Genomic DNA, 71844 nt, shown 5'->3' with positions numbered 1-71844 from the left:
GCCTTACCATTCTGGGACCCAGGGATGTACGTGATTTTAAATACGAACCTGGTGAGAAACATACTCCATCGAGCCTGGCGAGGGTTCAGTCTCCTCGCTGCCCGGATGTACTCCAGGTTCCGATGGTCAGTCAAAATGAGGAAAGGGTGTTGAGCCCCCTCAAGCCAATGCCTCCACACCTTAAGGGCTTGAACTACAGCTAACAGCTCCCTGTCCCCAACGTCATAGTTACGCTCCGCCGGGCTGAGCTTTTTTGAGTAAAAAGCACAGGGGCGGAGTTTAGGTGGCGTACCGGACCGTTGAGAGAGAACGGCCCCTATACCAGCCTCAGACGCGTCTACCTCAACCTGAAAGGGTAATGCGGGATCCGGATGCGCCAGCACCGGAGCCGACGTAAACAGGTCCTTCAGTCTCCTAAAGGCCCTGTCCGCATCAGCTGACCACTGCAGGCGCACCGGACCCCCTTTCAGAAGGGACGTGATGGGAGCTGCCACCTGTCCAAACCCCCGGATAAACCTCTGGTAGTAATTCGCAAAGCCCAAGAACTGCTGCACCTCTTTTACAGTGGTTGGAGTTTGCCAATTACGCACAGCGGACACACGATCCACCTCCATTCTCACCCCTGACGCGGACAACCGATAACCCAAAAAGGAGACCGACTCCTGGAAAAACAGACATTTCTCTGCCTTGACATATAGGTCGTGCTCCAACAGCCTCCTCAATACACGACACACCAGGGTTATATGCTCGGCTCGGGTAGACGAGTACACCAGAATGTCATCAATGTACACGACCACCCCTTGTCCCTGCATATCCCGGAAAATGTCATCTACGAAGGATTGGAAGACTGATGGAGCATTCATCAACCCATATGGCATGACGAGATATTCGAAATGACCTGACGTGGTACTAAACGCTGTCTTCCATTCGTCGCCCTCCCTAATGCGCACCAAGTTATACGCGCTCCTGAGATCCAATTTTGTGAAAAACCGCGCTCCATGCAATGACTCTGTCATGGTCGCAATCAGAGGGAGTGGATAACTGTATTTCACAGTAATCTGATTGAGACCACGGTAATCAATGCACGGGCGCAACCCTCCATCTTTCTTCTTCACAAAAAAGAAGCTCGAGGAGGCGGGAGAAGTGGAGGGCCGAATGTATCCCTGTCTCAAAGATTCGGCTATGTAAGTCTCCATAGCTTTTCTCTCCTCTTGAGACAAAGGATACACGTGGCTCCGTGGGAGCGCTGCTCCTGCCTGGAGATCAATCGCACAATCCCCCTGTCTATGAGGAGGCAACTGCGTCGCCCTAGTTTTACTAAACACGAGAGCTAAATCCCCATATTCAGGCGGAATGTGCAGTGCGGGCACTTGGTTTGGACTTTCCACCGAAGTCGCCCCCACGGAAACACCCAGACATCGCCCCTCGCACTGAGCAGACCACCCATCGAGAGCCCTCTGTTGCCACGAAATAGCAGGGTTATGGGTGCTTAACCAGGGAATTCCCAGCACCACTGGGTACGCAGGAGAGTCGATCAGATACAGCTGTATAGTCTCTTCATGACCCCCCTGCGCACACATCCTAAGTGGTGCTGTGATCTCCCTAATCAACCCCGACCCCAACGGGCGGCTATCTAAGGCATGAACGGGAAAAGGTTTGTCAACAGGTAGGAGAGGGATCCCTAAATCTAAACAAAACTTCCGATCAACAAAATTCCCAGCTGCGCCTGAATCTACTAGCGCCTTATGCTGGGAATGAGGTGCAACCTGTGGAAAACACACAGGTATACAAAAGTGCGCAACAGAAAGCTCTGGGTAAGTGGGACGTCTACTCACCTGGGAGGCCCCCCCAGTGCGTGGCCTGTCGTCTTCTCCCCCGGAGAACCCTCCCCAGCACCTGGCCGCAGTGTGCCCTCCACGACCGCACTTGGTGCAGGAGACAGGCCCCCTCGGGCTCCTCCTCCTCCTTTCTCTAGCGCCGGCACCCCCGAGCTCCATAGGGCTCGGCTCGGAGGTGCCGGAGGGCGGAATGGACGGACCCCCCTCGGGACGTCCACGGGTGGCCAGCAGGGTGTCCAGACGGATGGACATATCGACCAACTGGTCGAAGGTGAGATGGGTATCCCTGCAGGCCAACTCACGTTGAACGTCCTCCCGTAGGCTACATCGAAAATGGTCGATGAGGGCCCGTTCATTCCACCCTGCGTCCGCCGCTAGAGTCCGGAACTCTAGAGCAAACGCCTGTGCGCTCCTCCTCCCCTGTCTCAGGTGGACTAGATGCTCCCCCGCCGCTTTGCCCTCAGGTGGATGGTCGAACACGGCCTTGAAGCGGCGGGAGAACTCGGCGTAGGAGATGGTGTTGGCGTCCATCTTCCTCCACTCGGCGTTAGCCCACTCCAACGCCTTGCCCGTGAGACAGGAGATGAGGGCGGAAACGCTCTCGTGTCCCGAGGGCACCGGGTGTACAGTGGCCAGGTAGAGCTCCACCTGCAGGAGGAACCCCTGACACCCGGCAGCTGTTCCGTCATACGCCCTTGGGAGCGAGAGCCGAATCCCCCTGGGTTCCGGACCTGGGACTGGTGGACCGGCCGATGGGGTTGGCAGGGTAGGTGGAGGTGTGGGTACCCCGCTGGCCTCCCATCGGTGCAGGGTGTTGATGACGTCCTGTAGAGCGGTCCCCAGTTGTCGTATCTGGTCATCTTGGCCGCGAACATGCTCCTCGAGCGACTCAGGCGTAACTGCAGATCCTGCTGATTCCATTTTGGTGTGTGATTCTGTCAAGGGGTGCTGAAGGTGGGTGTGGTGCATGAATCAAGCGCAGGACGCAGAAGCTCAGTCCAAAATACTTTAGTGCAATATTCACGTAGAAAATAAGCACAATAAGCCCGAAGGCAAAATAACGGCGCACACAGGCGTCAAACAAACGGCGCACTAACATGTGCGAAAAACCTCTCCAAAACACTGGAGGGAAGTACGCAGCTCCAACACAAAACAGAAGAGCAATCACACACAAAGACAAACACACACAACGAGAACTAAATAGGACACTAACGAGGACTAACAAGACACAGGTGTACAACATCAAGACAAAACCAAACGAACATGAAACATAGATCGGTGGCAGCTAGTACTCCGGGGACGACGACCGCCGAAGCCTGCCCGAACCAGGAGGAGGAGCAGCCTCGGCCGAAACCGTGACACATGCCAACGCCTACCAAAGACTGATGGACTTTTTAGGCTGATTTTGGAGAGCCAAGCGATGCCAGATTCTTATGCCTCTAAATTATACTTTAAAGCCACAGAAACAGTGATTAGTCTTGTTAGACAAAAGTATTTCCTCAAATTAAAAAGGTTTTAGAATTCCCACATATGGTTTTCTGAGTGTGCAGGATGTTATGCGATCTTCAGTCAACTATTTGGTCACACAAGTCAGCCGTGTTTGACAAATCATCCCAAAAAGTCTAAGGATTCAGTAAAACCTCAGGAATTACATGCATGGAATAATAATGTTAGAGTAAAGTTAGCTACCAACAAATATATTTTTTTCCTCCCATATTGCAATGCAATTTCTACTGTAGCTGTATGGTCTTCAAACTGCCTACTTGATAGAAAGTGTATGAGTGCATCCTCTGCCAACAATCCTTACTGACAAAGCAATGCAGAGGTTATGCTGGGACAGAACTGCATTCCCAGTCCAGCTCAGCCCAAACCAAAGTAACTACTGTGTGATAAAACAAGCAATACAAACAGCTACGGAAAAAATTAAGAGACCACTGCAAAATTATCAGTTTCTCTGGTTTTACAATTTATAGGTATGTGTTCGGGTAAAAATAACATTTTTGTTTTATTCTATAAACTACTGACAACATTTCTCCCAAATTCCTTTTTTTTTTTTGGACATTTAGAGCATTTATTTGCAGAAAATGACAACTGGTCAAAATAACAAAAAAGATGCAGTGTTGTCAGACCTCGAATAATGCAAAGAAAATAAGTTCATGTTTAAACAACACAATCATAATGTTTTAACTTAGGAAGAATTCATAAATCAATATTTGGTGGAATAACCCTGATTTTCAATCACAGCTTTCATGCATCTTGGCATGCTCTCCACCAGTCTTTCACATTGATGTTGAGTGACTTTATGCCACTCCTGGTGCATAAATTCAAGCAGCTCGGCTTTGTTTGATGGCTTGTGACCATCCATCTTCCTCTTGATCACATTCCAGAAGTTTTCAATTGGGTTCAGGTCTGGAGATTGGGCTGGCCATGACAGGGTCTTGATCTGGTAGTCCTCCATCCACACCTTGATTGACGTGGCTGTGTGGCATGGCGCATTGTCCTGCTGGAAAACCAATCCTCAGAGTTGGAGAACAATGTCAGAGCAAAAGGAAGCACGTTTTCTTCCAGGACAACCTTGTACTTGGCTTGACAAATCTGCCCGATTCCAGCCTTGCTGAAGCACCCCCAGATCATCACCGATCCTCCACCAAATTTCACAGTGGGTGCGAGACACTGTGGCTTGTACGCCTCTCTAGGTCTCCGTCTAACCATTAGACGACCAGGTGTTGGGCAAAGCTGAAAATTGGACTCATCAGAGAAGATGACCTTACTCCAGTCCTCTACGGTCCAATCCTTAAGGTCTTTTGCAAACCTCAGCCTGGCTCTTCTTTGCTTCTCATTGATGAAGGGCTTTTTTCTAGCTTTGCACAACTTCAGCCCTGCCCCTAGGAGCCTGTTTCGAACCGTCCTCGCCGTGCACTTCACCCCAGCTGCCGTTTGCCATTCTTTTTGTACGTCACTTGTTGTCATCCTACGGTTATTGAGTGACATTCGAATGAGTTGGCGGTCATCCCAGTCTGCTGCTTGACCTTGTTCTTATGAACCGCTGTCTTTGAAATGTTAAGGATGGAAGCAACCTGATGCTCACTGTATCCCTCTGCCAGTAAAGCCAGAATTGAACCCTTCTTTTCCTCAATCAAAAATATTCCTTTTCATCGCTTTTGGCATGGTCAATAGTTATTTTTTGAGGTACTATTAGCACTGTTTTTGCCATCCAGCTGGTCCTATTGCAAGAGGATAGTGATGACCACAGCAGTGGTTTTTATACTTTTCCTCGTTAAATAAGATTTGGTTCATGTGATCACCTAATCAGTACCTAATTCAGTAGAATGAGGTGTGCCTGTGTTGGAATTCAACAGACACTGGAATGGAATGGCTGTCATACATGTAGTAATGTAATTTTTTCAGGAGCTGTATATTCTTATACGTGTGCATAGGATGTAATGCAGTGCTTAAACTTTCATTACTCTGACTGTATTTACTGTATCACAAAACCATGGGAACAAGAGCTAAACATTTGTTAAACTCTCCAACACTCCCAAGTTGACGATATGGATATCTGTCTCTCCAAAATCACCTACTGTACTGTAGGTGAAGTTGAGAGGCTCTGGGACAAAATGTGACAGTGGTGTGCATGTCATTCTCATATAAGTGATTCCAGAACCACTAATGAATTTTAGACATACTTTCATGTACTCAGGGAGGTCATGCACCTCAAAAATCTGAGGGGGCACAAAGTACGCGAGGATGGCTGAGGGGTGATCCGGAAGGGGCTAGTCCGAGAATTTCGAGGAAAAAATGATAGAGCCATAGACAGTATGCTTAATTCAATGTAAAAAATATGTCCATCATTTTGCATATCTAAGCATACCTCTTGAGCTGTCTGTATCCTCCTGACTGGTGGTTCTTTTTTTTAAAGAAACTAAATATGCTTCTCTGCATCTCTGCTAAAATCTGGGTAAATGATTGAAAGGAATGTGAGTCTTATTGAGTACATTTGCTTTTCTAAAGTCTATCAACCTTGCCAGCAGGCATGCCAGCTAAGATACAAGTAAATGCCCAAATAATGGAAACACATGAGTAAATGAGGGATACAAAGTATATTGAAAGCAGGTGCTTCCACACAGGTGTGGTTCCTGAGTTAATTAAGCAATTAACATCCCATCATGCTTAGGGTCATGTATAGAAATTATATATTATTTTGGCTACCATGGCTATGCCCCCATAGGATGACAATGCCCCAATCCACAGGTCACTGATTGGTTTGATGAGCATGAAAACTATGTAAGCCATATGCCATGGCGGTCTCAGTCACCAGATCTCAACCCAATTGAACACTTATGGGAGATTCTGGAGCGGCGCTTGAGCAGCATTTTATACCACCATCAACAAAAGTTATTGTGGAAGAATAGTTTCACATCCCTCCAATAGAGTTCCAGACACTTGTACAATCTATGCCAAGGTGCATTGAAGCTGTTCTGGCTCGTGGTGGCCCAACAAGGACAAATCTAAGGGTACACGTGCCCCTGTGCTCCCTATGGGCATGACGCCGCTGCATTTACTGTAACTGTAACAGATTTTGGAGAAAGGCTTTGGAACTGTACTTGAGGAGGGGGCTGTGGATAGTTATTTTTTTCAGTTGTCAGCTAGCTTACAAAAGGAGATTCATTATTTCATTCTCCTCTCTGTTTTTCCATAATCAGAGCTGCTATTGTTTCATCCTCGTGCTTGAGGTGATTGAAAACAGGAAATTACCAAAAGGTCGTCAGTCAGTAAATGCAAACATCTGCTCTTCTATGAACAACCAGGTTCACTATGATGTCAGGGGCATTTTGATATTCTACAGCACAGGTGTCAAACTCATTCCACGGAGGGCCTAGTGTCTTCAGGTTTTCGCTCCTCCCTTGTACTTGATTGATGAATTAAGGTCACTAATTAGTAAGGAACTCCCCACACCAGGTTGTCTCCGGCTTAATTGAAAGGAAGAAAAAAAAACCTGCAGACACTAGGCCCTCTATGGAATGAGTTTTACACCCCTGCTCTACAGCAAACAGCAAAACAGGACCCTGCTTGTTTCAACACAGTCGAGATAGTGTATATGAGATCCAGTAGATGTGTTTCACCAGCTGGTCAGATTTGCTTTGGCTGAGGTTTGGTTCTTTGTGTGTGGCAGCCAACCATCCATGCTTTCCTAAACAATATTCTCACAGTCCTCCTCCCACAGCATCAGCACCTGTTCACTCACATTTTGCAGAGCATCAACCAGCACATTGTCCAGAGATCATAAAACCTTTCACATTTGCTTGTTGAGCTTTCAAACCATTAGAATACAGATGTCGGGTCTTAACTTGATTACTCTTTTGTGTCTGTATTTTCCTGCTGTATCAGGAAATTCAAATGAGCCTTGTGAGTCCCTGAAAAATAGGGGTTTTCTTTCTGTCCATGCTGGGGCAGTTGAGTCATTGGGATCAGGGTTTGCTATCAAAATATTTTTTTATCTGGCTCACTCAAACGCTAAACCTAGGTCCAATTACTGCAACATTCAAATGCGCAAACATTTATCTGAAATGCAGCCATACACATTAACTGTCGTTTTATATAGCTTAATAACACAAGATAGATATTGGTCTCCACTAGGCTACGACATACAAGTGTCAAGTTTATGCTTTGGTCAAAATTGAGTTCAATCCTGGTGTGGGGTGGGATAGCGGTTAGGGCTGCTGCTTTCAGCACGGCCCTGCACATATAGGTCTACCGTGTGGGTGTGGGTTTGATTCCGGCCCATGCCCTTCTGGCACAAGTAACTCAATCTCCTCGATAGACTTGATTTATGAGACACATTTCAAATATATTTTACCCCTGATCTTGTAAGAAAATGACACTTTTGGATAACATAAATAGGAAACAAATAAAATAACAATAGGCTACACAAACATTAATTCCCATTCATACAAAGTGTTGGGTATATTGCCACAGTAGATTTGCCGTGGTAAACAATTAAATACTTTATTTATATTGTACGGAATGCATGTCAAATAGATCAATCGCCCTTAGTCTGTTCAAAAATAACTACATTGTTCTGATTACAATACCAACCAGAGGGCGAACATATCTTGAAAGACTTTGGTTGCAAGCAGTTCTAAGGTAACGCCAACATCAGCTTTAAGGGAGTGGTAATGAGGTGACCAATAACAGTAGCAATTGAGATCAACTGTGCGGGTGAATTTAGCAGGCATTGATGGTTTAATGAGACATCAGATGGCGATAATCTAGTGCCATCGATGGTTGCAATAGGCCCCTTGTTATTTGATTATATTCCAATAGGCTACATTCTGTAGGCTACCCGTTAGCCTATCAAATGTCACATAATGAAAAGTGGGAAAACCGATAATAGGCTACAGTGTTTCCCTAGCTGAGTTGATGAGCTGATTTGGGCCATCAGTTGATTGACAGATGTAGGCCTGCTGACGAACGATAAACTTTCCTCCAGTGTGGATGCTCGTCCACGTTTTATAGTTAGGCTATGTATAATTTGTCAATATAGTTCTGGTCTTTGGTGTGGATTGAAAGCCTGTATTGTGTGGCTATAATATTTCATTTCGTAAAGCTGTGAAGATGTTTTTGCATTTGAGCCTATCCAAAGACGATTTCGTTGAGCTGAGACACTTTTCTTTGATGTGTAAATGATCAGACTATTTGTTTTACTTCTAGAAAACATTGAAATAAATGTAATGTAATTGTGGGCCTAATGTAAGCTCAGACTGGTCACTATATTGCGAACTCATGAGGCTCAGAGCTGGAGCGCGCTGCTTAGACAACTGCGCTATGGCAGTTCACAATATTCTAGCAAGCACTAAGAATACTATGAATACTGATGATACATAGGCGCGTCGTTTTTATTTATTTTGTTTTAAGCCTTCCTTAACCTTTGAGTTATTTCTGTTTTAACCACGGGGAATTAATGCGTCAAAAATTGACAATATATGCCGAGGGATTCGAATATATGCCGACTCTGGCATATGTGTGCTGAGGTCAGTTGCTGTAAGCACTGGACCACACAGGCACTGAGTAAGTTATTACGGAAAACTTAACACCGGCTCTGCCTCCTCTCCGATCTGAGGGGATTTTCCTTGCTCACCTAGAATCTAACGCTTCAATATAGCCTACATATTTGTCATTTAACTTTTAAGTATTACATTTTATACGTGGCATAAACACAACCAGTCACAATGTTTTAATCTGATTAGGCCACTTCAAAAGTCTCCTGTAGGCTACCTGTGCACGTTCATCCAAAATATAATTCCAGCATCCAAACTGTGCAGAGGCCATTTGATGAGTGGAAAGAATCATAAAAATATGCCATTTAGCAGACGCTTTTATCCAAAGCGACTTACAGTCATGTGTGCATAAATTTTTACGTATGGGTGGTCCCGGGGATCAAACCCACTACCCTGGCGTTACAAGCGCTATGCTCTACCAATTGAGCTACAGAGGACCACCATCTGTTACAAAGCACCAAAAAGTTTAATGATGTTTGCAGTGGCGATTTTAGCATGTCAATCTTGGTGGGACAAACTCCCAATTTGTTTTTAGATGCATGCCAGCTAAGCCACTACATAACACAAAACTAAACAATAAATTCGTTGCATTATACTCACCTGTAGCTCAGTTGGTAGAGCATGGCACTTGCAACGTCAGGATTGTGGGTTCGTCTCCCACGGTGGGCCAGTATGAAAATGTATGCACTCACTAACTGTAAGTTGCTCTGGATAAGAGCGTCTGCTAAATGACTAAAATCGAAATCTTATAATGGTGACAAACGGTGCCCACAAACTGTTAGGGCCTACATAAAGCTGTCCCAACAGCAGAGCTTTCTTTTCAGCACCATGGAGTGAATCATTACCACCGCTACACTTGGCTATCAGGAGAGCCTTGTCTGTCAGTGGAACAGTTTATTCAGCCTTATTTACTGCCTTTTTTTAAAAACATAGCTGATATGGGTGACTAGCTTAAACAAATGTGGTTTCTACTGACAATTGAGATGTACAAACTATGTCATAAGGGGACGACAAGTGGATAAGAGGCAATCTGTAATTTTGATTAAGGCATTAATGAGCAAGCTGAGATGGACGTAGTCAATATAACTATTTGTTCAGCACGTTTGAAATGTACAGCGACAGAATTCAGAACATGGGCCGTTCTTACAGTATTCTCCCTGTACACCAAGTCAGAACCGTGGGATAAATGTAATAAATAAAGGGGGCATATAAGCAGACAATGAAAGCGCTTACAATATTCTTACAATATGATGACATTTCTCTAAAACTGGCTATAGGCTAAATGTACACCACCAAATCAAAACAGTAGGCTAAGTTATGAGGGGGAAAGGGACCAAATTATTAGGGTGAGCCACATGGGCTACAAACAGCTTACTACATTTACATTTACATTTTAGTCATTTAGCAGACGCTCTTATCCAGAGCGACTTACAGTTAGTGAGTGCATACATTTTCATACTACACAACATACACTTAGTATTACTTTCTTAGCTACAGTATACATATCTCCATGGCATATTACATCATTTATGCAGCAGCATACAAAACATTTGCTGTAATCACTCCATTGATAGTGGTGTTGAAAACTCAAACCATGATTTGAAGCGCCCGAAGTCGGTATACTTTGCTTATTGGTTGTGTGGTGCATTGGCACAGAAACCTGTTGGTGGAAAATGTGTTGCATATATTTTATATAATTATAAATATAACATACAAATTTAGAAAATCTGATTTATCCCTAGCTGATCATTGTTGCAGACGGGCTCTGATTGTAGTGTAATAAAACAGACAGGAAGAGTGAGCTCGTCTGTGAACCCTCAACCTTCTGGCCTGTAGCCCTGCGTGGCATTGCCTATGCCACAATAGCATGCTGAAGTGGCAAAGTTGGGTCTGTTTATGAACACAGGGTCCCTACAGTTATTGTTATTTGTGGTCGTAAACATTATCTTGAGTTTTTTTAAAAATTACAGTACAAGGAGAGGGACGTTAAACTATTTTGAACATTTTTTATTCCACCTGGAGTTGTGTTTCTTCCAGTTACCGCTCCATTCTGCAGCTGGTCAAACCTTCGTATGACGAAGTCAATGATTATATGTTTCCATACCCTCGTGACTGCAACCCCAGGTGTCCTATGAGATGCTCTGCAGCCATGTCTACACATTACACACAAGTACAGTAGCCATCTAGGCGCTTCAGATTTGGGAATCTGTGGGGTAGCCTTATCCTGACGAAGACCCTGATGAAGGTCTATTGACCGAAACATTGCTTCTAAGAGATGCATTCAATCGTGTGCGCAGTATTCAAGATAACCAGGGTGCTGGAGTTTCTTATTTTTCAAAAAATTATTTTTTATCTTCGAATTACATCTTTGACTGTCTCTGATTGCTATTTAGATGGTGTGGGCTACAACGAACAGAGTTGGGTGTGCAGTTCAAACGTGTTATAACATGGTTGTCTGGGGAGCCTTGTGGAGACAGACAACATACCTGGTCTGCAATTATTCCCCAAAGTGAGTCCTGCTTAATACCTTAACAAGCTCCACTTCTCACAGCTGAATGATTGATATCCTCTCTGATTTACATTTCGGAAACACATTGTCATACCAGTTGAGAACAGATCTATAGGTGTTCACAAACTGATGTCATCATGAAAGTATCACGGCTATTTGTATACAAAATATAAAGTATAGCAATGCAGATTTAGATATGTGATATGGGAAAAACTCCATGAATTGAAATTGGAAAGGGATATGTGTGATATTTGAGATATTTTTCATCATTGAACTATAACAACGATTGTATTACTCTTTATATTCCAGGGGGAACTGGATAGGAGAACCTCCCTACAGAGTTGGCATCCCATGTTCAGCATGTCCCCCAAGCTACGGAGGCTCCTGTAGTAAAAACCAATGTTTCCCAGCTATAACGTCAAACTACATGTACTGGTTCAAGTAAACTAGTATGTACATATCTGCTGTTGTAATGAATTGTAATGAATTGTAATATATCATAATTTCACATTGCTTCAAGTGTGAAATGTATTTTTTTCAAATACTTTACATGTACAATGTACTTTTTATACAGTTACAATTGGTTTTGAGAATATGTTAATTTGAGAGTATCATACATTATTATGTTGTAGCATACAATGTATTGCTGTCTTACCATCATATTAATGGTCAAATGTATTGATCAGCAATCATGTTATTTTTGTTGGTGACGTTTGATCGACTATTGGTCAAACCTAGAAAAATACATCCAATAAGGCAGTGGTAAGAGTAACCTGTTAATAAACTTCCTCATAATTATAACAAGAGTATTAGATCAAATGACTAGCTCACAGTAGTGTATGTCAGTAGCATGGTCAACAGTGATGAATATAGTTTTATTAAAGATTTACTATATTTTTGTATATATTTCTGAAAGGTTGTCCAGAACATTGATAACATGTACTTTACCTACACGATGCTACATATTTTTACACCATTGAATTCCATTTTGTTGTGTGTCCATATAATTGCTATTGCCTTTTACAAATGTTACAGAATAAAGACTGGTATATACTGTAACTGAGTGTATTTAAGAATCATGAACTTGATGTCTTGCTAGAGAAAGTGTTTGGAAAGTCCAAATGCATGAGCAGAGATTTTAGCAGTAGTGAGGGGAAAAAAACACCAGAGGGCGAGCCTGACAAAGTAAACTCAGCCTGCAGTGGAATATTCCTTTGTGAATATTCAACTAGGTCCCTATGTGAAGAATGTAAGTACGTCTTATAAAGACAAGGAATGAGAGGAATAATAGGGAAAACAACATAGGAAAAAGTTCCTTAGACACAATGTCGACTACCTGCTGAAATGTTCTGTACACTGCTAAATATGATGAAAAATGATGTCCCTGGTCAACATCATCACAGATCATTTGTATAGGCCCAGCCATAAGCCAATTATCTTGGACCTGTCTGGTTCCCCACTGACTTGGAGTCTTGCAGTGCTAGAACCTAATTGAACCCTAGCATGGGAGTGTCTGCCTTTCTGCTATAAATCACTGAAGAGGACTATCAATGCGATTCCAATTCCCCTAGTAGGCAACTTTAAATTGGCAAAGGTACTCAGTCACCCAAAATGTATTTGCTTGTACAAGTTACTCCATCAATGCAGTCACCTGGAAGCAGCCGTGGCACTGTACAGCAACTTGTTACCTCTCTTAGCTGGGCACTGACTTAATTTCCAGCTGAGTTGACATTTCTTGGTCATGTGGGTTGATTCCTGTAGAAGTCTTAGTAGGAAGGCAGGATTTAAGGTGCTGAGAATCTGATGCCCAGGAATGCACTCATAACACAGGGAGCACAGCATGCCCTCTACCCAGAGGATGCCAGCCTTTCTCCTGTGAAAATACTCATATACCCACCTGAGGAAAAGAGCTTGTGTCTGGAACTTGGGTTGATGCTGACTGAAGTGGAAAAAGCCTTATCAGTTTTGATGGTTTTGAACACCGTTGATTTGATCTGCAGAGCTCAGTGGGGTTGTGCTGAATAAAATGGCAGGGAGTAGGACTATAGGAGGACAGCGCACAACTTCTCTTAGTGTCATGGATGCAGGCACAATGCTAGCGAGGCTTGTAAGAACATGGACAGCGATGTTCGGGGGGTTGGAAATAGATAATTCAGCCAAATAGACTGAATTAAACTCACAGTAAATGTGATAGTTGAACAAAATCACATCTTACGAACAAACATAAAATACAGAAATACTATTGTAAAGAAATACTGAATTTACATATGAGTGGGCTCTTATTGCCCAAAGTATACCTTGCAGTCACATTGAGTGGGATGGCTGGAATCAGAACCGGAGTCTTTAAATAGTTCAACCTGGAAACACTGTGGAGGAGGCGTGGTCTGCCGCGTTACGCATCGCTAAATCCAAATTTGGCATATAAATGCAGGGAGCGCTCGTATTTGAATGATTATACAGTTAACTATCTCGATTCCTTGGTGGATGAACGATAAATTACCGGGGCAAATGTATTTATTACGAAAGTTTCGGCTCCTGTTATGAGAGATGTCCTGTTAGAAGAGTAGCTTTCGTTGAGCATTCTGCTGCAATAAAACTTTTGGAGCTGGGCATTGTTTCCTGGGCATAGTTGACCAGATTGAACAACAGTGTTTGGTAAAAGGTAAATCATTTGTAAATGTTATATTCGTCATTGGGATAACGAAAATACTGTTTTGTATTATAACAGGATTAGCCTGTCTAGGCAGACTTGTTGCCTCCCACAATGTATCAACGCTAATATGGTAGATCGGGTTTACTAGACTATAACAGGATCAGAGCTGACGCCTTGCCTTGTCAGCCTGTGAAATAATTTCACATGCAATATGTATGGTCATGAAATATTGCATGTGCTTGGCAAAAACATACATATTTTCCTTGTGAGAAATTGTATGAACAATGCAATTTACCTACTGTCATAAACCTAAAATACACCAAATATATATGTACAGTATTACAGTTCTAATTCTAATGTATAATATCCATGTGCCAAAGATGTGATAATTAATCAGTACTTGCATTCAAGTGAATTTCTTAATCAATAACAAATAGTATACAAGAATAAAGATCTCTGAATGCTTGACCAACCATCATAGCTATTGTATTTAATTGTTTCTCTTGTTTAGCCAACAGAATACAGATTTTTGTATTGGAGTGAATCACAGAGGCTTGAGAGGCTGATCATCATCATGAAGTGTGTAACTGAGGACTGGATGCGAGGGTTTGGGCTGCTATTCTTTGTCCAAACAGTACTTTCTATGGTTATCCCTAACTCTACTCACCTGGAGGCGATACTGGAGAACTATATGAACAAAGATGACGAGTGGTGGGTGTCCAAACAGCGAGGGAAGAGAGCCATCACTGAGGGTGATATGCACCTCATACTCGATTTGCACAACAAGCTGAGAGGTCAAGTTTATCCTCAAGCTTCAAATATGGAGTATATGGTAAGCTAAACCAGGACCTACTGTGTCTGCATCACACATTTTTGTTATATTTAGGTCATTCTAAGATGAACTGTAGGCAATTGGAATATGACTTGCCCATACTGGAGAAGGTAGAAGGACATTGTACAGTACTACAGATTGAAGCAAGTGTTAGTTACTTATTTTGCACTGATACTTCATCTTAGCTAATGTGTGATACTTTCTCAAAGACTCAAGACATCTAGGCTTGAGAATCTGGAACATTTTCAAACCCATTCAACCATCCATGGGGTTCAGCAGAGCACATCTGCAAAGTCAGGGCCAACTCAGAGGTTTCAAACCAAGCTCTGGGAGCACATAGTGCTCAAATAGATCAAAACCTAAAAACAAGCCTGACCGACAGCCAAGCAATAAAGCCAGTGTGTTACTGCCCCTGCCAAACCTCAAGCTCTGCCCCCTGCCTTGGACACCGGCCAGCTCTCACCTCCACTGTTATCGTGCACTCTGCCTCAACCATTTCAACTCACATCTTCAAATATGAGTCTTTATGTTTACATTTCATTTGGCAACAAAGATGGATCTGTATTGATTAACAGTTGAGCATCATCCTTTGAAGTATGGTTGTTCAAATACAGTTTTCTGCGAAGGATTCCTGGAAGCAATGTATAGTACTATACGCAGATGGGTGGGGTTAACTGTAAATGTAATGTTACACAAAACATTGCCTTTTAGAGGACATCATTTTGATGTCTTAATGTAAATATCCAACATCATTTGGATAATTTGGACGATTTCCCATGCATAAATGGAGATTTGTATCCTGTGTGGATACACTGTGGTCCTGTGTGGCTCAGATGGTAAAGCATGGCGCTTGCACTGCCAGGGTTGTCAGTTCGATTCCCAGGACCACCCATATGTAAAATGTATGAACGCATGACTGTAAGTCGCTTTAGATAAAAGTGTCTGGTAAATGGCATATACAGTATTATATTGTTGCAGGCCTACAGTATGTCCATTGCGCTCAAACATGTCAATTGGCCTCAAGCCCATTGCATTAACCCTGAGCAGTGCAGAATGCAGATATCACTAATGTAATCTTCTACACATGGAATACATTAGGACTGTACAGGGCAGCCGAATGGCACATTTTTCTATTAACCTTGATGGGTGTTAGTGCAGTTAAACAGCAGAACAACAGCACACTACACCTATTCTTCTAATGGACAATTTTACTACAGCTTGGCTGAAACATTCCTCAAGTCATATCTACGTAGTTCTTTGTCAGAAACAAGTGGTGCACAAATAGATTATAGTTTTTAACTTCAATTGACCTGTTAAGATCTGTATCATGTAGGTTGTTGCACTTTAGTGCAGACCCACTGGGCACACACTGGTAGAATCAACGTTGTTTCCACGTTGAACCAACGTAGAATAGACATTGAATTGACGTCTGTGCCCTGTGGACAGTTGATGCAAGGAGACCAGTAATACTAAAAATGTCATCAAGGCCCCCAAGACTTTCTGTGAAGAATGTTAGAATTAGCATTTACAATTGTTGTTTATCAAGAGTTTGGGCTTTCAAGAGTAACACTAATATAAGCAGTATTAAGAGTCTCAGTAGCACTAGCACCAATCTGATGTGCATGCAGATATATGTTTATCTTATCAGAATAACTCTGACTTTGGCATTTCAAAGGTTTGGGATACGGAGCTGGAGAGGAGTGCTGAGCACTGGGCACACACCTGCCTGTGGGAGCATGGACCACAACACATGCTAACACAGATTGGACAAAACCTGGGTGCCCACTGGGGAAGGTCTGTATAGTATAAGGAGAGATGACCAGTTTGATTATATGCATTATGTCATTATACAGTAATACTGTATGTCCATTTCCTAACATGTTGCGGGGTCATATAACTCATGAGGCAACCAATGTGTGATTAGACTGTACAGAGAATACTGATACTGTATATTGCCATGGGTTGTGTCTAGTTTAGGGTTTCCCAAACTCGGTCCCGGGGCTTCCCATGGGTGCACGTTTTGGTTTTTGCCCCAGCACTACACAGCTGACTCAAATAATCAACTCATCATCAATCTTTGATTATTTGAATCAGCTGTGTAGTACTAGGGCAAAAAACAAAATGTGAAACCCTGGGAGGCCCCAGGACCGAGTTTGGGAAACCCTGGCCTAGTTAGTTAAATTGTTTAGTTTCCACTTTCCTCAGAGACCGACCACCAACATTTCACGTCCAGGCCTGGTATGATGAAGTGAGAGACTACAGCTATCCCTATCCACAGGAGTGTAACCCACACTGCCCCTTGAGATGTTCTGGTCCTGTCTGCACTCACTACACACAGGTAAGAGTTTCCTATAACAATATCACAACACCTTATTTAAGGCCAGAGAAGTCTGAGAGGACCACTAACTGAAGGTAGCTACTTTGTTTGTCTTTGCAGATGGTTTGGGCAACAAGCAGCCATATTGGATGTGCTATCAATGTGTGTTACAACATGAATGTGTGGGGCATGATTTGGACTAAAGCTGTGTACTTGGTTTGCAACTACTCACCGCCGTAAGTTTGAACGTTTTTTTTAATGGTTCTTATGTTTGTTTCCCCAAAAAAATCATTAAGTTCTGATTCTTATTTTCAACTGCTGTAAATTATGTAGTGTATGGGAACTGGGAGGGATTGGGTCAAAAGGTTCAGCGTGTTTTATGATGTCATTTGTGTGCAGGGGAAACTGGTGGGGGCATGCCCCATACAAACATGGCCGCCCGTGCTCTGCCTGTCCGCCCAGCTACGGTGGAGGCTGTAGGGACAATCTCTGCTATACAGGTCGGCTGCTTTCAGAAGAAAGTTGTTCAAAACAAATTGGTTGCTTTTATGCATTTTGTTTTGCAAACAGTATATTACATGTGATGTGACACTTGTTCTTCTTCAGAGAACGGAGTACAGAGACGTCCTGCCCCTGAACTAGAGGAGACAAACTACATCGAGCCGCAGCCAGAGCCGAGGGCCCAAGAGCCAAAGTCGGGACAGCAACCCCCAATACCATCACCCAATGACAACATAGAGAGGAATGAGGTGGTCAGCACAGTGCAAATGTGTAAGTATTTATCACTAATTTTACACTGTTTCTAAAACACAATATCAATATACAGTAGCATAAAAGTCTATATTTGGTATCATTGCCAGAAGGTCTAAGTGAAATTGGTTTTCTTATTTTCAAAGGTCAACAGATGGACTGTGAGACAAAGCTGCGTGATCGTTGTAAAGCAACCACTTGTAATAGGTAGGTCTAAGTTGTTCCTAAAGTGGATGTTGTCACTTACCTAGGGTTGCAAGGGGGGTTGTCAATGTTTTGGTGCGAAACTGGTGGCAGTTGTGAAAAAAGTTTATAGTTAGGGGTCCCAACAGATCCACAGATGACGCCATCTCTATTGCACTCCACACTGCCCTCACCCGGATAAAAGGAATACCTAAACTACCAGTCAAAAGTTTGACTGGTCACACATTCAAGGGTTTTTCTTTATTTTTACTATTTTCTACACTGTATAATAATAGTGAAGACATCAAAATATGAAATAACACATATGGAATAATGTAGTACCCAAAAAAGTGTTAAACAAATCAAAATATATCTTATATTTGAGGTTCTTCAAATAGCCACCCTTTGCCTTGATGACAGCTTTGCACACTCTCTGCATTCTCTCAACCAGCTTCATGAGGTAGTCACCTGGAATAAATTTAAATTAACAGGTGTGTCATCTTATAAGTTAATTTGTGGAAATGTTTTCCTTCTTAATGCGTTCGAGCCAATCAGTTGTGTTGTGACAAGGTAGGGGGGTATACAGAAGATAGCCCTATTTGGTAAAAGACCAAGTCAATATTATGGCAAGAACAGCTCAAATAAGCAAAGAGAAATGACAGTCCATCATTACTTTAAGACATGAAGGCCAGTCAATACGGAACATTTCAAGAGCTTTGAAAGTTTCTTCTAGTGCAGTCGCAAAAACCATCAAGCGCTATGATGAAACTGGCTCTCATGAGGACCGCCACAGGAATGGAAGACCCAGAGTTACCTCTGCTGCAGAGGATAACTTCATTAGAGTTACCAGCCTCAGAAATTGCAGCCCAAAGAAATGCTTCACAGAGTTCAAGTCACAGACACATCTCAATATCAACTGTTCAGAGGGGACTGTGTTAATCAGGCCTTCATGGTCGAATTGATGCAAAGAAACCACTATTAAAGGACACCAATAATAAGAAGAGACCTGCTTGGGCGAAGAAACACAAGCAATGGACATTAGACTGGTGGAAATGTGTCCTTTGGTCTGGAGTCTAAATTGGAGATGTTTGGTTCCAACCGCCGTGTCTTTGTGAGACACGGTGTGGGTGAACGGATGATCTCCGAATGTGTAGTTCCCACCGTAAAGCATGGAGGAGGAGGTGTTATGGTATGGGGGTGCTTTGCTGGTGACACTGTCTGTGATTTATTTAGAATTCAAGGCACACTTTACCAGCATGGCTACCACAGCATTCTGCAGCGATATGCCATCCCATCTGGTTTGGGCTTAGTGGGACTATCATTTGTTTTTCAACAGGACAATGACCCAACACACCTCCAGGCTGTGTAAGGGCTATTTTACCAAGAAGGAGAGTGATGGAGTGTAGCATCAGATGACCTGGCCTCCACAATCCCCTGACCTCAACCCAATTGAGATGGTTTGGGATGAGTCGGACGACAGAGTGAAGGAAAAGCAGCCAACAAGTGCTCAGCATATGTGGGAACTGAATAATCTCAAATATAAGGCACCCAACCGCAAGGTGCTACAGAGGGTGGTGAGTATGGCCCAGTACATCACTGCGGCCGAGCTCACTGCCATCCAGGACCTCTATACCAGGCAGTGTCAGAGGAAGGCCCAAAAAAATGTCAAAGACTCCAGCCACCCAAGCCATAGATTGTTCTCTCTGCTACCGCATGGCAAGTGGTACCAGTGCACCAAGTCTGGAACCAATAGGACCCTGAACAGCTTCTACCACCAAGCCATAAGACTGCTAAATAGCTAGTCAAATGGCTACCCGCTGCTGCTACTGTCTTATCTATCCTGTTGCCTAGTCACTTTAATCCTACCTGTACATGTACATAGCTACCTCAATTACCTCGTACCCCTGCACATCGACTCAGTACTGTTACTCAGTACCTGTATATAGTACCTGTATATACAGTGAGGGAAAAAAGTATTTGATCCCCTGCTGATTTTGTACGTTTGCCCACTGACAAAGACATGATCAGTCTATACTTTTAATGGTAGGTTTATTTGAACAGTGAGAGACAGAATAACAACAACAAAATCCAGAAAAACGCATGTCACAAATTTTATAAATTGATTTGCATTTTAATGAGGGAAATAAGTATTTGACCCCTCTGCAAAACATGACTTAGTACTTGGTGGCAAAACCCTTGTTGGCAATCACAGAGGTCAGATGTTTCTTGTAGTTGGCCACCAGGTTTGCACACATCTCAGGAGGGATTTTGTTCCACTCCTCTTTGCAGATCTTCTCCAAGTCATTAAGGTTTCGAGGCTGACGTTTGGCAACTCAAACCTTCAGCTCCCTCCACAGATTTTCTATGGGATTAAGGTCTGGAGACTGGCTAGGCCACTCCAGGACCTTAATGTGCTTCTTCTTGAGCCACTCCTTTGTTGCCTTGGCCGTGTGTTTTGGGTCATTGTCATGCTGGAATACCCATCCACGACCCATTTTCAATGCCCTGGCTGAGGGAAGGAGTTCTCACCCAAGATTTGACGGTACATGGCCCCGTCCATCGTCCCTTTGATACGGTGAAGTTGTCCTGTCCCCTTAGCAGAAAAACACCCCCAAAGCATAATGTTTCCACCTCCATGTTTGACGGTGGGGATGGTGTTCTTGGGGTCTTAGGCAGCATTCCTCCTGCTCCAAACACGTGAGTTGAGTTGATGCCAAAGAGCTCGATTTTTGTCTCATCTGACCACAACACTTTCACCTAGTTCTCCTCTGAATCATTCAGATGTTCATTGGCAAACTTCAGACGGTCCTGTATATGTGCTTTCTTGAGCAGGGTGACCTTGCGGGCGCTGCACGATTTCAGTCCTTCACGGCGTAGTGTGTTACCAATTGTTTTCTTGGTGACTATGGTCCCAGCTGCCTTGAGATTATTGACAAGATCCTCCCGTGTAGTTCTGGCTGATTCCTCACCGTTCTCATGATCATTGCAACTCCACGAGGTGAAATCTTGCATGGAGCCCCAGGCCGAGGGAGATTGACAGTTCTTTTGTGTTTCTTCCATTTGCGAATAATCGCACCAACTGTTGTCACCTTCTCACCAAGCTGCTTAGCGATGGTCTTGTAGCCCATTCCAGCCTTGTGTAGGTCTACAATCTTGTCCCTGACAGCTCTTTGGTCTTGGCCATGGTGGAGAGTTTGGAATCTGATAGATTGATTGCTTCTGTGGACAGGTGTCTTTTATACAGGTAACAAGCTGAGATTAGAAGCACTCCCTTTAAGAGTGTGCTCCTAATCTCAGCTCGTTACCTGTATAAAAGACACCTGGGAGCCAGAAATCTTTCTGATTGAGAGGGGATCAAATACTTATTTCCCTCATTAAAATGCAAATCAATTTATAACATTTTTGACATGCGTTTTTCTGGATTGTTTTGTTGTTATTCTGTCTCTCACTGTTCAAATAAACCTACCATTAAAATGATAGACTGATCGTTTTTTTTTCAGTGGGCAAACGTACAAAATCAGCAGGGGATCAAATACTTTTTTCCCTCACTGTAGCCATGTTATTTTTACTAGTCATTGTTATTCATTATTCACTGTGTATTTATTCCTCGTTTTATTTTTATCTTTAACTCTGCATTTTTGAAAAAGGACCCATAAGTAAGCATTTCACTGTTAGTCTATACCTGTTGTTTACGAAGCATGTGACAAATAACATTTGATTTGTAGAGTTAATTGAAAATAATGCCATTGTTGATTAGATTTTTGTTTCATTAATTAGGCTATTTTATCTTGAACCATATGGTCTATCCACTAGAAACTCATGGACAATATGGATACAGATATAAAAAAGGAACTTTATGAATACATTTTTTGTTTTGTTATTCAACTATAAATTACCAAAGTTACTATAGATTGCCATAGATTACCTTTTAATTTTCAAATTACGCTACTTTACCCATTCTCACTCATTCTGTGAATGGGTCAAAACTGAGTTTGAACTGTTATTTCTTCCTACAGGTACGAGTGTCCTCCTGGATGCTTGTCCAGCCCAGGAAAAGTCATAGGGACTGCGTATTATGATATGGTACAAACAGAAAACACTTTTTATCTATTATTTTTTTAAATGTATTCCAACTGCATGAGTTGTGTGATACTAGATATAAAATAACGATACAACTTCAGTCATTTTATTGATGTATTCTTATTATCGAATTCAAATAATTAGGGAAAGCCAAAACATGCCCTCTATACACTATGCAAGTGACGTCATCCTACGTCATACATCTGGGTCCTGTCCCCTAACTTTTGAATGGGTTCATATCATTTGTGAAAACACTGTAATTTTAAGATGTGTCTAAAATTATATTTGTGTTTGTAGATGAATTTACTTGTGCCAGATGCCTTTTATGACGTTTTTGTGCTGAAGACCATTGGGCTACATTTTTGCCCATTGATGACCATTCAAAAAGCCTACAAAAGTTCGAAAACTACAAGGCTACACTCTAAAAAGTAAAGGTTCCTGGAGGATCCTTTAGCGGTTCTTCGAATTGAAACTGTGGGGGAACCCCTATAAGTTCTTCGAAGAACCCTTTTAAAGGGTTCTTCAAATAACCCCTTTTAATGGATCCTCAAAGAACCTTTTGAAGAACCTTTTGGGGTTAATTTTTGAACTAGTAATTATACAGATGTTTAACAAAACATGCACACAACAGTATTCATACCTTGGTTTTTGTGGTAAATGTGAATGAAAAAAACTGTTTTGATAATGATTTTCATACACATACCTTGTCCATAATGTAGAGGCCTATGGGATTTTCATTGAAGAGGTAAGGGGGGAGGTTAGAACATGTGATCTGCATAACATAGCAATACCAATTGACATATCTTTGTATGCCTCCTCGTCTGTATACCTGCAGACACAGACACAAAAGTGAGCAGTTCATTCATCTGCACCCAAAACAGCTAGCCTTCAACATATTTTTTATAGCATACATATTCTTACCTCTTTGTTGATTGATATCCATTGAATTGTGCCCATTTTCTGTTTTAGAAAGATTTACACAAATACGAAAAGATAGATGGTATCATCATAAAACAATATACATTTAGATCATACAAGGGACAAACCTTACCTTAAATTGAGGAGATCTAAAAATAAAAATAAATCAGTTAAGTGCCTACACCTGCTGTCCTTTCAAATCCAAATGATTCAGTTGGGCAGTTAGGTTCCTGCAAGAACCCCCACCAACTAAGGAGGTTCCTCGATTAACCCTACCTCCGATGGGGTTCTTGGAAGAACCCTTTGGGGGTGATTTTCAGTGCCAAGAACCCTAAGGTTCTTCGAATAACTTTGATCTTAGAAGAACCCTTGTTGAACCCCTCATTTTTAGAGTATACTTCCTGGAAAATGCCATGTCACTTTCATAGCATGTAAAGAGTAGTGAAACATGTTTCATTTTTCAGCAATCAAGTGTTTGTGGAGCTGGTTTACATGCTGGATTAATAGACAATGATGGAGGCTGGCTGGACGTTACAAGACAAGGAAGAAAACCACATTTCACAAAGTCATACAAAAATGGAATTCGGTCTCTTGGGTGAGTTAACATTTTACACAGCTTTGTCCCAAATGGCACCCAATTCCCTATGTAGTGCACTACTTTTGACCAGTGCCCATAGGGCTCAGGTCAAAATAATTGCACTTTATAGGGAATATGATGCCATTTGGGATGCAACTTCACTCTATTATGTTTGTTTATAATAAAGCTAAAGCAACAAGTCACATGTTTCACACCAAATTATTCAAATTTACAGGATGAACAGGAGTGCAAATGCTTTCAAAGTATTCTCTGTACCAGGTATGTCTGATCTAGTTTCACCTTTGTCTCAATAATGCATGTATTGTTTGAATGACATTGTGGCATCTTTGCTTATCAGTAAAGGCAGTATCGTGTGAGACCACTGTTGCACGGTTCTGTCCCTACAAAAAACCTGCACGGCACTGTCCAAGGTAAAGAAAGATCATACAAGGGACAAACCTTACCTTAAATTGAGGAGATCTAATAAACCAAACGTGATACTCTTCTTCTGTAAAGTTGATTGGTTTGGATAGTTATAGACTACTGTGTTTCATAGCTATTTTCCTTCACCAGGTTGTATTGCCCCCGCAATTGTCTGCATGAGACCCGTGCCAGAGTCATTGGAACGCAATATTATTCGGATGTAAGTCTGGCTGACAATGGCCTTCTATACAAGATTTTATTTCTCTCATAGAACTGACCTTTGTGCTATGCTAATCTACCTTTTTTTTCTAGAAATCCAGTATATGTCGAGCAGCCATCCATGCTGGTGTAATTCAGAATGACTCAGGAGGCTACCTGGATGTGCAACCCGTGGACAAGAGGAGACAGTATAGTGGTAGCTATCAGAACGGAATCTCTTCAGAAAGGTAAGGGATGTGGATAAGGGAAATACAGGCCAATTGTGGGGTTTTGACTTTGTTCCAAATGCTTTTGGATGCATAATGGCTAGGGACCAGGAGTTTTTCCTGGTCGGCTATTGTGGTCAGAAAAAACTCCTTCCCTTTGCTGATACATTATGGAGATATAGGCTAGTATCAGTGTCATATACCTTGGCTTGACTGTGTAAACTGTTCTTAGCTGAATCCAAACTAACACAAGTGTTCATTCTCCCCCCAGCCTACAGAATCCCTCAAGTGGCAAAGCATTCAGAGTATTTGCAGTCATTTAATTCACATTGCAAGGACACTGGCAATGAAAAAGAGCACTTGTCATTTAACACCCAGTCATTTCACGGACAGTAATTACATTGCTTATGGTTTCCTTTTCTTGCTAAGCTGCACCTCAGCTTCTCAAGGCTGTTCACTTCACTCTGATCACAACTTATATAAAGATACACTGTTCAAATGCATATCTTTAAGCCTGCTTATTAGATGTATATAACATAACATGTTGTAAATAAGTTTAATGTAAAAAAAAAAAAAAAAAGCTATCTCTCATAGATATTTGTATCAGAACAGAAAAATATAGAATGTGCATGCATGGTAAATGTTTTAATTCTATGATATTTCAAATGTATTGTTTTCATTTTGTATGCATATTTTTGTAAGTATTTTATACATTTTGAGGCGTTGTATTTCATGATACAAAATTGTATAGCCTTTATTCAAAGATGTCTACAGTTCAAGCCTGGCTGGCCAGGAGTGTGTCAGAAAATGTCATAGCATGAACCGAAAAGGGTGAGACAGCCGAAATATGCATTATTTATTTACATTTATGAATAAATCATTGTTATCAATGGTAAATTCTGAAAAAGTTAGAGCATTCATATCATGTATTTTTGCTGAACATACAGTATCGCCATTATATGTTTCAAGAAAACCTTAAATATCAGTACTCCATTGATTGCTGCTGTTCATAATACAGTATGGTATGTAGTTTATAAAGCACTACCTCACGTTGTTAGAATCACGATCAATGTACTGGATAATACTGCTATTCTGTCTGGATGGCCAAGAGGGTACTGTCTTGCAGTCCTGGATCCAACATTTGTTTGTAAGGCTCACATTTGTTTGTAAGTCATTACTAATCCTGGGGGTATTCAGTAATAAAGCTTTTCATATTTCTACGCTCTAGAATGCCCTTCAAGCCAATCAGGAAGGAGTATTCAACAATGCCATGGTATAAAAATATACAGTATATACATTATACAACTATTACACATGTTTAGGGTTGCAAAATGTCAATACATTCCCAGGTTTTCCCGAAATCCCGGTTGGTTATAAGCAGGAAATATGGAAGCCTCCAATCCCGGTCGGTTATAAGCAGGAAATATGGTAGCCTCCAACCAGGATTTCTGGAAAACCAGGGAATTTATTGAAAGTTCCTGGAATTTTGCAACCCTACACATGTTCATCTATCCGTAGAATTCAGGCACTCGTATTCAATATTTCAAAAACAGAATTAGCAGAAATCCTTTCCAGGCAGGAGCAGTAAAGAATGAAAGCTGAGCAAGTGCTTCTGTTAAACTACTTGGGCCCACTGGCTGTGTGCTAGGTAGGGCAGACAAAGAGTGACTTTGTGTGTGTTGATCTCAATCTCACTTCCCTGGATGCATTTCCCCCACGCCTGCCACAGATGTGGTCAACCCCAGCTGAAAGGACTCTGTCAGTCACCCTTACATACCCTCATGCACACATACCCTCTGTTGGATCCTTTATGTAAGGGGTTGAAATTTAGAAACCAGTTTAAATTCAGTGTATTTTCCTCAATAGTTTAGTCTGAAAGGAGTTTGCTTTGATTAACGCATTTTAACTAATGCTGTCGCTGTTTTAAAGGGGCAAGATCACATCTAAGATAATGCACTGCATTCTCTACATTTTGTCAAAAGCTCTTGTTAGACTACCTATGGTCAGTCAACATACAAAGAGGAAGAGATAGTTGAATATTATAGCTCTAAGTGGTACATACAAACTTCAATATGGAATAGAAACAGGGGAATCTAACATGGCAGACAGATTGACCTTTACCCATACAATTATTTTATTTAGAAATATACAGTTCACTCTAGCCTCCTTTGCTAGTGCAAAGATATGGTTAATAAACTGTATACACTGTACTGTAGTGGTGACCCATTCTAACACACAACCCCCACTATCACCACCATTCTGCTTAGTGACCAGTGGGGCTGGACTGAGAGAAACTTTCCAGGAAGAGGACCAGGGCTGATATAGAGCTAGCTGCTGATGGCCTCGTTGAGTTCTGCACTGCTCTCCAGAAAGGAGAGGCATGCATCAGAACGCTGTCATAATTCACAGGGCAGTGTTGCAGAGGCGTCCACTGGCAAAGACGCCAACTGTTCACTTCTGCAGGAGTGTTACACAATATGAAAAGACCACACTGTTACAGACCCACACAAGGATCAATACATTATCATCTCAGAGGTGCTGTTTTGTGAAATTAGATCTGTAGCTACAGCTAATATTGTACCTGCTAATGAGTAAAAATTTGTAGAAATCAGTTCCATCAGATGAATGCTGTTATAGTATAACCCTCTTAAATTTGACACATTATAGTACAGCACAGTACAGTACAGTATGAATAATCTGCCTCCAGTGATCTGTGTAATCATGATAGTTTGTCTTTATAGAATCATTTCAATTGATCCATACTGGACGCTGTTCACAGGAAATGAATACATATAATGTTTATTTTTGTAACTCCTGAGCTCCTAATGACAATTTATGTTACTAGTTATAGTGAGAGAACTCAATGTTGGTTTATTGTACAATAGAGCTATGTAAAATATAGTCAGTAATTATAAGGTTTTTGAAGTATGTTTGAAATTTCAATGCAGCTCACCGCTAGAGAAACATTAGCCAGTGTGTAGAGCTGAGCATTTTTCTAAATATGACTTGTACATTCATTCTCATGCTTTATAGCTTGTTCCTGAGGTTGACTTCTGGGTGGACATATATGATGTACTGTTTATGGGCCAACAATCAGTAACTCCAGAACATTTTTTGTAGTGTCGGTTAGTGCCTCATTCCTTTACTCCCTGAGAGAGTTAATCATCATTATGTTAACATACTGTAGTTTCTAGCTGTGTTTAGTTTGAGGAGAATAATCATCTTTGCATTGCTGGCTTTATAATGACAATGCGGTATTTATAAAAGTGACAATTTCAATTCACTTTCATATGCAATAGATAGGAAACATCTCACGGAATTCCCTTAACATTCGTTTTTAAGAATGACAGTAAATAATTTCAAATTCTGCTTCCTACGAAGAGTGTTCAATTCAAATTCAACATTTTTATTGGAACTAAAGAGCAATTCGCAACTCAATTCAGAAGTAGCCCTAATCCTGCACTTCAGAACATGGCGCATATAATTTACAACCCATAGGGTACATATTCTGAAGTAGGAAATGCAATAAACAACAAACCATTCACAATTTCCATTTAAAACACACATTTTTATTCACAACATGATAATATAACAGTTAGAATCAGTTTCTCATGCAGCTCTACACAGTGGATCAGCATCCTTCTCTAACCTCATCACTCTCCCTCCACACCCATCCAGTTGTGATGTTGGCAAGCCTCTCTCTTACTTGCCCTATTTGTTGGTATCCCACACAGAGACTTCCACTGCCAGTGTGGCAACTGTATTTCCCCACAGCCTCGCACTCCAATAGTAAACCAGTCAACTCTTTATGAAGTCTTTTCATGCTCCTACTGTTTGTCCCTAAAGAACCCTATGAAAATGTTCCGCAACTCCCGAAATAGTTGTCTGATGTCTTGGTACACTTTATTGGTGCCCTCCTGTCATTGACTGGAGCAGAGTACAAATAAATGATGAGACTATTTTTTTAAATATATTTATGAATCTCATTAAATCCATTTTCTTTACTGTACTGAATGTATGTCCTGTGTTTGTAACATCTGTAATGACCTCTAATGCAGCATATGATATGGAACAAAAACACTGCAGTATAATTGTTACTATACTAGTAGTCATTAATTGGCCTCTTGTGTACTGTATACAGTACATGTCTTACAAACATGCAGAATTGCGTCAGTTAGCTCCTCTCTGGGTTTACTGGTTTACGGGTTACTTCTTTTGACATGCACAACATGCATCCTGACTGGAGACCTGCATTGTGAATGTGTGCATGCAGTTGAAAGGTTTTGTAGATACTGTGCACTACACAGTTATACAAGTTAGTCTACACAATATATCACCCATTTGCTTTTTCAGTGCACAGTAGAGACACAAAAATACCACTGTAGTGACATAACAGGTCGTCCAAGCCTACATATTTATTTAGTTTCTTGGGTTTGGAGTGCAGAGTGTAAACAACAAGAAAAGCTACAAATAGAATTTACCCACTTCAGAATATAGTCACTCCCTCACTCCCTACGTCATCTCAGACCTTTTTCTGTTTGCAGAAGGGATTTGATTTCACCTCTTTTTTTTTTTACATTCACACTTAAACCACTGTAGCATCTTGGAGTATAAAATAGTAGCTTTTTGTCTTGATGAAATGGGGGTGCAGGACCAACATGCAGCTGCCAAGCCGTAAAAGAATGGCCAACATCCAGCACCAATCACCAGCTCCAGCCCTCACCTGTTTTTTATTATGATTGTCAGCCTACATAAGGAACCCAGCTAGCAAACAGACCTGAGTTTATGTACTTATTTTCACAACTTGAGTTCCTTTATTTAGAGCCACTATAAGGTGTATCTGGAGGGGTACATACAAACTGTTGCCTCTGTTCAGATGAACATGTTTTAGCCTATGTTATGTTGGATCCAGTCCCTTGTGGAAAGTGTGATTTAATATTTGTATATTCATACCAGTGGTATGAATATAAAACACTGTTTTGCAATGAAGGTCTACAGTAGCCTCAACCGCACTCTGTAGGGTAGAAACATGGTGTAGCCGGAGAACAGCTAACTTCTGTCTGGGTACATTGACTTCAATGCAAAACCTAGGAGGCTCATGGTTCTCACCCCCTTCCATAGACTTACACAGTAATTATGACAACTTCCAGAGGACATCCTCCAACCTATTGGAGCTCTTGCAGTATGAACTGACATGTTGTCCACCCAATCAAAGGATCAGAGAATGAACCTAGAATTGAAAGCATAAGCTACAGCTACAGTAGCTAGCACTGCAGTGCATAAAATGTGGTGATTAGTTGACTCAAAGAGAGAGAAAGACAATAGTTGAACAGTTTTGAACAAATACATTTCTTCAAAAATGAAGGAGGAGCAAGAGAGAGAGAGAGATAGCTATATTTCATCATTTTTTTCACTTTCACAGCTAGCAAATGCAGCTAGCTAGTTTAGCCTACTCAAACACCCTGCTCAAATAGAGGGATGCTATGTTAGCTAGCTGGCTATGACTATCCAACACTGAAACTCCATGTTGGATAGCAGTTACACCGGGGCCCGCCGGTGTAACTGCTAAAATGCTTACTGGCTGTACACTGTAATGCATGATTGTAGCGGGTTTACTAACGTGTTAGTTCTATTAGCTATTGACTATGACGTTACTTTAGCTTATATGGTGACGACGATGTAGGCTGTGTGTAGCAGTTATGATACGAAGATTTGGCTTGGAAAGGTTTTTTTGCCTGGTCACAGACAGCTGATGTGTTGTGCGCTGAAGTCCACAAGGGAAGGGAAAAGGTGAGAGGAGGAGAGGGCATAGATGCGAGAAGGAATACAACTGTTTATACTCTATGTGGCTATGAAAGTGAACAGTTTGCGTGTGTTCAGGTGTGTATTCATTCCGCCGATTCTGTTGAAAAACTTTTCTGAAACGGAAGCAAACGGAACGAAATCGGGATAAACCTACCTGAATTTGTCCAATAGAAACTCTCGTTTGAAACTGTTGGACTAATGATTACAAGGCGGTATTGAATGTGTCACTGTCTGTCACCTCAAATCTTTCTCTCGACTTGTGTGCACCTACATTGTAAACTTTCATTCATAGGCTAGGTTGTAGCAACCTCATGATGGGTATAGGGAACATTTGAGTATCGTGTAGTAGCCTAAACCTATCGATATTGAATTGAACTGGGTGAATGGAATATGAATGACAGTCATCCAATATGCTGTAATAGAAATAAGGCCAAGCTCATAACAAAAATAGTCGTCCTACCTCATCTTAAACGGCACCGACCGCCATTGATTTATACTGAATTAAAAGGCTACAATTAAATTCTGACCGTCACAGCACATACATATTTCCCCCAAATAGGCACATCTGCATGGACTTAACCAAACAACAAATTGAATTTTCAATTTATATATTGAAGTTGAATTTATGATTTAAATAATTGTATCATAAGAGGCTCACTTCATTGTTTTGCTAGAAGCCATAATGTTAGACTGTGTTTGAGAGGGGTCTAGAGAGGACGTGAAAACTAACAATAACAATGCTGCCCTCTGCAGTATAAAAGTTAAATCCAAGCAACATACATAGTATGCTACCTTTAGGGGCACAAACAGGGCACAGAGAAAGGTCTCTATGGAGTAACCCAAATATCGTCTCATTTTGATCAACTTTCCCACAATATATAATATTGATTGGTAATTAAAAATAGCAAAAAACAGCTCAATGTAAACAGCTACATTCTGGGTGTTCTACAGAGTTAAAATGTCTGCTGTTATTTCAACCTGAATTTCTATAATTCAGCATTTCCTGAATGACTTGAATATTCAATATTTTAGCGGAGATGCCATTACACCTCTTCATGGCAGCATCCTACTTTGCCAGGATGCTTTTCTCCAGCAGTGGGTGGCAGGCCTAGGGACCAGAGGACTAATGGGGAGGAAGCGGATAGGTGAGGGGGCAAAAAAGCAAACAAACCTACTAGGACTGTGTGAGGAAGAGATGAGACAAGAGATCAGCCCATTCTGCTGACGTAAGTTACTTTCAACAACTCCCCTCGAGCAGCGAAGTGCAAGGTTGAGAAGTACAAGTAATGGGGAATAAAAAAAGAGACTCTTGAAATCAGAGAGAGAGAGTCGCTCTTAATTTCATTTACATATTTGGACTAAGATTTTTGTAATAATTATGATGAACACTTGCGATAATGATGCAATCAAAAGCAACTGCCAGAAACCTGCCCTATTCTTTTGATTTACCGTCAATATTCTCCAAATATTTTCTTATTTTGGAGAGATGAGAACAGTTTGTTGTGTGAGTCACTGGGAGCGCTCTCATATTGAGCTTCATTGCAGTCTAATCAACCTTATTCTTCCGTCTGCTGTCTGCTCCCTTTGTATAGCCACCATGGTGCATGTCTGTGTTAAAGGATGACCTGTCAGGGCTGTGAGATTAGACCCAGTAACCACACCAATCACTCATGCTCGTTTCTCATCTGGCTGCACTGCTCATGATTCAGTATAAAGGCAGATGACATCGAATCCAGCTCATTCTCCTCTATATCATGAAAACATTGTCTGCCTCAATCTGTACTGTAATTTCAGAGGTAAAAGTAATTTTTAGAGCATAAAATATTTCCTGAAAGAAATACACATTGGGCATCTTTTACATCCTTTCCAATTAAAACAAACATGTTTTACTTTTGGGATTATAGAGTGTACAAAGCACTGCCTGAAGCCCTTTTTATGCCATGCTGGACAGTGCTGTCATTGTCTGAGGGGTGCATTGGGAGCTCTTGTGGAAATGGGAGTGGAATTCCTGAGTTTTCTTTTTTATTTCATACTGTCCAAAAGCAACAGTTCTGTGGGACATTAATAATCTATATATCCTCCATTACTAAGCAAACACTCAAACCTATGAGATGTGGAGCAGTGGACCTGCACTTTCAATGACATAAAGCAGGAAACTAACAGGTCTTTTGCCCAAATATATAGGCTAAGTACTGTTTCAATATTTGTTTAATAGGCTTTAATGAAACCTGGGGTGTGTTCAGTTTGCATCAACGTTTGTTACGTTGCATGACACTTTGAACTGAACGACATGTTTCCTCAAAACGGTGTGCACTGTTTTTCAACAGGGGTATATTCATTACGCTGATTTTGTTGCAAAACAAATAAATACGATTCTTGTTTTTTTGTTGTTGCCTGTTTTGCATGTTCTTTGGCATTAATACGTGTCACATATCAGTTTGCAAACAATGTAAAAAATAAAATAAAAAATCATTGAGTTAATAAAGCCGCATACAAACATGGTCTCTTTTTTGCTTTCTTGAGTAAGGCAACTCCAAAATGCAGATGTTTCAGCCTAGCTCAGTGCTTTCTGTGGTGGTGGGGCAGCTAGCGGAAAATACGGAGCGTAGGGGTTGGTAACGTTCTCTAGTTGCGCCGTGATTGGCTCAGTGTTCTGTCACTCATGGGGACACTACCTCACCGCAAAATCTACGGAACATTCAAGCCCCTTGGGTGCTCCCATAGACTTACATTAGAAGTGCCCATCCAAGAAGGCTCAAGGTCATTGGCCACAGATAAAATGATGTCAAATCACGTTATATCTACCGTAGCTTTGATTAGACTGGTCATGTCAACATCATACTTTCAAAATCTTAGCTAGCAAGCTAAACAAGGAGTCATCATCATGCATCAAGTAGGCAATCTACTGGCAAATCATTTTCAATCATTGTCATATGAAGAGAAATTATAGATAAAACGTAACAATGCTCATCGGCCATCGGACATAAACATTACACAACAAGTTGGAAACACAGCCGGCTGTGACTGGAAGACCCATGAGGCGGCGCACAATTGCCCAGCGTCGTCCGGGTTAGGGGAGGGTTTGGCTGGCCTGGATGTCCTTGTCTCATCGTGCTCTAGTGACTCCTTGTGGCGGGCCGGGCAACTGCAAGCTGACAACAGTCGACAGTGTTTCCTCCAAGACATTGGTGTGGCTTGCTTCAAATCAAATCAAATCAATTTGTATTTGTCACATACACATGTTTAGCAGATGTTATAGCGGGTGTAGCGAAATGCTTATGCTTCTAGCTCCGACAGTGCAGTAATATCTAACAATTACATAACATATACCCAATACACACAAAAAAAGTAAGGAATGGGATTTAAGAATATATACATATATGGACAAACAATGACAGAGTGGCATGGACTAAGATACAGTACAATATTATAGAATAGAATGCAGTATATACATATGAGATGAGTAGTGCAAGATATGTAAACATTATTAAAGTGACTAGTGTTCCATTTCTTAAAGTGGCCAGTGATTTCAATAGGCAGCAGCAGCCTCTAATGTGCTAGTGATGGCTATTTAACAGTCTGATGGCCTTGAGATAGAAGCTGTTTTTCATTCTCTCTGTCCCAGCTTTGATGCACCTGTACTGACCTCGCCTTCTGGATGATAGCGGGGTGAACAGGCAGTTGCTCGGGTGGTTGATGTCCTTGATGATCTTTTTGGCCTTCCTGTGACATCGGGTGTGTCTTGGAGGGTGGGTAGTTTGCCCCCGTTAATGTGTTCGGCAGACCGCACCACCCTCTGGAGAGCCCTGCGGTTGTGGGCGGTGCAGTTGCCGTACCAGGCGGTGATACAGCCCGACAGGATACTCTCAATTATGCATCTGTAAAAGTTTGTGGGGGTTTTAGGTGATAAGCCACATTTCTTCAGCCTCCTGAGGTTGAAGAGGCTCTGTTGTGCCTTCTTCACCACACTGTCTGCGTGGGAGGACCATTTCAGTTTGTCGGTGATGTGTACGCAAAGGAACTTGAAGCTTTCCACCTTCTCCACTGCGGTCCCGTCGATGTGGATAGGGGGGTGAACCCTCTGCTGTTTCCTGAAGTCTACGATCATCTCCTTTGTTTTGTTGATGTTGAGTGAGAAGTTATTTTCCTGGCACCACACTCCCAGAGCCCTCACCTCCTCCCTGTAGGCGGTCTCGTCATTGTTGGTAATCAAGCCTACTACTATTGTGTCGTCTGCAAACTTGATGATTGAGTTGGAGTCGTGCTTGGCCACGCAGTCATGGGTGAACAGGGAGTACAGGAGGGGGCTGAGCATGCACCCTTGTGGGGCCCCAGTGTTGAGGATCAGCGAAGTGGAGATGTTGTTTCCTACCTTCACCTCCTGGGGCCGGCCGTCAGGAAGTCCAGGACCCAGTTGCACAGGGCAGGGTTCAGACCCAGGGCCTCAAGCTTAATGATGAGCTTGGAGGGTACTATGGTGTTGAATGCTGAGCTATAGTCAATGAACAGCATTCTTACATAGGTATTCCTCTTGTCCAGATGGGATAGGGCAGGGTGCAGTGTGATGACAATTGCATCATCTGTGTATCTATTGGGGCGGTAAGCAAATTGAAGTGGGTCTAGGGTGACAGGTAAGGTAGAGGTGATATGCACTTCATGATGACAGAGGTGAGTGCTACAGGGCGATAGTCATTTAGTTCAGTTACCTTTGCTTTCTTGGGTACAGGAACAATGGTGGCCATCTTGAAGCATGTGGGAACAGCAGACTGGGAAAGGGAGAGATTGAATATGTCCATGAACACACCAGCCAGCTGGTCTGCGCATGCTCTGAGGACGCGTCTGGGCCGGCAGCCTTGCGGGGGTTAACATGCTTAAATGTCTTAATCACGTCAGCCATGGAGAAGGAGAGGCCACAGTCCTTGGTAGTGGGCCTCGTCACTGGCACTGTGTTATCCTCAAAGCGGGCGAAGAAGGTGTTTAGCTTGTCTGGAAGCGAGACGTCTGTGTCGGCGACGTGACTGGTTTTCTTTTTGTAGTCCGTGATTGTCTGTAGACCCTGCCACATACGTCTTGTGTCTGAGCCGTTGAATTGCGACTCCACTTTGTCTCTATACTGATGTTTTGCCAGTTTAATTGCATTGCGGAGTGAGTAGCTACACTGTTTGTATTCTGCCATATTCCCAGTCACCTTGCCATGGTTGAATGCGATGGTTCACGCTTTCAGATTTGCGCGAATGCTGCCGTCTATCCACGGTTTCTGGTTAGGGTAGGTTTTAATAGTCACAGTGGGCACAACATCACCTATACACTTCCTGATAAACTCTGTCACCGTTTCAGTGTATATGTCTAAATTATTTTCGGAAGCTACCCGGAACATATCCAGTCCGCATGATCAAAACAATCTTGAAACGTGGATTCCGATTGGTCAGACCAGCGTTGAATAGTCCTTAGCACGGGTACTTCCTGTTTGAGTTTCTGCCTATAGGAAGGGAGAAGCAAAATGGAGTCGTGGTCAGATTTGCCGAAAGGAGGGTGGGGGAGGGCCTTATAACCATCCCGGAAGTTTGAATAGCAATGGTAGAGGATTGATAGAACTTCTGCAGCCTAGTCCTCAAATTTGCTTTGTTAAAATCCCCGGCTACAATAAATGCAGCCTCAGGATATGTGGTTTCCAGTTTGCATAAGGTCCAGTGAAGTTATTTGAGGGCCGTCGTGGTATCGGCTTGAGGGGGGATATACACGGCCGTGACTATAACCAAAGAGAATTCTCTTGGGAGATAATACTGTCGGCATTTGATTGTGAGAAATTCTAGGTCGGGTGAACAGAAGGACTCGAGTTCCTCTATGTTACTACAATTACACCATGAGTCGTTAATCATGAAACACACACCTCCGCCCTTCTGCTTCCCGGAGAGATATTTATTCCTGTCTGAGCGATGAACTGAGAACCCATCTGGCTGGACCGATTTCGACAGAATATCCCAAGAGAGCCATGTTTCCTTGAAACAGAGTATATTACAGGCTTTGATGTCTCTCTGGAAAGAAATCCTTGCCCGTAGTTCGTCGACTTTGTTAACCAAAGATTGAAGATTAGCGAGTAGAATAATTGGAAGCGGTGGGTGCTGTGCGCGCCTCCTAAGTCGGACCAGCAGGCCGCTCCGAGTGCCTCTCCTCCGCCGGCGAGGTTTTGGGTCAGCCGTTGGAATCAGTTCAGTTGCCCTGGGGAGAGCAAACAAAGGATCTACTTCGGGAAAGTCGTATTCCTGGTCGTAATGCTGGTGAGTTACCGCCGCTGTGATATCCAATAGTTTTTCCCGGCTGTATGTAATGATGCAAAACACTTTCTGAGCTAATAATGTAAAAAATAATACATAAAAAAACTAAATACTGCAAAGTTTCCTAAGAGCTAGTCGTGAGGCCGCCATCTTCGTCGGCGCCAGACAACAACAACAATATACAGAGGGTACCGGTACTGTGTCAATGTGCGGGGGTACAGGTTAGTCGAGATAATTTGTACAGGTAGGTAGGGGTAAAGGGGGGGGGGGCATTTGATTCATTGTTCAGCAGTCTTATGGCTTGGGGGTAGAAGCTGTTAAGGAGCCTTTTGGACCTAGACTTGGCGCTCCGGTACCGCTTGCCGTGCGGTAGCAGAGAGAACAGTCTATGACTAGGGTGACTGGAGTCTTTGACTATTTTTGGGGCCTTCCTCTGACACCGCCTAGTATATAGGTCCTGGCTTGCAGGAAGCTTGGCCCCAGTGATGTATATTATCCATGTCGTCGTTCATCCACGACTCTGTGAAACATATGATTTGACAGTTTTTAATGTCCCATTGGTAGGATAGTCTCGATAGCTTCCGGCTTAAGCGAGCAGTGTGTCAAGAAGCAGTGCAGCTTTGCTCTCAACCTTCGCCGAGTCCGTAGGGGAGTTGCCGTGATGAGACAAGATCGTAACTACAAATTGGATATCATGAAAAAGGGGGTAACGCAATGGGCCAGAAAAGTTTGAATACATTGGCCATGCTGTCAATCCAGCGTGACTTCTGCCGTGTTCAAAACAACTGGAAATTCGGAACTGGGAAATCTCAGACTTCAATGAGTTCAAGACAACTGGGAACTCGGATAAAACTAGCTCCAACTGGGAAAATACAGAAAATGATTTTGAACGGTCATCCAACTACAGCCCACAAGAAGGACCGCCATGCCACCTTCCTGCTCCACTACAACCCCGTCGATGAGAATGGGGGCATGCTCGGTCCTCTTCTTTTTCCTGTTGTCCACAATCATCTCCTTTGTCTTGATCACGTTGACGGAGAGGTTGTTGTCCTGGCACCACATGGCCAGGTCTCTGACATCCTCCCTATAGGCTGTCTCATCGTTGTCGGTGATTAGGCCTACCACTGTTGTGTCATCGGCAAACTTAATGATGGTGTTGGAGTCGTGCCTGGCCATGCAGTCATGAGTGAACAGGGAGTACAGGAGGGGACTGAGCACGCACCCCTGAGGGGCCTCCGTGTTGAGGATCAGCATGGCGGATGTGTTGTTACCTACCCTTACCACCTGGGGGCGGCCCGTCAGGAAGTCCAGGATCCAGTTGCAGAGGGAGGTGTTTAGTCCCAGGGTTCTTAGCTTAGTGATGAGCTTTGAGGGCACTATGGTGTTGAACGCTGAGCTGTAGTCAATGAATAGCATTCTCACATAGGTGTTCCTTTTGTCCAGATGTGACAGGGCAGTGTGGAGTGCAATAGAGATTGCATCATCTGAGGATCTGTTGGGGCGGTATGCAAATTGGAGTGGGTCTAGGGTTTCTGGGATAATGGTGTTGATGTGAGCTGTGACCAGTCTTTCAAAGCACTTCATGGCTACAGACGTGACTGCTACGGGTCGGTAGTCATTTAGGCAGGTTACCTTAGTGTTCTTGGGCACAGGGACTATGGTGGTCTGCTTGAAACATGTTGGTATGCTGTTCTGATGTCCAGAAGCTCTTTTCGGTCATAAGAGACGGTAGCAGCAACATTATGTACAAAATAAGGTACAAACAATGCGAAAAAACACATAAAAGAGCGCGGTTGGTTAATAGTCCATAAAACGGCAGCCATCCCCTCCGGCACCATCAGGTAAGGCGCAGTATGAGTGTGGTGAACGAATAGTTGTGGTTATGGACAGCGAGGAATGAGAAGAACCGAGTGCAGTTGGAAGATGTGTTGAGGAAGAATGGCGTCAAGTACAAACTGTATTCTCCTGTTTCTGATGGCTCAGAAATTTTACCTGACGAGAGTGAGGATGAATTACCTGTGGTGGCAGGTGTGATGAAGACCTCCGAGTCTGAGCCTCGCCCCGATGGTCATGCAAAGGATGATTCGGGCCCAGTGGGAGTGATATTTTTGGAGCAAGTGGATCCCTGCCTTTTGGCTGACCCATATGTCGTTTCTGGCTGTGTAGAAAATAATTTGGGTACTGTTAAATCGGTAAATGTAGCTCGAAGTGGACTTGTTATGATTTTCTGTGTTTCTTCTGTCCAGAGGGATTGGGCGCTTCACGTCACGCGCCTAGGGACAAAACCTGTGACTTGCTTCTTTCTCCGGAGTAGGGTGCTTTTGAAAGGAGTTATTACTGGGGTGGCGTTAAGTGTTGAGGTGGAGCAACTGAAATTGAAGATTCCCTGTGTCTGTGACGTCCGCCGTTTGGTGTGCGACGCAGACCCGGTGGCGAGCGTGGTGAAACTGAGAGGACAGTGTCTGTCCTTTTGAGTTTTGAAGCAGAGTGTTTACCTGATAAAGTCATGTTAGGATATGTCAGTTATTCTGTGAGAGCTTTTGTGCCAAACCCACTAAGGTGTTTCAGATGCCAAGCTTATAGTCAGGTTGCAGCAGTGTCTAGGAGGGAGATTCTGTGAGAAGTATGCAGGAGGGCATGGGCAGTGGTGTAAAGTACTTAAGTAAAAATACTTTAAAATACTATAGTAGTTTTGGGGGGTATTTCTACTTTACTATTTATATTTTTTACAAATTTTACTTTTACTTCACTACATTCCTAAAGAAAATAATGTATGTTTTACTCCATAGATTTTCCCTGACACCCAAAACTACTTGTTACATTTTGAATGCTTAGCAGGACAGGAAAATGGTCCAGTTCATGCACTTATCAAGAGAACATCCCTGGTCATCCCTACTGCAGCCTCACTAAACACACATGCTTTGTTTGTAAATTATGTCTAAGTGTTGGACTGTGTTCCTGGCTGTCCGTAAATAAAATAAAAAACTAGACAATTTTGCCATTTGGTTTGCTTAATATAAGCAATTTGAAATCATTTATACTTTTACTTTTGATACTTAAGTGTATTTTTGCTATCATATGCTGAGGCCGTGAAGCGAGTAGAGCATGATGGGTCAAGGGTGAGTATTAGGCCTAGGCCAAAAGAGAGTGATACGAATTTGTGCATCAGTAAGGTTGGCTTCTTAGCATTCATTGCCATGGTTATCGACTGTACTGCAGAAATGGAACGTAAATTACAGAAAATAGATGTTGTGGGGGCAGCTGCAGAAAAGGACTTGGGTGTACGAGGTTTTACTGCAGAACAGTTACAAGGTGTGTTGAACGAAAGTGTCCTGTCCTCCCAGGACGTTGGCTTGGTGTAGGATCAATTAGGGTCAAAGTAGTGGAATGGGGTGGTGATTTTTATTTAGGTGGTATATATGTGTAGGGTTAGTTGGTGGTGGTTTTTTCCCATTTTTCATTTTTGTATTACAAAATGTAACGCGATAGAGCACACAACCGGACAATAGGTGGCGGCATGCACAAACAAATGTGCGAACGCCATTATACCAAAGAAGAAGAAGAACAACAATAACATTTTTTGGACATAGTCAGCCCTAAAACCCCATCAAAGACAGTACAGTATTAAGATAGGCTAAAACTGCTTATCCAATTGAAATCCCCGATCACGCTTGAAGGCGATGTCATGTAGGCGATGTAGTCCCCTGTAGCTCAGTTGGTAGAGCATGGCGCTTGCAACGCCAGGGTTGTGGGTTCGTTTCCTACGGGGGGGCAGTATGAAAATGTATGCACTCGCTTTACTGTAAGTCGCTCTGGATAAGAGCGTCTGCTAAATAACTAAAATGTAAATGTCATGGCGACGTTGGCTAGCTAAACTCATGCGCAGAAAGACATTATCCGGTCTTACGTTCATCTCGCCCAGAACTGCGCATGTGCATGCGGTCAAATCAAAGGCATAAAAAGTAGTTTTTGATTAAAATTAAAATGCCGTCAGTTTGTAACTTTCACGAGGTTGGAGTATTAATATGTTCAACAACTTAAGACATTGTCTCGAATCTAGGTTGTGGAATAATTTTTCACTTCTCATTGACTTCTCAAACGCCAATCACAGATAGAATAATGAGACAGATATGTCACTGGACGTATAAATGTGAAGCATTCACTTTGCGTTTCCACAGTGGCCGGCAGTGGGAGAAGATTAACAAGATTTTATTTTCTCATTAGTGAAACATTTGATCTCAATACAGTTTTCTGTTCCCAAAAGTAGAATCTGTTTCGAACAGAGTGGACAAAGTTTTGTAGACTTTACCCTTTGTCAAAGTTTCAAAACATTGCGTTGTTTAGAAGGAGTACAAAGGCGAATTGAGTTATTGCACGTGTACTTCATAGAGTTCGGAAATATGCAAATATTTGCTTGAACGCGCCAATAGGATCTCGCTAGTTCGTGCTTGGCTCTGCCCACCTCCTTGCTTGTTCTGCCCACTATGACTCATTTGATCCCATTGGAAAGGACAGGCTGTGGTTTATCTTAGTTATACAAATATTTTCCCCGGACTGGTCTGCTTGGTCTCCTTTGCAAGCGTTCCCGGAAGTCTCGCGATGTTGCGTCTCTAGGTTTAGAAACTCTGTGACCCACTCGAAGAAGAAGTACCTATTTTCCCACAATGCCATCGTCATGTAAACAAAGGACAACGACAGGAAGGGAGAATGAAAAGTTCTAGCTACAAATGTGCAACTTGCTACAGCAGTTCTGCAAGGAATATACCAACAATTTAAATATATTTAAGTAGATAACTAACCAGTTAGACATAGTTTGTATTGTTTTTCGTTTGTTGTTTCGTGTGGGGTCTCTACATCCAGTTAGCTTGCTACAGTAGTTAGCTAGCGTGCCTTAGACGCTAGCAGCTAGCTAATTTGATTTCCCAGCTAACTGAAAATGCATCGGTCTTGACAGTTTCCTAGGAAAACAGTTTTTAACAGAGGATGACAGGTAATATCAAAAGTGAATCGAAGTTAAGAAGGTAACTAAGTTAGCTAACTTAGCTAGTCCTCTTTGTTTCTTGGGTGGACCGCCTTAGCTGGCTAGCAAGCTAACGTTAGCCTCCAAGCACTTTTACCACAGTCTGAAAGGGGAAGTTATCGGTAGCTTTGCTTTTACTAGCAGCAGGCTGTATCTATCAGGCTTCATACTGTAGAAAGGTAGTCATGATTTGATAAAACTGCAGTATTCAATTCGATGTTATTGCAACTACTGCAAGGCTATGTTGTAGTCTTTGTATTGCCTTGATGTGGAATAAATGAATGGAAAAATATATGTTTGATCTTTTTCAGGGATGACAGTTTATGGAGGACAACCTATGTGGCCATCCATACATCCATGAGCCTCCCCATATGTCTGAGGGACTTCCACAATGAAGAAAATTAGTCTGAAAACGATACGAAAGTCACTCAATCTAAAAAGCAGAGAGGAGGGAAAGGATGTTGTACCACAGCCAAATTCAGCTACAAACTTTTCAACAGATTCAGTATTTGGAAAATGTTACAGCAAAGAACTTGTTCGTAACGACTTTGATCATGAGGAGGAGAAAGGCCCTAAGAACCGCTCCAAGAGTGAGAGTCTTATGGGATCACTGAAAAGGAGGCTTTCGGCAAAACAGAAAAATAAAATAAAGGAAAGTTCCACATCGGTGACCTGTGAAGATGACACATTCTCATGCTCCTCAGCACCCATATTCTTTAATGACGTCAAATCACAACGCCATCTAAGATCTAGTAGTCACCATTATAGCCCCACGCCATGGGTCCTCAGGGCAGCAAATTCTGAGGAAACATGCCTTAGGATGGATGGGAAAGTGAAAGCTATGATACACTCATCAGACCCAAGCCCATCTCTGAATGGCATTCTGAAAGAATTCCCTGACCCCCAGAGGGATAGGCCTTTTCAGGAATCAACCGAGAACACTGAGCCTCAGAATGGTGATTTGCATCTAGGTATTGACAATGAAAATGTACCTGCAATCGTTGGACTAGCATCTCAGGACTATATTCACTATGCAATGCCTTTAGATTATGAACTTGACCCTGCAGAAGGCTTGGATAGTTCCTCTCCAATGGATGAGGTGCCTCAGCCTGAGCGCTTCTCTCCTTGTGCAGAGGAAGAGCCCATTGACCATGAGAAGCTGATGTCACCAGACATATTCATGGACCCATCAGTGAATCGACTGCTCTATGATGCTGAATGTGCCTTGATTCAAGACTCTAGAATAGAGCCTCCTCTCTCCCCTTTTCTACCTGGCAGTCACATCCGAAGGAGTTTCCTAGTATATGGTGGTTCTTCTCACTCACATGGTGCGGAGAGAGTGATGCATCATCTCAACTTTGACCCCAATTCAGCCCCTGGCGTTGGCAGGGTTTATGATGCTGTTCAGCACAGTGGGCCCATGATTGTAACCAGCCTTACAGTAGAGCTAAAGAAACTGGCCAAGCAGGGTTGGTACTGGGGTCCTATAACGCGTTGGGAAGCTGAGGAAAAACTTGCCAGCCTGCCAGATGGGTCATTCTTGGTGCGAGACAGCTCAGATGATCGTTATCTTTTGAGCTTGAGTTTTCGTTCACAGGGTAAGACCCTCCACACCAGGATCGAACACTCCAATGGCAGTTTCAGTTTCTATGAACAGCCAGATGTGGAGGGTCACATATCAATTGTGGAACTCATTGAACATTCTATCATAGATTCTGAGAGTGGAGCCTTCTGCTATTCACGATCTCGCACACCAGGGACTGCAACGTATCCTGTCAGACTGACAAACCCTATCTCAAGGTTTATGCAGGTGCGCTCCATGCAGTACCTCTGTCGGTTTGTCATCCGTCAGTACACACGGATCGACCTTATCCAGAAGTTGCCTTTGCCAAACAAGATGAAAGATTACTTGCAGGAAAAGCACTACTGAAGGGGTTAAATGAAACTCAATTGGACTTTCTTGCACATTTTAGATCAGTGACATAGTCCTTGTTTTTAACTTTTTGAAATTTTTCTTGGCTGTTACAATTCTTTTTTGTGAATTTGATTTCAGTACATGTAACAAAGTACAGTGTCTCCATATCTAGTGATGTGTCCAACAGCCAATGCCAGCAACTAACATATATAGTGAGCATACAGTTATACTCCCAACCTCAAAGCAAAGGATTGAAGCTGAACCTTAATCAAATCTATTTTAATTTTTTTAGCGTTGGATTATTTCTGTTAATTGTGTTTTGATGGACCAAGTGTTTTGTTATATAAAGCACAAAGACTTCTAATAATTACTACACTCAACATTTCTGCATTGTCCCATGTGGTTTGTTGTCTTACATTAAACCAGTTTGTTAGTACTGTAGCTACTAGCTAGTATGATTTTGATATCTGAAAGTTCTCTCTGCTGAGTCTTTAGTAAAGTTTTTTTTTTTATTTTGCCGCAGTGATGGTTTCTCATTGCATGTGAATTACATTGAGTATATGGAGGAAGAACATTTTATCACCACACATCTGATGCTGTAATTTGGGAGAACTAATCGTCATCGACTGTGTATAACCATATATCAGGATAATGGCTCGTTTGTGTAGCCTAAACTTTACTGTTTGCCTGTCACTGTAAGTATAAGGGAAAAATGCTTCACCTTGTTACTTTTCAGGTCATGAAATGCTACCTATGGTAGAATACTTGTTATGGTACGTCTCACCCAAACGTATGGTTTGTCTAAACCCCCCCCCCCCCCCCCCCCCCCAAAAAAAAGAAATTATACACACTTTTTTGAAAGGCTGTACACCGACTTATTGCAGATCTTCAATGCAGTTAAAGGAGGGGTGTTTATGACTGTTAATAAACTGCTAATAAAGGACATATTCACAGATAACATAGTCTGTCTGTTCTTAATCATTATACAGAATGTTTTCATTTTGAAATGTTACTCTGAACTTAAAAGTATGTGCTTCTCAGTCTTCAGAGATTAGGGGCGTATTCATTACGCCGATTCTGTTGCAAAACGTTTCCTAAACAGAAGCAAACGAAACAGGGAGGGATCTACCTGAATTTGTCCAATAGAAACTCTCCTCTTCTCAACATGTGTCTCTGGCTCCTGTATCTCTCAGGCGACTGCAAAGTAACTTCAGCCCTGCCAGCTGTCCCAACCATCGGACCAATGTTGCCTGCTGTCTTAATGCACTTTGACTAGAGTTGCAAAGGGAGGGTATCTTACTGGTAACTTTCTAAGTTTACCAGTAAACAACCAGAATTGTGTAAACTTTCAATGATTTTATGGAATTTTTATAACATGTAGAATATATAAAATAATAAAATAAGATGATTTTATATTTTAAAACATGAAATGACAAAGCTGTTAAATATGATCCTAAATGTAACTCGTTTCAGTACATAGTGATTTCACATTTAATATCCTTTATATTTTTACACACTTTTATTACTTTGCTATGTCAATATGTCCTTGTTGTAAATGGTTTGGTGCCAAACTGGTGGCAGTTGTGAAAAAAGTAAATAGTTGGAAGAGTTGCAGAGTAATTCATATTCATAATTAATATTGATAAAAAAAGCATATTTTTTATTTATTGTATGTTTTATTTTCCATCAAACCACTCATAGGATGCAGAGTCACACTATAATCACAGTACTTCCAGTGGGTTCTTGGCCCTGCAGAATAGTTGGTCATATTGATGCTTTATTCTGAAAGCCATGCCATCTGCCATCACTAACCCCAGAAGACTTCTCATCCAGTGCAGTATGTATCTTCTTCACATTATAGGGGTTCTTATGCAGCACAGTTTCAGATAATACAGTGGAACGCCATGCATGCTCATCCAGTGACAGCTTCAATTAAGTATGAGATTACTTTGAGCTGGATGCCTACACATGCAGATGTAGCCAAATATATTGTTTGACAATCAGGATGAAGATTGAATCTGTCCTTGGTGGGTAAATATGGAAATGATTTTGCCCATTCAACCTTCATGTCAAGGTTACCATGGGAAAATGGGCTTGGCATTCATTCAATAAGATTTAATGAAGAATATGAATATCAAAATATCATAATAAAGAAATTGACATTTTACCACCCCAAAAGGAGGAGTGCAATAGATCATTCTAAAATACCACTTTTATTATGAATTCAGACAATCTTTGTCAAAGAATACTCTTGACGAACAACAATGTGAAGCGCTAATGCCTGCCTATTGAGTTAATCAGGATAAGGAAAATATTAAATAACAGCTTTGAACAGATGCCCTTGTTCATTATTTACACACTGCCTCTGTGAACCATTAGGGGGAGATTTTCCTAACAGTCAGCAGGAAGTTCTAGGAGCACAAAAATAAAACTAACACACTCACAAGGAAAAACACCATCCTTCTATCATAGACCTATCCACACATAGACAACTGAATAATGAATGAAAACTGTCTCCCAATACTAATGCTTGTCAAGGTAGATGTTAATTTTGTATACTGTATGTGTGGATATCTCAAAATGTAAAAAAAGGTTAGGATTTTTAAGCAACATTGATGTAACTCTCAATCAGAAAGATTTCTGGCTCCCAGGTGTCTTTTATACAGGTAACGAGCTGAGATTACACTCTTAAAGGGAGTGCTCCTAATCTCAGCTTGTTACCTGTATAAAAGACCCCTGTCCACAGAAGCAATCAATCAATCAGATTCCAAACTCTCCACCATGGCCAAGACCAAAGAGCTCTCCAAGAATGTCAGGGACAAGATTGTAGACCTACACAAGGCTGAAATGGGCTACAAGACCATCGCCAAGCAGCTTGGTGAGAAGGTGACAACAGTTGGTGCGATTATTCGCAAATGGAAGAAACACAAAAGACCTGTCAATCTCCCTCGGCCTGGGGCTCCATGCAAGATCTCACCTCGTGGAGTTGCAATGATCATGAAAACGGTGAGGAATCAGCCCAGAGCTACACGGGAAGATCTTGTCAATGATCTCAAGGCAGCTGGGACCATAGTCACCAAGAAAACAATCGGTAACACACTACGCCGTGAAGGACTGAAATCCTGCAGCGCCCGCAAGGTCCCCCTGCTCAAGAAAGCACATATACAGGCCCGTCTGAAGTTTTCCAGTGAACATCTGAATGATTCAGATGAGAACTGGGTGAAAGTGTTGTGGTCAGATGAGACCAAAATCCAGCTCTTTGGCATCAACTCAACTCGCCGTGTTTGGAGGAGGAGGAATGCTGCCTATGACCCCAAGAACACTATCCCCACCACCAAACATGGAGGTGGAAACATTATGCTTTGAGGGTGTTTTTCTGCTAAGGGGACAGGACAACTTCACCGCATCAAAGGGACGATGGACGGGGCCATGTACCGTCAAATCTTGGGTGAGAACCTCCTTCCCTCAGCCAGGGCATTGAAAATGGGTCGTAGATGGGTATTCCAGCATGACAATGACCCAAAACACACGGCCAAGGCAACAAAGGAGTGGCTCAAGAAGAAGCACATTAAGGTCCTGGAGTGGCCTAGCCAGTCTCCAGACCTTAATCCCATAGAAAATCTGTGGAGGGAGCTGAAGGTTCGAGTTGCCAAACGTCAGCCTCGAAACCTTAATGACTTGGAGAAGATCTTTAAAGAGGAGTGGGACAAAATCCCTCCTGAGATGTGTGCAAACCTGGTGGCCAACTACAAGAAATGTCTGACCTCTGTGATTGCCAACAAGGGTTTTGCCACCAAGTACTAAGTAATGTTTTGCAGAGGGGTCAAATACTTATTTCCCTCATTAAAATGCAAATCAATTTATAACATTTTTGACATGTGTTTTTCTGGATTTTGTTGTTGTTATTCTGTCTCTCACTGTTCAAATAAACTTACCATTAAAATTATAGACTGATTATAGACTGATCATGTCTTTGTCAGTGGGCAAACGTACAACATTAGCAAGGGATCAAATACTTTTTTCCCTCACTGTATACAGTACCAGTCAAAAGTTTGGACACACCTACTCATCCAGGGTTTTTCTTTATTTTTACTATTTTCTACATTGTAGAATAATAGTGAAGACATCTAAACTATGAAATAATACATATGGAATCATGTAGTAACCAAAAAAGTGTTAAACAAATCAAAATATATTTGAGATTCTTCAAAATAGCAACCCTTTGCCTTGATGACAGCTTTTCACACGCTTGACATTCTCTCAACCAGCTTCATGAGATAGTCACATTAACAGGTGTGCCTTGTTAAAAGTTAATTTGTGGAATTTCTTTCCTTCTTAATGTGTTGGAGCCAATCAGTTGTGTTGTGACAAGGTAGGGGTGGTATACAGAAGATAGCACTATTTGGTAAAAGACCAAGTCCATATTATGGCAAGACAGTTCAAATAAGCAAAGAGAAACAACAGTCCATCATTACTTTAAGACATGAAGGTCAGTCAATCCGGAACAAGTGCAGTCACAAAAACCATCAAGCGCTATGATGAAACTGGCTCTCATGAGGACCGCCACAGGAATGGAAGACCCAGAGTTACCTCTGCTGCAGAGGGTAAGTTCATTAGAGTTAACTGCACCTCAGATTGCTTTACAGAGTTCAAGTCACAGACACATCTCAACATCAACTGTTCAGAGGAGACTGTGTGAATCAGGCCTTCATGGTCGAATTGCTGCAAAGAAACCACCACTAAAGGACACTAATAAGAAGAAGAGACTTGCTTGGGCCAAGAAACACGAGCAATGTACATTAGACCGGTGGAAATCTGTCCTTTGGTCTGATGAGTCCAAATTTGAGATTTTTGGTTCCAACCGCCGTGTCTTGGTGAGACGCAGAGTAGGTGAACGGATGATTTCCGCATGTGTGGTTCGCACCGTGAAGCATGGAGGAGGAGGTGTGATGGTGTGGGGGTGCTTTGCTGGTGACACTGTTGGTGATTTATTTAGAATTCAAGACACACTTAACCAGCATGGCTACCACAGCATTCTGCAGCGATACGCCATCCCATCTGGTTTGCGTTTAGTGGGACTATCATTTGTTTTTCAACAGGACAGTGACCCAACACACCTCCAGGCTGTGTAAGGGCTATTTTACCAAGAAGGAGAGTGGTGGAGTGCTGCATCAGATGACCTGGCCTCCACAATCACCCGACCACATTCCAATTTAGATGGTTTGGGATGAGTTGGACTGCAGAGTGAAGGAAAAGCAGCCAACAAGTGCTCAGCATATGTGGGAACTCCTTCAAGACTGTTGGAAAAGCATTCCAGGTGATGCTGGTTGAGAGAATGTCAAGAGTGTGCAAAGCTGTCATCAAGGCATAGGGTGGCTACTTTGAATAATCACAAATATAATATAACACTTTTTTGGTTGCTACATGATTCCATATGTGTTATTTCATAGTTTAGATGTCTTCACTATTATTCTACAATGTAGAACATAGTAATAATAAAGAAAAACCCTGGAATGAGTAGGTATGTCCAAACTTATGACTGGTACTGTATATAAAATCTATGCACAAAACACATATTTTGCATAAACTGATTTAAGTGTATTCAGAATGAAATAGTGTGTGGTCATCACTGTGAGAAGCAGATGGGAGTACATAGTTCAACTGGGGTAATCTAAATAATAACACAAGTCTTCAAATGAAGCAGAATGCAATTTCAGCAGAATCTAAATGACTAATTTAAGTAACATAAACCATGTGGTGATTTAGAGACAGTGATAGAATAGTCTTTCATTAACACACTGGAACAACTATAGATCACCTAGAAGAAATGCAACGTTAGCATCTTCCTGACAAGCAATAAGTCTAGCATATGCTGTTGTTTTTGTAAATTCTTGCAAGGAACTATGGCTCTGTTTACAGAGGCAGCTCAAACCTGATCTTTTGTTTCACTAATTGGTGTTTTGACCACTCAGATCAGCTCTGAAAAAGATGTGAAAACATCAGATGTGATTGGTCGAAAGACCAATTAGTTGAAAAAATATCAGAATTGGGCTGCCTATGTCATTGAAGTAGCGCTGCTAGAAAAGCTATATTCATGCATATGTCAATGGCTGTGTTTACACAGGCAGCCTAATTCGGATATTTTTGTACTAATTGGTCTTTTCACCAATCAGATCAGCACTTTTGCCAATAATTGGGGAAAAGATCAGAATTGGGCTACCTGTGTAAATGCAGCCTATGATACATTTTTTAAACCATGCAGTTACTTTTCATTTAAGAGAAAAAACAGCATTTTGTGGGCCAAGTGGGCTGTGTTTACACTGTCAGCCCAATTCTGATATTTTTCCACTAATTGGTCTTTTGCCCAATCAGATCTGCTCTTTTGCCGATACTTGGGCAAAATATCAGAATTGGTCTGCCTGTGTAAACGCAGCCGTGTTTTCCAAACACGTTAAAAGTCAGGGTTAACAAGGTACAGCCAGGATAAAAGTCGGCTGGGTTTCTGGGAAAAGGACACTTCCCATCTCGATAAGAAAGGGCAAATACACATGATGTTTCAATAGCCCCGATTATACCTGCTTCTAACTTTTGTAGTGATTTTGTCCACATTCTGATCTTGGCCACATTCTTAGACAGGTGTAGACAATCAAAATACACATTGTGATCTGATTGTGACCAGATCATTCTGCCCACCTCCGGAGGCAGTCAGACGAGCAATGTGTAGACTATAGTGTAGACAGATCTGGACAGAGAAAACATTTAAATTATTCCGCCCTCTGAAATCATTGACAGGTGTCACGATTAACTGATTATATCAATATGTGTCTTACAATAACTAAATAAATATTATTTTGAAAGAATAGCTGTGAAATACTTTGCATAAAGAAAGGGACCAGGAAATCTGGTAACAATGCAGACACAGTGGATGGATGGATAACAGACACATTTAAATAACATGTGTAGACACATTTCTGGAAATGTGGGCACAATCAGAATGTAGACAAGATCAGGACAAAGGACCCATGTTAGCATCAGGTACAAACGGGACTAGAGAGAGGTATGATTACGGACTTTTACAGTGGGGAAAAAAAGTATTTAGTCAGCCACCAATTGTGCAAGTTCTCCCACTTAAAAAGATGAGAGAGGCCTGTAATTTTCATCATAGGTACACGTCAACTATGACAGACAAATTGAGAAAAAAAATCAAGAAAATCACATTGTAGGATTTTTTATGAATTTATTTGCAAAATATGGTGGAAAATAAGTATTTGGTCACCTACAAACAAGCAAGATTTCTGGCTCTCACAGACCTGTAAGTTCTTCTTTAAGAGGCTCCTCTGTCCTCCACTCATTACCTGTATTAATGGCACCTGTTTGAACTTGTTATCAGTATAAAAGACACCTGTCCACAACCTCAAACAGTCACACTCCAAACTCCACTATGGCCAAGACCAAAGAGCTGTCAAAGGACACCAGAAACAAAATTGTAGACCTGCACCAGGCTGGGAAGACTGAATCTGCAATAGGTAAGCAGCTTGGTTTGAAGAAATCAACTGTGGGAGCAATTATTAGGAAATGGAAGACATACAAGACCACTGATAATCTCCCTCGATCTGGGGCTCCACGCAAGATCTCACCCTGTGGGGTCAAAATGATCACAAGAACGGTGAGCAAAAATCCCAGAACCACACAGGGGGACCTAGTGAATGACCTGCAGAGAGCTGGGACCAAAGTAACAAAGCCTACCATCAGTAACACACTACGCCGCCAGGGACTCAAATCCTGCAGTGCCAGACGTGTCCCCCTGCTTAAGCCAGTACATGTCCAGGCCCGTCTGAAGTTTGCTAGAGTGCATTTGGATGATCCAGAAGAGGATTGGGAGAATGTCATATGGTCAGATGAAACCAAAATAGAACTTTTTGGTAAAAACTCAACTCGTTGTGTTTGGAGGACAAAGAATGCTGAGTTGCATCCAAAGAACACCATACCTACTGTGAAGCATGGGGGTGGAAACATCATGCTTTGGGGCTGTTTTTCTGCAAAGGGACCAGGACGACTGATCCGTGTAAAGGAAAGAATGAATGAGGCCATGTATCGTGAGATTTTGAGTGAAAACCTCCTTCCATCAGCAAGGGCATTGAAGATGAAACGTGGCTGGGTCTTTCAGCATGATAATGATCCCAAACACACCGCCCGGGCAACGAAGGAGTGGCTTCGTAAGAAGCATTTCAAGGTCCTGGAGTGGCCTAGCCAGTCTCCAGATCTCAACCCCATAGAACATCTTTGGAGGGAGTTGAAAGTCTGTGTTGCCCAGCGACAGCCCCAAAACATCACTGCTCTAGAGGAGACCTGCATGGAGGAATGGGCCAAAATACCAGCAACAGTGTGTGAAAACCTTGTGAAGACTTACAGAAAATGTTTGACCTGTGTCATTGCCAACAAAGGGTATATAACAAAGTATTGAGAAACTTTTGTTATTGACCAAATATTTATTTTCCACCATAATTTGCAAATAAATTCATTAAAAATCCTACAATGTGATTTTCTGGAAGTTTTTTTCTCATTTTGTCTGTCATAGTTGACGTGTACCTATGATGAAAATTACAGCCCTCTCTCATCTTTTTAAGTGGGAGAACTTGCACTATTGGTGGCTGACTAAATACTTTTTTCCCCCACTGTACATGCCAGGTGTCGGCGCAGCACAGATTGTTTTTGTCCTTGGTCATTCCACTGCTCTCAGTGTGAACTCAGAGGAAGAAAAAAGACATCAAAAGGCTAAAGCCGTGCTCACACGCTGAGGAGCTATTGAGCTGAGTACTTTATTCTGATGGCACAGGGGTGCACGCTCACCAGACATGACTGCTGCTGGGATAAGATGGATACAGTATCCCCATGGATAAGCGAGAGCGAGAGAGTGAGAGAGAGAGAGAGAGAGAGAGAGAGAGAGAGAGAGAGAGAGAGAGAGAGAGAGAGAGAGAGAGAGAGAAAGAGAGAGAGAGAGTGAGAGTGAGTGGGGGGTTTATAATGTCAAGGTAAATGATACACGTGTCACAGGTATAGATAGGTGTAATGAAAACGATGTCTACTCTCTCTCTCTATCTCTCCCTCTTTCTCTCCCTCCCTCTAGTCTAACACACACTTACACCCAAAATTACATACTGTACACACACAAAAGCATTTGCATACGGTCATTGACATATCCAATTACAGCACCAACATCAGAAAAATTGTATCTTAAATCCCTCTAAACAAAACAACAACCTGCTTTTCCTACTAGCACTGACTTTGCTGATAACTTGTTTATTGAGGGAAAATGTACTTACTAGGACTGTGATATGTGGTTGTCTCACCTAGTTATCTTAAGATGAATGAACTTATTATATTGTCACTCTTGGATAAGAGCGTCTGCTAAATGACTAAAATGTAAAAACAAAGAGCTACACAATTTAGCAGTCACACGCCAGCAGTTCTGAGGTCTAACTGGTGCATATTCACACACACACACACACACACACACACACACACACACACACACACACACACACACAGAGAGAGAGAGAGGTTCTAGTCACTTATCTTTATTTAGAGGTTAAATTGTCCAGTACATAATATCAATGCAGTGTTAATTTAGTTAAACAAAAATGGTGACTACAATATTCCTCAAACATCTATTTTTCAGTGGCAATTGACGAGACTATAACTGACCCAAAAAAGTATTATATATTTATATATATATAACTAAAAAAAAGTTAACTAAAACAAGACAAGACTACATTATCTGGGAGAGATTTAGAACTTTTCAGTGATAAGCACAATTAATATTAGCAGTTAGCAGTGCAGTTCTGTTCAGCAGTGGGAAGGACCGCTGCCACACCCTGCACACAAAGCCTACATCAGCTGGTGAGCTGCGGGGGAGCAAGTAATGAGTGTGGGCAGACAAGCATACAGGTTGCGCTCGGGCTCTGCCTCCATTTATACACTCTCTTCCCCGTAGCTAACCAGTCACCACCAGCCTTCTAGTTAGATACCCTTTGACTGGTTAAGAAACACAAGCTACTTTACGAAATTAAAAACAACAGCAGCATTGAGTTTAATAATAAAACAACAGTCTAGCTATGTTTTTAACTCCCTTGAGTATAGAAAGGTAGGCTGTTTTTGAATTTGTAGTCTTGCTCAACTTTTACCACTGTATTTCATAACCAGGTTCTGTAGTCTCCCTCTCTTCCTCAGAGAAAACAACTTGATTCTACCCCTAACTGTCCAAAAGATATTACCCATAATACCAGCACTAAATATTTTTTTTTCTGTCTTGCATTGGCGGGCAGCATTTTACATTCATAAAGCATATCGCAGGCCATTCTAAAACTAGGCTACTTGCAGACCAGACCATTAACCATTTGTTTAGGCTACACCTTGTTCAGTCATGTTACCTCATTAGCTAGCTATTCATGGGTTGCATGTTTCCTCACAATAGTTTTTTGAATGTTCGTTTTGGACTGATGCCCAACTGAGCATTCTACTCAATGCTTCGTCAAAAGTGCATTACAGTGGTTTGGAAATACGAAAAGCCATATCTCAGACTGGCCAATAAAAAGAAAAGATTAAGATGGGCAGTCTGAGATATGGCTTTTTCTTTGCAACTCTGCCTAGAAGGTCAGCATCCCGGAGTCGCCTCTTCACTGTTGACGTTGAGACTGGTGTTTTGCGGGTACTATTTAATGAAGCTGCCAGTTGAGGACCTGTTAGGCGCCTGTTTCTCAAACTAGACACTCTAATGTATTTGTCCTCTTGCTCAGTTGTGCACCGGGGCCTCCCACTCCTCTTTCTATTCTGGTTAGAGCCAGTTTGCGCTGCTCTGTGAAGGGAGTAGTACACAGCGTTGTATGAGGTCTTCAATTTCTTTGCAATTTCTCGCATAGAATAGTCTTAATTTCTCAGAACAAGAATAGACTGACGAGTTTCAGAAGAAAGTTCCTTGTTTCTGGCCATTTTAAGCCTATAATCGAACCCACAATTGCTGATGCTCCAGATTACATTACATTACATTACATTTTAGTCATTTAGCAGACGCTCTTATCCAGAGCGACTTACAGTTAGTGAATTATTATTATTTTTTTTTAACTGGCCCCCCGTGGGAATCGAACCCACAACACTCAACTAGTCTCAAGAAGGCCAGTTTTATTGCTTCTTTAATCAGCACAACAGTTTTCAGCTGTGCTAACATAATTGCAAAAGGGTTTTCTAATTATCAATTAGCCTTTTAAAATGATAAACTTGGATTAGCAAACACAGCGTGCCATTGGAACACAGGACTGATGGTTGCTGATAATGGGCCTCTGTACGCCTATGTAGATATTCCATTAAAAATCAGCAGTTTCCAGCTACAATAGCCATTTACAACATTAACAATGTCTACACTGTATTTCTGATCAATTTGATGTTATTTTAATGGACAAAAAAATTGCTTTTCTTTAGAAAACAAGGACATTTCTAAGTGACCCCAAACTTTTGAACGGTAGTGTATGTTTGTCATATTTCTGCTGTTGGGAATAGAATATGATGTTATGTTGAAAATTATGTTGATAGGACAAGGCTATGTATGTTTGTGCACATGGGAGTCAGTGATTTATGTTTAGTATAGGTTAATGAGACAACACAAATGTGATGTGACTAAAACGTGACTAAAATTAAAGGGCATTTAGTTTACTAAAATGGCGCACTGTTTTCATCATTTTGACAATAACTAGACTTAATCATTATTCAAATGAGAAAAATGTGACTAAAACAATGTTATTTTAGTCAAGATGACTAAGACTAGACTAAATCTAAAAAAAGAGTGCCAAAATTAACACTGTATCAATGTGCAATATAGGTCCAAATGCCAGCTAGCCTACATTTGCACACCTTTGGAAAATATTATTTGATTACAATATTTCAATGTCACTATTGCAACAACGTTGACACTAGAGCCAACGCTCAATTGCTACCTGTTGGCTCTGTACGCTTGAGATGCGTTTTGTGCTGACAGCTACCGAGTGTGTCTGCGGTTGCAGGACCATGGATAGCGACTGAATGGTCGCAACTGACAATCGCTTGAATAGGCAATAATATACCAACAATCAGTCACATTCAGCAATACATATCCCAACCTCATAGCACGGAATAATTTCGTCATAAATTACCCATATAGCCTACTTTATCTCACAGTCAGTTATACATTTATTCATAATTAAAGCCCAGGGATGGGAGGCCAACGTCCTTGAAGAAAATAAAAAAGAGTAACTTGATTTGAGAGTTGTGATTAGAGTGGAAACACCAAGAATCCAGAAAACGTTGAGTACCTCCATCCACCCATTAGATTCCCCCTCTCAAGCTTCAAGTAAAGTTGGTCCTCCCGTTCCAGGTGCAGAAGGACTGAATTGCTCGCAGCCTCTCGAGTGACATCCTGGTCCCCGGCGAAAGCTGATATTATAGGGTATTCGTTGTGCATCAAGTTTACCTGCAGAGTGTTATATGCAACGGGTATGATAAAGACAAGAAAAAACACAATTCAATGGCATCTCAATACAGACCTCCCTAGACACGTACCTGTATAGTCTGTCTGTTGTAAACCTTCACCACATGGAAGCTAAAACTGTAAATGCCTCTTCTTGGTGCTTGAAATACACTCGCTTGCAGATTGAAATGGTTGCCAATGTTCACTAATACCTGCAATGAGAAAAACGTTAAACGTCCTAAAGAGTACAAACATGTAGTCTACATTATCAATATTAGCCTATGAAAAGACACAAATCATGAAAGACACAAATAATCCCTAACCTGGTCAAAGTAGATGGTCAGAGGCGAATTGCTCATATCAGAAGGTTCATGGTTCGTTCCCCTGAGTGCAGAGAAAGCCACTTTAGCACCGCTTGCTCGTACAGATATCCCGAAGGAAGAGGTCAGCGCTCCCTCTGCAGACGGGTTCGCATCACAAACCACCAGACACTTTCCCTCCAAAACAAGAGGTTCTGTGTAATTCTGTCCCAGCGAAAATGCAACGCCAAATCCTAGGAGGACCAATGACAGCATGGTACAAAATCGAAGAAACATTGTCTGCTAAACTGTAACACCGTTTATGGTTTGCGACTGCTCTGCTTATCCGTTTTGTGGCAATCAGCCCCCCTTCAAACCGTTCACCAGCTCTCTCTCTCTCTTATTCACTCACTCACTCACTCATTCACTCACTCACACACGGTATATGCATAGTGTAGTGTCAAGGCTGTGATATGAGTTACACTTGCACCATCAAGTTCTTGGCTAAAGCTGTATCTGTCTATATAAAAGAGGTAAAATGAATGAAAAAGAGAGTTGACAGTAGATGCTATTCTGATATTCATGGAAAGCCCAATGCAGACTGCTCTCTGTAATATCACACATACAGCCATATTGACAATATTTTACAGTCAATATGACCCACTTTCTATTCTTAACATTATTGCTTACCATATTGGAACAGATGGCATGTCTGACAATAACTGTTTTCTTCTCAAATCACTATTAAGTCTAAACTAAAGACTTTAATCTCTGGTTTTGGATCATCTCCATAATAATAATGTATCTAAATCGGTCCAAAATACTATGTTTTGCAGACAAAATTACATCAGAATGATTGTTTAGTGGGGAGAATGGACTACACACCACACTTGGGTGCAGCTCATACAAACTGCAGCTAAAACATGCCCTGATATTCCAAGCATGGCGCAATTGCTTATGGCTCCATGCAGATAATATTGTGTAATTACAGATGTAATACTGACTGTGCACGCAGTGGTCTCAGATTGGATAGCCTGTGCATGTGGATAGCTATGTGCATGTGGTCTCGCGAGACCTATACAGTATAATGCCTTCTTATTAGTTACATAATACTTGAAAAAACATTCACAGAGAAATATAAACCTTGTTCAACATTCAACATTCATACATGTTCCGCATGTTTCATTGAAAGTGGCATTTCCATTATAATGTGAGCGGTGAGTGCATTTGGGGAATGGACACAGTCAGTGACTGACTGAATTCCTCTGTGTCATCATGAATTCAGATTTTCCTATTCTGTCTGAGTGTGCAAAAAATGAAGACCCATTCGTTGTCCTGAATAAACTCTGAATAACAACAATCTGCCTCACAGAAACTAAAGCCAGATGGATTGTATTGTCAGATTTGTCTCCCTTCTGCAGAATATCAAGGGAGTTGATTTCTCTTTGGTCTGGAACAGTGAGAAGTAATCCAGCTTTGCAACATTGAGGCCATGTGAATGAAATACGTGTTTGCAATATTTATATGAGAAACTCGAGCTTCTCTTTTTCCCCAGTAATATTGAATGATACGGATCTGTTTAAATATACATTTTCTAAAAACTTTCTTGAATTGAAATACTTTACTTTTACTTTATTTCTTCATCCCATATGGCAGTCAAAAACATTCAACAGAAATTCATGGGTTTTTTTCACAGATAAACAGCATGGCAAAGAGACAAAATACTACAGACTGTATAGTGAGTTCAGGCTGAGCTTATAGGACTGTCTTTATTTTTGCATGGATTGCAGATCAAACATTTAGCATATGAAATGAGAGATGTTATTTCCACACGGTGAACTGACTGTTGTGTCTGCAATATGTCAACACACCCTGTTGCCCATAATAATTTCACACCTGGGACACCTGGCCTGGAATTAAAGGCAATTCTAGCAAGAGGACATCTGGACATATTACTGTAGCCCCCCCCCCCCCCCCCTCTCTGGATCTGTTTGGTACTTTGTTCATATTGTTTGGATGATTCCTTTCATTTGTGTTTTTTTTTCATAATAGTGAAGTATAATATGCAGCATTATCCAGTATTATGATCTTGGTTCCTGTATGGACCCACTGTTACCTTCTGCTCACATTGTAAAGGCTTCAGACAGAGGTTGCCAAAGTTCATTTGGGAGAAACTGGATGAACCCTCCTCCCATCTGTTTTCTGAGACCCAGTGCCAAGTAAGCTTTTGTTAATTGCATCCATCCTTATTCTAGCTTCCCTGCTGCTTATCACAACAATGCTCCCCAATTGGGGTTAATTCTAAATTGAATTGGTCTAAAATGCCAATTCAATTCTTGAATTTGAATTGGCCACACCCTGCAGGAAGCAGAAGTTGAATTGAATATGAATTAAAGGAAGTAGAATTTTATTCAGTGAAATTAATTGAAATTATTAAATGAAAATATTCCATAAATCATTAAGCACATGTTTATTTTGTGTATCATGTATGGTAACCAATACTATTTTTAACATGTTCTTGAAACATTTAAATTAGTTTTCAATAATTATAGTGGTCTGGAAATATTGTTAGTTCATTTTGTAGGTTTTCTATAATAATTCATAATTCACTTTCATGTTATTAAATATTAAACAAAAATGCATATCCAAGAATGCATTAGATAAAACACTCCACATCTTATTACAAAAATAGTGTATGTTTCATGTCTCAGTTGAATTTATTTGAATTGGTCTGAATTCAATTTTACTTATTTTAATTCAAATTCAATTCTGCTTCCTTTGGGGTGTGGCCAATTCAAATTCGAATTTGAATTCCTGATTTGAATTGAATTACATTCTGAAATTCCGAATTGACCCCAACCCTTTCCCCAATGCATCTCTAATATCTTACCAAAATAAAGTTGAGCTTGAGTTCAAGCTGAATTGCAGTTCCTTCATAAAACAACATCATTATAGTTTATTAACTAGTTATTACAGTACTACCAGTATTGAATAGCCTAAACATTTGAGAGGAAGGTGGCTTGAAGTGTCCAGACCGAGTATTTATGCAGAACGTCCACGGGAAATAAATACCACAAGAACAGAGACCTATGATGATGCATGTGGCAGATTTAATACGGGAAATTGGCCCGGTGTCAACTGTCAAGGATACTATACTCATTTAAGGTTGCTGTCGGTCGGATTATCGTCGCTGCGCTTGGATGGAAATCAGGACTCAGGAGAACGTTCAGACCTGTCTGTCACAGCAGCAGCGGATGGATTGAGATTGCTTTTCCTCCCGTAACTTTGTATTTCTGTGTTGTTTATGCAGAGATAAAATAGGGATATCGTGGATATGATGATTGAATTGTCCCATTACTCGGAATAATGATTCGTTAATTTCGTTTTGGAAATACTTGGGATTGAAAACAGCAAGGATTAGACATGTTGGACAAACTTGTGTTGCCTCTCGGTAAATTTAGTCTACTTTTGTTTGTATCACATTATCTCTTTAAAAGCATAGTTAGATGGTCAACAGTATAAAGTTAAATCAATGCTTGCCATTGAACTTTCCAGCAATTACGCTTTAAAAAAAAAAAAACGCTAAATTGGAATTCATTATGCTATGAAACGAAATTGTAATTTCTGGATTTTGTGGAACATCATTTTATTTTGTGGTTTAGTAACATATACAAACACAATTTCCATAGCCAATTGTTTTACTGTACATATTTTTCTAACTTTCATTTCCTTTGATTTTTACAGCAGTAGTTGCAAGTCTAATCACTCTTGGATTGTCTGGTACACCAGGAAAAAAAGCAGGTAACCCTGAAATATACACTGTGTGTAGAGTGATTTATTTCCCTGTTCTGTTGGAATCTACCTAACTGTGAAAAGTAATGTCTATGTAATAAAGAAGGCTATGACACACCAGATCAATACCAATACATTTGATACATTTTTCATGTCAGACAAAGCTGGATGTTATAATGGTTCTGTATGATTGGCACCTGAAAATTAATCTTGTGCTTCAGTGACAAACAATTCAGGGGTGACCCCAATTGGCCAATGTGGCACCTGGATAAAGGAGGCTGAGGGAGGCCTGTTCACCTCCCCCAACTACCCCCAAAAGTACCCACCAGAGCGAACGTGTATTTACATAATTGAAGGTAAGAGATATTAACACCATCTCAGCAAGTAATTGTTTTTTATTGGATATTATGTTTATTTTTCTTACATTTCCCCACTGTGTTCCCTCAGCTTCACCAAGACAATGCATCGACCTCTTCTTTGATGAGAAGTATTCAATAGAGCCTTCATGGGAATGCAAATTTGACCACATTGAAGTCCGTGATGGGCCCTTTTCCTTCTCCACTTTAATTGGTCGATACTGTGGCCAGGAAAGCCCTTTGTATATTAAATCAAGTGGGCGATACCTGCATATAAAGTTTGTTGCAGATGGGGAACTGGAGGCAATTGGATTTTCAGCACGCTATAACTTCACTCAAGGTAATATAATTTCAAATACATTGATTTCTTTTAACCGTTTCAATATTTTCAGTGTTATTCTGAGGTTGTTGCTGAATGTATGACTCTGATAGGCTAACAGTTTATCTCACACAGGCACACATGCAGACACACAGACACAATATTTACATAAAGTTGTACACATCCAGTGAATGCAGAGAAATTCAGCCAAAACAATTAACCAGTCACAGCTCAGTGACTGAGCTGCAGCTACAGAAGACTGGTGTGGCGCTTACTGCTGTGTGTGTTCATATCAGCTGCTGCATTTGTAGTGCAGGCACACATGCTGCAGCTGGGGTGGGGTTATCTCCTCATTCACCCAGCCCAGTTAATGAAAGCTTGTCTTCAGGGGAGTACAGCTTGTCAGCTCTGAGCCTCAGCTTAAGGGATACCCATGCAGCTGAGAATGTATTCCTAGCAGAATTTATAGGGCACTTACGTTGGGAGGAAAGATTAATCTGCTTTCTTGTTTCCCTCTCTCCCAATCAAAGCCATTCACCAGATAAATCTTTCAAAAATGTGTCTCAGTAACCTCACAGTCTCGTGAAGGTTTTGACATGGCCAGTAGACATGGTTATTCGATATCACTGCCTGCCCTGCATTGGAGTCAAGACTTGAAGTGAGAATGGCTCATCCACAAGTTCCGATGAGATACTTCAGTGTCAAAAGATTAATATAGATTGATATAAATAGGTATAAATTGATTCCCAGATAATCTCTCCCTGAAACACAGTGGCACATTTTGAGGAGTGAGTGAGTGAGTGTGAGGGTACCCTTTGTAGGACTTATACAACAAAAAGTATCCATAAAAAAAGTATCCACACAACAATACTCTAGCCAATAGAAAGCCTTCCCAGGCCTGCATTGGTAGAGAAGTACAAGCTGATTTCCCAGTGTTTACCTCTGAAGTAATGAATCCTTTAATGCCAAAAGCTAATCGCTTCTAATTCCTCTCATCAGTGGCAGGATAATTAATTGACCGATCATCGTCTTATTACTACACTATTACATAAGCGTGAGTGTTTGCAGTAAATATTTGTTTTAAACTGGATAGAAAAAGCACTATTGACATATGTTTCATATATTTTCATATTTTTCATATCTTCTGACACACACACACACACACACACACACACACACACACACACACACATACACACACACACATACAAACACACACACACACATACACACACACACAACCACACTGTGAATAATCCATGATACAGAGGTAAGAAACAAGAGGATTAATACGGATTCATGGCTGAGTTTAGGTTTGAAATAGTTCAGCTGTCTCCTCCTTGCAGCCATGGCGATATCACAAAGATCTGCCTCTTAATATCACTGTTTTATATTTATATTAATATTTAGCAAACTGGGTTCTCTCTCAAAATCTAAAAAGATGAGGTTATCATGAAAAATTGTTTGGAAGTCCGATTTTATCACTTGGTTCTCATTGCTTGTGCAGCCTAATCTGTATAAAGCTGGTCCAAGGATTATTAATCCACCTACAAATCATAATGGTGAAGCTTTAGGATAGAATTCCTGTTCTTTCTGTCTCTACATGCTTTATTTAGTTATGAAGGACAAGTGGATGATTGCAGAATGGATTAAACTATGGACAGGGTTCACACATTCGAGATGATGCATTGCTGGCCCTTATCCTTTCAGACACAGAACATGTATTTCGTGAAATGTCAGAAGAGGTATACAATAGGCTCACTGTTGTGTGCTCTCTTTTCAGATCCTGAATTTAAAGACATGGGTGTCCTACCGCCTCTGCCTTGTATGTACATGGTTCACCTATGTAAACATATATTAGCCTTATACTGTATATTTTAACAGCCAACTGTTGTCTAACTAACACCTTGTGCAATGGACTCTCCTGTACTACAGTTTGCGAATTTGATCTTGGTGGATCAGATGGGATCATTGATTCTGCAGCAATACTCAAAGAGGGCAAAGCCTTGCAGACAGAGGCTGTGGACTGTAGGTGGTTCATTCGGGCACCACCAAAGGGAAGGGTCAGTACAGTTTTGTGTGTTTCTTCTTCATATTTGCAATATCCCTCACTCACATTCTCCATTTAGTCTTTTGGAAAACATGATATACAAAAGATACTCAAGTCAAGTTCTCATTTGGTTGTAAACCTATTGTTTCACATTTTTTTTGGACAATTTTCTTGCAGATCTATTTGCGATTTTTGGAATATGAGATGCACAACTCCAATGAATGCAAACGTAACTTTGTGGCCGTGTATGATGGGAGTAGCTCAGTGGAGCACCTGAAGAACAAGTTCTGCAGCACAGTGGCCAACGATGTGATGTTGGTGACCTCAGTGGGGGTCATACGAATGTGGGCTGACCAGGGCAGCCGAAAAAGCCGCTTCCGGATCCTTTTCACAACCTTCCTAGAGCGTTAGTGAATTAATTTGACACAATTTCCAATCCATCTACTGCTATGTTCAATTGTTGATGCATTGTTTGAAATGTTCCAATTAGTTTGCAAGGAGAGGCAGCCGCAGGGAATACGAGGCCCCTTTACTGGGTTATTGTGTCACTGTAAAAAAAAGATAGTTGTTTCAGCTAATTATAATTAAGTAACTGGTTCCACAAACTTTTTTTGTTTACTCAACCTTTCAATCAAAGTATTACCTGAACTTACATTCTTTAGTTAGCCCAAACTTAGCTCCAACTTGAGAAAACTTAGGCAACAATTCAGGCAACTTAAAATGATGTGTTTGCTCAACTTGTCTCATATATGAATTAAACTAGAAATTATTATTTGGGCATCTTAACTAAGAAAAGTTTTTGCTTTGTCATTATGGGGTAATGTGTGTAGATTGATGAGGGGAAAAAAACATTTTAATCAATTATAGAATAAGGCTGTAACCTAACAACATTTGTAAAAAGTCAAGAGGTCTGAATACTTTTCGAATGCACTGTATGTCAACATGTGTCAAATATATAAGTTCAAAAAATTGTATGTTAAAGGTACTGTGTGTATGTGTAACCAGTTGTAGAGCCTTTCTTAGTTAAGATGCCCAAATAATAATTTCTAGTTTAATTAATATATGAGACAAGTTGAGCAAACAGATCATTTTAAATTGACTGAATTGTTGTCTAAGTTTTCTCAAGTTGGAGCTACATTTGGGCCAACTAAAAATGTTAAGTACAGGTAACACTGACCGAAAAGTTGAGTAACTGTGGAACCAGTTACTTAATAATAATTAGTTGAAACAACTAGATTTTTTTTAAATATAGTGTTGTAACAACACTCCTGGACCAAACGTGATCTAAAGCCACTTGCACACTGCCACATTAAACCCCATCAAACGCCAACAAACACTGGGTAAAAAACGAGTTGGCTATAGGTGTCTGTTTGTTGGCATTTGTTGAAGTTTGTTGTGGCAGTGTGCAAGCGGCTTAAGCCTTATTGGTTGCTTTTTAATCTAATTCATTATTTTCAAACCCTATTTAATATTTAGGGAGTAAAGTTATGTTCCCCATGTTTTCAGCTCCTTGTGAAGCTGAGGCTTTCTTTTGCCATAGCAACATGTGTATCAACACCAGCTTAGTGTGCAACGGGATCCAGAACTGTGTCTACCCCTGGGATGAGAACAACTGCAAAGGTGAGACACCTGTTCCATTTGGGTATAGAGCTGACAAATAAGAACTACAGTCAATGTTTTAGGTTAACCTGTATGACAAAAGTACACGTTAATGGTGGATTCTAAATGTAATGTTGATAAATCGAAATGTAACTTTCATCACACAATTCATCACAATTCAAACCTAGCCGCCACAATAGAAAACTTGATTGTATGTCATATTTACTGTCCACAGAGAAGAGGAGTGCCAGCATCTTAGACAATATTGACCACACCAATGTCACAATCATTCTAGTCACCTGTGGTCTGGTGGTTGTCCTTCTAATTGTGGCAAGTATCATTCAAGTCAAACAGCCACGCAAAAAATACATAATCAGAAGGGATGACTTTGACCCCACATTGCTCCACGAGGCCTTTGAGCCCCCACATTATGAACTGTGCACCCTGCGGAGGGCAGCCTCTGCCGACCACATGACCGAAATGGCTATGACCGAGGACTTTGAGAAGTTTCACAAACTCAGACGGTCTTCGTCCAAATGCATTCGTGACCACCACTGCGGCGGAGCCCACTCCCAGGTGTCCAGTGTCAAGGGCAGCCAAAGTAACCTGAGTGTGCGGGATGCAGCCATCATGTCAGACATACCTCTCTCACAGTCCCACCACGCCACACCCTCCAGCCACAGGAATATACTGATGATGAAGTACAGTTACTCACAGGACGGGCAGGATGGCTGTGACCAGGATGACGACATGGATGACTGTCCCACCTCCAGCCAGAGCCACCATGTCCTGGCTGCACACCGGTCAATGTCCAATGATTTATGAGGTATGAGGAACATGCATGCCCTACAACCAAACAGATTTTCTGTTCCTCTTTGCTTGTTCCATTTGTTTTAAATAAATATGTTTTTGTTCTGCTTGGATTCACACAAGTAGCCTACAAATTAAGAATGCATATCATGGAATGGTTGTGGTTTTGTAAATATTTTTAGTGAACAAAAAACATACACATTCTGATATGATCTATGGTGTCCCCTTGGTTTTAATTTAGGTATGTTCTGAATATGAAGTGGTTTAATTTCCCCCTTTGACTGTGTGCATGAAAAATACAATATACATCATGTTTGCACCTGTTATGATTTCATATTTAGCTTTTTATTGTTGTATGGTGTTGTCTATACAGTGTGTATTCCTGTCAGTTATAAGTCTATACAGTGTGTATTGCTGTCAGTTATAATACATTGTTCCCCCTGTATAGTGTAGGCTACACCATCTCCAAATACTGTACCTCTGTTTTGTTATTACGTTTAAAAATGTATTATCATTTTACATTTAATACATTATATCATTAAATGCTTGGTTTTGTGACACATAGGGTGGTAGTAATAGAGGATGGTATGTTAACCACATTTTAGAAAAGGAAAAAGCAAGATGATTGAGTGGAACTAGGAACTAACGAAACTGCATTTCGCATCAAGTCGGACATATATCTGCTGCACACCTTGGTCCAGAGCGAGAGGAGAGCGAGGTTTTAATTCTAATAAAGTATTTTCAACTTTTCTGACATTCAAATGTCATGTCAATTTGCTATTTAGTTACATCCCACGTGTTTAAGTGTAGGTTTGGTGGTTAGTCTCGTAATTTCTACATGTTCTTGAATGATGTAGCTATCAATACATGTCCTTGGATGAGTAGATAGCTAACAGTGGCGGTTTCCAGCAGCTCGCGCTCATTCATTGATTCAAAGTAGCAAGTCATCATGACAGAACACAATCTACTGGAAACGGAGGCGATACAATGTAACGTTAATGCTAAAGACAGCGGCTTCAAAAAACGTTTAGGACTGATCGCAACTGGAATTGTCGGGGGGTCATTGGTTGCCCTCTACGCTGTTGCAGGTCCATTTGTTGCACCTGCTTTGAGAAAGGTGTGCCTACCTTATGTCCCCGCAACTACAGCACAGGTGGAAAATGTCCTGAGAGTGCTGCAGGCGAGATCTGGATCCCTCGTGGATATCGGAAGTGGGGATGGAAGAATAGTAAGTAAACTTGGTAATCTGATCAGAGGAGGACCAGAGAATGTCTTAATTTGTGATTGTGACTTCACTATTGATTGTTAAGTTAGATCCTTGGGTTTGTGCAATTTGCAGGGCTTGCACTCTTCTCTGGAAATTAAAGTTACAAATTGCATTAGAAGGAATTTAGTTGTAGCCTATTAGCATCCCTGAAGGCTGTTAGGCTGGAAATGTGTAGTATTTTGTTGCTCCTATCACTGGCACTTTGATTTAACAATGCATTTAATTTCTGCAGGTGATAGCAGCTGCAAAGAAAGGATTTCGAGCTGTTGGACTTGAGTTGAATCCATGGTTGGTGTGGTACTCCCGTTACAGAGCTTGGAGAGAGGGAGTTCATCATTCTACTTCCTTCCACATATCAGATTTATGGAAGGTTAGTCAATCCATCAGCGATCATTTACAAATTGTTCACCATACAAAATAAAGTTTATGTAGTAGCCTAATACCCAATACAGGGGGAACTAATGTTGGGTCTTTCTTTTAATTTATTTGTATGCCCTGGTTCTCATCTCAGGTCAGCTTTAATCAGTACTCAAATGTTGTCATATTTGGAGTACCTCAGATGGTGAGTTTAATTCTTAATTATCTACCAGTCTTGACAATAATAATGGTAGCTTTTTATTTTCTAAATGCCACCACGCATAGCACTACATCAACAATATGATCCTCAATATGATGTTTGATTGTATGACTTCACAGATGGATCAGTTGGAGGGCAAACTGCAGACAGAACTACAGAGCACAGCTAAAGTGGTGGCCTGCCGTTTCCCTTTTCCCAACTGGGCACCTGATGGCACCGCTGGAGAAGGAATAGACACTGTGTGGGTATATGATGCAGAGTCGTTCAAAACAGAAAAAGGAACACATCAGGGACATATTGTAACTCCACAGCAGCCCCAGGGCAATGGTGACACTACCACATCATAATAATTGTGTTCATCCCTGGATGCCTCAGGGATTTTGTTGTTGATTTGAAAAACCTTCCCAGGATGTTATCAAATCAAATGTGTATAAGTCAGTAATTGCTAATCTGTAAAGGTTGTACCTGTATTTAAAATAATAAAAAATAATTGTGATAATGTAAGCAAATTACCCTTCTTGCATTCATTACTACCTAACACATCATTTATTTATTTTGACTGAATATGAAATCAAACTGTCTTAACGTATTTGTTTAATATTTATTTTTGGAATAAAAAATATAAAAGTGCGCAGCTTACTCTTATACGGTGACGCATACTGATAGTTGCTGCGCACTGCAGATTTTACCGTAGCTAATCTAGCCACAGGGCCGCGGAGTGTGCCGGATAAAATTGCTACATTGTATCCCCACGGGGAAATAGAGAAGTTACGTTGTAACCAGTGATCGTTAATGTTCGAATCGAACATCATTCTGAGATGGGGGTTTTTGTTCGCTGGCTGCTAGGCTTTTCACCAACTAGCCAGACGGTGTTTCGTCTTATGTGTTGACTGTAAAGAGGACAGTGTGCGTCAGCATTCAAGATGGACACCGCCGAGGAAGGTAGCTAGCAACCTCGTCAACCCATCTTGTTAAAAACATTTACGTTACAGAATTAGTTAACCCCCTGTTGTGACACACATTTGATTGGGCCTCTAGGAATCTGTTTTGTTGCAAATTGACAATAACCGTTATTTTCTGTCGAAGCTGCAACCTGCATGAAGTATTAGCATCACTAGCTAACGTTAGCTAACTTTAGCTACATCCACTCACCACTAAGTCCAATATACAGTATAACCAAGCTTTATCACTGTTCGTTAACATTAGTAGCTAGCTAACTGACTTCACTGCACTTCTACACGTTGTTGATTACATTTAAATTCAATAGACTAGTGATGTATCAGTCCTCCATTTCTAACTAATCAACATAACTAACTAACATAACAACAATAATAATATAGAATTGAACTGTTTGCCAACCTACCCAGTATGTGCCACCCATTGCCATTAGTGCTGTCACTCACTTGATTAGTGACAGGTAAAGCATGGGGATGATTCATTGCTGTTTGTAAAGTTAATCAAAAGCCCCAGAGTATTTACAAATGAAAGGTCCTGACAAAAAGAGTCTTGAGACCACTGAAAGATCTGCTAGCTAGGTTGTTTTCATGCAAGTTTCACATTTTGTTTTCTCAAAACAAAGCCTATCTGAATTTCATACAGCATCATACTTCTTCTGAGTTGGTTGAACCCTGTTCTCTGATTTTGTCTGATTAATGTCCTTGTCTTCTGCAGGGGATATATGTCGGGTCTGCCGGTCTGAAGGAACCCCAGACAAGCCACTATATCACCCCTGTGTTTGCACAGGAAGTATAAAATTCATCCACCAAGAATGGTATGTGGTGCTGGTTGGTTGTATGCCCAAACACAGGGCCAGTGGCATTTCTTTAGAGACAGACTGGGTTCTTGCCAGAGCATGATACACTCAACAGAGGGGAGCAGAGCCAAGTATTACTATGGAAAAGGTGTAATGGAAGCCAGGGTGTGACAAGTTGCCATAAAAATGTGATCTGTTAGCCAGAGATGGGCTCTGATACTAGATCGCTCCCCGTGCTAAATCTAGCTAGATGGACTGACCTTAGGCAACTTCAATTGATATTTTACATTGCTGCACATGTGACACCACAGTTATATAATCCATCTGTGTTTTCACAGCTTGGTACAATGGCTAAAACACAGCAGAAAAGAATACTGCGAGTTATGCAAACACAGATTTGCTTTTACGCCAAGTAAGTAATTCAATTTAATTTACTTCTCTGTGTCTATATGCCTATTCTGTTTAACATACTATACAATGCAGCATTTACTTCAGTTATATGGGGTTCCAATGACGTGACTAATGTATAAGCCTACCTCATAGGGCCATTTGCCTGTTTTGACAGAGGGATTGCAGTCCAATATCATCATCCAATGACTGACCTCTGACATATTTCTTGAAGTCTTTTATTTTGAAGTGCATGTGTGGTCTTGATCAGTCTCAGGGGAAGTATTACTACTTCTCATTAGAGTAAGGCTGTGAGCTGCCCTGACTAGTTATCATTCAGGACAGGCACAGGGGACACACACACAGCCCTGTCTATACTAATGTGCGCAGCCTGCTCTGTTTCTCTTACCGGAGTCTGTCTGCCATCCTCATTCATTTAGTGAGAGATTTAAATTGTGGTTTTCTCAGATGATTAAATTGTCTAAAGGACAAGGATAGTCTGTCATCATACCAATAGAAAATACTTTGCCACTTTTCTGACCAGACAGCTATTATGATCCTATGCAAGCTTTTCTTAGTTCCCGAATGGACCCAATTAGGAGCAGTAAAGGAGGGTTGGAATTTGAGGATGTGAAAGTATCCTGTTTTGATACTTTCTTTCCTTTGTTTCTTCCAGTCTATTCTCCAGACATGCCTTCCCGGCTGCCGGTCCAGGACATATTTGCGGGGCTGGTGACAAGTGTAGGCACAGCTATTAGATACTGGTTTCACTACACACTAGTGGCCTTTGCTTGGCTGGGAGTCGTTCCTCTCACAGCATGTAAGTGCAAATGTCCTAAAACACAGTCTGTTGGTACATGTTGTTCAATATGCTATCCATTGTTGGCCTTTTTGAATATGTCAGTGTGTGTTGACTGACTTTCTTATTCCCGCAGGTCGCATCTACAAGTGTCTGTTTACCGGCTCTGTGAGCTCACTCCTCACCCTGCCATTAGATATGCTTTCTACGTAAGATTGTCCTTCTTTTCTTCTCCCAAACCTGTACAAAACAATACCCTGTAAAAACATTAAACAAATGTTTTCTAGTCATTTAGCCAATAACATTCTGACTCACCATGAGACAATTGTCATGTCACTTCATCCACAGAGAGAACTTGCTGGCGGACTGCTTGCAGGGTTGTTTCGTGGTGACGTGTACACTCTGCGCCTTCATCAGTCTGGTGTGGCTGCGGGAGCAGATTGTTCATGGTGGCGCCCCCCAGTGGCTGGAGCAGAATCAGCAGCAGCAGCCACAACATGCACCAGCTCCACAATTTAATGAGGTAACCAAAAATCCCACTACAAAGTCAAGTCCAAGTCACTCTTTGTGTTAACATAATTACAGTGCCTTCGGAAAGTATTCAGACCCCTTGACTTTTTCCACATTTTGCTACGTTACAGCCTTATTCTAAAATTGATTAAATAAATAAAAATCCTCAGCAGTCTACACACAATACCCCATAATGACAAAGCGAAAACAGGTTTTTAGAAATGTTTGCAAATGTATACAAAATAAAAACAGAAATACCTTATTTACATAAGTATTCAGACCCTTTGCTATGAGAATCGAAATTGAGCTCAGGTGCATCCTGTTTCCATTGAGCATCCTTGAGATGTTTCTACAACTTGATTGGAGTCTACCTGTGGTAAATTCAATTGATTGGACATGATTTGGAAAGGCACACACCTGTATATGTAAGGTCCCACAGTTAACAGTGCATGTCAGAGCAAAAACCAAGCCATGAGGTCGAAGGAATTGTCCGTAGAGCTCCGAGACAGGCATTAAAGGTCCCCAAGAACACAGTGGCCTCCATCATTCTTAAATGGAAGAAGTTTGGAACTACCAAGACTCTTCCTAGAGCTGGCCGTCCGGCCAAACTGAGCAATCAGGGGAGAAGGGCCTTGGTCAGGGAGGTGACCAAGAACCCGATCGTCACACTGACAGAGCTCTAGAGTTCCTCTGTGGAGATGGAGGAACCTTCCAGAAAGTCAACCATCTCTGCAGCACTCCACCAATCAGGCCTTTATGGTAGCGTGGCCAGACGGAAGCCACTCCTCAGTAAAAGGCACATGACAGCCCACTTGGAGTTTGCCAAAAGGCATGTAAAGACTCTCAGACCATGAGAAACAAGATTCTCTGGTCTGATGAAACCAAGATTGAACTCTTTGGCCTGAATGCCAAGCGTCACGCCTGGAGGAAACCTGGCACCATCCCAACGGTGAAGCATGGTGGTGGCAGCATCATGCTGTGGGGATGTTTTTCAGCGGCAGGGACTGGGAGACTAGTCAGGATCGAGGCAAATATGAACGGAGAAAAGTACAGAGAGATCCTTGATGAAAACCTCCAGAGTGCTCAGGACCACAGACTGGGGCGAAGGTTCACCTTCCAACAGGACAACGACCCAAAGTACACAGCCAAGACAACGCAGGAGTGGCTTTGGGACAAGTCTCTGAATGTCCTTGAGTGGTTCAGCCAGAGCCCAGACTTGAACCCGATCGAACCTCTCCTCTCTGGAGAGATC

General features: G+C 41.5%; 6 protein-coding genes across 8 annotated transcripts in view; 5 read left to right on the top strand and 1 right to left on the bottom strand.

Annotated features, from left to right (window-relative positions):
* Positions 1-14632: 14632 nt before the first annotated feature.
* LOC311146250 (cysteine-rich secretory protein LCCL domain-containing 1-like) lies at positions 14633-39117 on the top strand (the record flags this gene model as incomplete). The annotated part of the gene is made up of 16 exons (XM_084182751.1): positions 14633-14890; positions 16566-16684; positions 17096-17228; positions 17328-17443; positions 17607-17707; positions 17814-17978; positions 18104-18164; positions 22157-22223; positions 23603-23733; positions 23951-23994; positions 24074-24146; positions 24289-24358; positions 24451-24584; positions 37208-37287; positions 38534-38736; positions 38890-39117. The coding sequence occupies 16 exons, from the start codon at positions 14633-14635 to the stop codon at positions 39115-39117; spliced, it is 1983 nt and encodes a 660-aa protein (XP_084038877.1).
* On the top strand, positions 35925-44400 carry LOC311146182 (suppressor of cytokine signaling 6-like). Of its 2 annotated transcripts, none has more exons than XM_084182676.1 (2): positions 35925-36646; positions 41975-44400. In XM_084182676.1, the coding sequence occupies exon 2, from the start codon at positions 42055-42057 to the stop codon at positions 43591-43593; it is 1539 nt and encodes a 512-aa protein (XP_084038802.1). In that variant the 5' UTR covers positions 35925-36646; positions 41975-42054; the 3' UTR covers positions 43594-44400. The 2 variants fall into 2 exon arrangements, with proteins under 2 accessions (XP_084038802.1, XP_084038801.1); XM_084182675.1 differs by lacking the exon at positions 35925-36646 and adding an exon at positions 41319-41633.
* An 11479-nt stretch (positions 44401-55879) lies between these two features.
* Positions 55880-56670, bottom strand: LOC311146187 (cerebellin-2-like; the record flags this gene model as incomplete). The annotated part of the gene is made up of 3 exons (XM_084182683.1): positions 55880-56077; positions 56167-56286; positions 56398-56670. The coding sequence occupies 3 exons, from the start codon at positions 56668-56670 to the stop codon at positions 55880-55882; spliced, it is 591 nt and encodes a 196-aa protein (XP_084038809.1).
* A 3126-nt stretch (positions 56671-59796) lies between these two features.
* Positions 59797-65314, top strand: LOC311146248 (neuropilin and tolloid-like protein 1; the record flags this gene model as incomplete). The annotated part of the gene is made up of 9 exons (XM_084182748.1): positions 59797-59824; positions 60118-60174; positions 60387-60521; positions 60613-60861; positions 62624-62665; positions 62776-62903; positions 63068-63296; positions 64397-64510; positions 64725-65314. The coding sequence occupies 9 exons, from the start codon at positions 59797-59799 to the stop codon at positions 65312-65314; spliced, it is 1572 nt and encodes a 523-aa protein (XP_084038874.1).
* A 655-nt stretch (positions 65315-65969) lies between these two features.
* atpsckmt (fATP synthase c subunit lysine N-methyltransferase) lies at positions 65970-67679 on the top strand. 2 transcript variants are annotated; one of them, XM_084182681.1, is made up of 4 exons: positions 65970-66527; positions 66799-66936; positions 67078-67128; positions 67263-67679. In XM_084182681.1, the coding sequence occupies exons 1-4, from the start codon at positions 66249-66251 to the stop codon at positions 67488-67490; spliced, it is 696 nt and encodes a 231-aa protein (XP_084038807.1). In that variant the 5' UTR covers positions 65970-66248; the 3' UTR covers positions 67491-67679. The 2 variants fall into 2 exon arrangements, with proteins under 2 accessions (XP_084038807.1, XP_084038808.1); XM_084182682.1 differs by lacking the exon at positions 67078-67128 and having other exon boundaries at positions 65974-66527; positions 67263-67605.
* Positions 67680-67816: 137 nt separating this feature from the next.
* The window catches only part of LOC311146179 (E3 ubiquitin-protein ligase MARCHF6-like), a 15201-nt gene continuing 11173 nt past the window's right edge, over positions 67817-71844 (top strand). Inside the window, exons 1-6 of the mRNA XM_084182672.1 lie at positions 67817-68085; positions 68815-68914; positions 69235-69308; positions 69960-70103; positions 70219-70291; positions 70431-70605. Coding sequence (XP_084038798.1) covers positions 68067-68085; positions 68815-68914; positions 69235-69308; positions 69960-70103; positions 70219-70291; positions 70431-70605 — 585 coding nt within the window. The 5' untranslated portion in view covers positions 67817-68066. The remainder of the gene's footprint in view (positions 68086-68814; positions 68915-69234; positions 69309-69959; positions 70104-70218; positions 70292-70430; positions 70606-71844) is intronic.

The sequence above is a fragment of the Coregonus lavaretus genome, assembly GCF_964263955.1.
Source record: "Coregonus lavaretus genome assembly, chromosome: 19".
Lineage (NCBI taxonomy): Eukaryota > Metazoa > Chordata > Actinopteri > Salmoniformes > Salmonidae > Coregonus > Coregonus lavaretus.
The sequence above is the reverse complement of the archived record's forward strand: the minus strand, read 5'-3'. Positions and strand labels throughout refer to the sequence as shown.

Coding starts and splice junctions, on each gene's coding strand:
- LOC311146182 (XM_084182676.1), top strand. CDS start 42,055: ATGAAGAAAATTAGTCTGAAAACGATACGAAAGTCACTCAATCTAAAA.
- atpsckmt (XM_084182681.1), top strand. CDS start 66,249: ATGACAGAACACAATCTACTGGAAACGGAGGCGATACAATGTAACGTT. Junction 66,937..67,077: donor ACATATCAGATTTATGGAAG/GTTAGTCAATCC, acceptor TTCTCATCTCAG/GTCAGCTTTAATCAGTACTC. Junction 67,129..67,262: donor TATTTGGAGTACCTCAGATG/GTGAGTTTAATT, acceptor ATGACTTCACAG/ATGGATCAGTTGGAGGGCAA.